This window comes from Hibiscus syriacus, unplaced genomic scaffold (genome assembly GCF_006381635.1).
Source record: "Hibiscus syriacus cultivar Baekdansim isolate YM2019G1 unplaced genomic scaffold, ASM638163v2 tig00112402_pilon, whole genome shotgun sequence".
Taxonomy (NCBI): domain Eukaryota; kingdom Viridiplantae; phylum Streptophyta; class Magnoliopsida; order Malvales; family Malvaceae; genus Hibiscus; species Hibiscus syriacus.
In genome coordinates this window covers 2,168,220-2,240,308 of record NW_024063323.1, presented here as the reverse complement: position 1 = coordinate 2,240,308, position 72,089 = coordinate 2,168,220, and the positions used below count along the sequence as shown (strand labels likewise).

General features: G+C 31.4%; 2 long non-coding RNA genes and 2 pseudogenes across 2 annotated transcripts; 3 read left to right on the top strand and 1 right to left on the bottom strand.

Annotated features, from left to right (window-relative positions):
- The first annotated feature begins 24,701 nt into the window (after positions 1 to 24,701).
- Positions 24,702 to 26,489, top strand: LOC120179154 (annotated as a pseudogene).
- Positions 26,490 to 38,558: 12,069 nt separating this feature from the next.
- LOC120179157 lies at positions 38,559 to 52,005 on the top strand. Its single transcript, XR_005521586.1, has 3 exons — positions 38,559 to 38,685; positions 40,432 to 40,436; positions 51,977 to 52,005. It is a non-coding gene; the product is annotated as an uncharacterized LOC120179157 (long non-coding RNA).
- Positions 52,006 to 59,827: 7,822 nt separating this feature from the next.
- On the bottom strand, positions 59,828 to 61,477 carry LOC120179135 (annotated as a pseudogene).
- Positions 61,478 to 65,848: 4,371 nt separating this feature from the next.
- On the top strand, positions 65,849 to 66,528 carry LOC120179153. Its single transcript, XR_005521583.1, has 2 exons — positions 65,849 to 66,025; positions 66,146 to 66,528. It is a non-coding gene; the product is annotated as an uncharacterized LOC120179153 (long non-coding RNA).
- Positions 66,529 to 72,089: the final 5,561 nt, after the last annotated feature.

Sequence of the window (72,089 nt, the reverse complement as noted above, 5' to 3'; positions counted from 1 at the left end):
CAGTAGAAAGTGAAAAATAGGGAGAAGAAGTATTTACCTTTCAGAAAGTTGATATTTTTCTATTGCTGGGTCTTAAGAGTTGTTGTTGAGTGCTGATCAACGAGTGAATCGAAACCTGCAAGATTCAAGATTGTTGATGTAGAAGGATGAATCGAACACTATCAAAACAGACTTCTAGCGGCGTATTTTTAGTCCTATAAAAGTGCCGCTAAAAGCACTTACGGCGCTAGTAAAAACACCGCAAGAAACACCGGCCATACAAGCGCCGCTAAAGTTAGTGGCGTTTGAGAACAAAAAACGCTGCAATAGGTCAAGATATATCCCGGCGTTTTTGGAACAATCGTCGCAAAAGGTCGATATCCAAAAACGCCGCAAAAGGTCAAGATCTATAGCAGTGTTTTTGGAACAAACACCGCAAAAGGTCAAATCTATAGCGGCGTTTTTTGAACAAACGCCGCAAAATGTCAGATCTATAGCGGCGCTTTTTTGAAACAAACACCGCAAAAGGTCAGATCTATAGCGGTGTTTTTGGATACAAACGCCACAAAAGGGCTCATGATAGGAAAAAAATGAACCATTAATATAGAAGACTAGATGACAAAACATTTTTGATTCTAACACTGCATTCAAAATAAGTGTTCAAATCAGAAAATCAGAAATGATAAGTAATTCATGTCAAGCTTTTATAGGCTTCAATAATAAATTATGAGGAAAATTAGGAAATATTTACAGTGGAGTATTCCATGGAAAATATTATATTATCAATACAATAAGAATAAAAGAGAAAAGCAGAAACTATTTACCAATTTCCGCACTTCTGCTGCAGGGTCATTTGCAAGGGCTCACAAACCATGAAGGTATTTATCCATGGATGTATATAAGGCCTGAAAGAAAAAACAATATAGACCTTATAATATATATAAATATCTTCTCGGAAGAAAGCAGTCACAAACAATATAGACCTAGCCAAAATCAAGAGACAAGAATCTCTTATCAACAAAGAAAAAGGTGAGGAGGAAATTAGCTAAATGCTAATCACCAAATGTTCTCACTTGCTGAAGATTAAAAGCAGAGTGCAAACAAGAAAGTTGCAGCCATGAGGTATCAAACAACCAGCACTTCAATTAGAAAAGTAAAAAGTTAATCCTCAACGAAAATTTCTACTATAATTCCTGTTTATACTGGTAATATAAACATGGAACAAAACAGAAACAAGAAGAAAGTAATAGAACACATGTTGATTAGTGCTGCGATCGATCAATTTCAGATGCAAATTAAATAAATTTCAAGATATAACAAGTTTCAGTCTGTTCCAATATCTTATAGGTAATCTAAAATGTATAAAAACCAATGAATTGATAAGCAATTGCAACAAAGGGCATTTAAATAAATTGATAAACGATAAATCAGTTGCATCAAATTAGTAGACAGAAATATAGGCAAATATTTAAAAACGATTAAAGAGTCAATGTCGGATAACAATTTAGATTCCAGATGAGCTGACAAATATGTTTCGACAACGAATAAAATAAAGTGTATCGGAAGTAGAAAATAATTTATCAAATTCTGAATGAATTTCTATATTTAACAAGTTTCAGTCTGTCCCAATATCCTTATAACCATTATAGGTAATCCGAAATTCATAAAAAACAATGGATTGATATACAACAAACCAGTTGCATCAATTTAGTAACCAAAAGATTAAAGAGTCAACGTCGGACATCAACTTAGATTCTAGATGAGCTGCTAAATATGTTTTGACAACAAATAAAAAAAGGATATTGTAAGTAGAAAAAGATTTATCAAATCCTGAATGGATATCTACATTTACAGAAAATATCATACTGAAAACTAAGATTTATCCCTTAAAAAGCTCACATAGACATCGCAAATTGAAACAAAAAAATGCAGGAACAAAAACTAACGAAACTAGACAACTTAGTTCTTCTACTTATACAGTGGATTAATATGATTAATAAATTTATGGATTTTAATTTTCTATTTCAATGTAAAATGGATGTTACTCTGACATAGAAAACTCTTACATCGAACCATCGTAACAATCCCTTAGAGAATGACTTGTAAGGAGAGTGCCTTGTAACCATGTGGCCATTACTAGTCGGTCCATTTTCGTTTGAGGATTCATAAACCCTCTCCATAAGTATAGTGAAACTAGTACTCCTTGGTGAAACCCTCCCAACTTGACTGAGTATATTACTTGCTATCATACAAAAAATCATTACGGCATTACAAAAAAAAAAAAAAACCAAAGTAATTTCATGAAATTGACAATGACAAACCCATAAATCCATAAACCCTCCCACCGTTTCCTTTTTGTTCTGTTCTTTTTTCTTTCATATTGCTTTTTCTTATCCTCCTTTGTTTGCCACAATGATAAAAGGAAATTAAGATATATAATAATAATAATAAAAGAACATTGGTCATGCCATTAATTTCTTTCCAAGTTAATTATGATTCATTATTTATGCTTGTGTTTTGTCCAGTTTCCCTCGATTCGAAAAAAATTATATATCATCATTTTCGTTTTTATTTAATTAAGATATGATCACCATGGGTTAAATTGTCGTTAACAGATTAGGTGATACGACAGTAAAATATTTTGATATAATCACACATTTGGTCTTCTGTTAATTACATATATAATCGCACATGACATCATTCTATTGAATAATTAAATATATTATAATTTACTAAAAGTATGATTAAATTGAGATAATATGTAAATAATAAAAAACAAATGTGTGATTATACAAAAATATTTAACTGTCACGTCACATAATTATTAACTCGTGATAATTATATCTTAATTAAATATAAACAAAAATGATAATATATTTTTAATTTTTGATATTAATGGGAAAAACTGTAAAAATAAATAAATATAAATAATGAATCATATAGTTAACCTTATTTTATTATTATTGTTTGATACTGGTGTCCCCACGAGACAAAATGTTCTGTGTCACTTAACCCTTACTTAGATTTCAGAAAATTATTGATACACTTCCTCCCACATTGTAGAACTCTCCGATCCGGGATATGATCCGCATTATCAGGGTCCAGACTCTATTAACATCTAACCACTGATCGCTAACTTGTTATTTATTTATTAATTCTATGTTCGAACCATAGTACGACCTTACGACGACCTGCCCCAGAGTACGACTCGTATTATTTACGGTCCCGGTTAAATATTAAAAAGTAACACTAACATTTTATTTTTATTGCTCTTTTATTTTTATTGTTTAATTTTATGCACCTTTAAATTTATGTTTTTTTTAATTTTTCTTTATTTAGTTTTAGTCCTTACATTTTATTTGCTTAATTTTCTGTCTTTTATTTTTGCCCCTCATTTTTCAATACTTTAATTTCAATCCTTTAATTATTGCACTTTAGTTTTCGTTTATTTTATTTTAGTCTCGTATATGTATACGTGTTTCATATTTTTATTGAATACCTTATTTTGTTATCTTGCATTTTGGTCCTAATTTATATTACCATAAGTTTACCTTTTAAATTTAGATTACTTTTGAATTAGTCCCTAGAGCTTTTTATTTATTCAGATTGCATAATTAATTAAAATTATTGAGACTTTTTGTGTTTTCCTATACCTGTAGAAAACCAGGAAATTTTCCTGGGAAAACTGCTTAACCACCAAGCTTCCTTTCTATATTGGGTGTTGTAATCACCATTTTTTTATTATTAAAAAATATTTAAATTATAATATAGTTGGGTTATAAAAACCCCAACCTTTTGTAGCAAATGAGAGGGTTTTCTCAAAAAAAAAAAAAGAAGTGGAATCAAGGTAACTTTTTATTTTTTTGCTCCATTTTCTTTTTTTTCGGGTCAACTTGTTGCTTAGGGGGTGGCCACCGTTGAGCGGTGGCTGGCGTGCGAGAGGTGCCGAATTACGGCCTAGCAACACCGTTTGTCGGTGGTCGGCAATGACCTCATGGGTCTTTGGGGGTTTCAGCCATAAGAAGGAATGAGAGGGGACGAGTTTTAAGCCTTTGCGTTTAGGGAGCGTTTTAGTTTCCCTCGGCTGGCTCGGTTGCTGGTAGGAGTGAGGGATGGCCATCAAGTAGGTGGCCGGCGTTGGTGGTTTTCTATGGGGAGAGCGTTGACGATTAGTGTAGAAAATGAGGGAAGAAAGAATGGGTCGGGTGAAGCTTTAGTTTAGGTAATCAATATGGGTTTTATATTAAACTTTGGGTAAATCTCGCCAAGGCCCCCTCATTTTAGTACCCCTTTGTATAATGGTCACCTTTTTAAGGGAAAACTATACTCCAGTCCTCCAACCTCTGCCACATTTTCGTATATTGGTCACGTGTTCCTATTTTTTTATTTCAAATTTGGCATATCTTTCTGTTCATTTCTATTTTAGTCACCAAATATGTTTTTTTATTTATTTCAAATTAACCACTGACTCTTTATTTTATTGCATTTTAGCCACTGTTTAATTAATTTATTTCTAGTTAATGCTTGATTCGAACTTGTGGTGACCCGATTCGGGGTATGATCCGCATTATCAGGGTCCAGACTCTATTAACATCTAACCACTAATCGCTAACTTGTTATTTATTTATTTATTAATTCTATGTTCAAACCATAGTACGACCTTACGACGACCCGCCCCAGAGTACGACTCGTATTACTTACGGTCCAGGTTAAATATTAAAAAGTAACACTAACATTTTATTTTTATTGCTCTTTTATTTTTGTTGTTTAATTTTATGCACCTTTAAATTTATGTTTTTTTTATTTTTCATTATTTAGTTTTAGTCCTTACATTTTATTTGCTTAATTTTCTGTCTTTTATTTTTGCCCCTCATTTTTCAATACTTTAATTTCAATCCTTTAATTATTGCACTTTAGTTTTCGTTTATTTTATTTTAGTCTTGTATATGTATACATGTTTCATATTTTTATTGAATACCTTATTTTGTTATCTTGCATTTTGGTCCTAATTTATATTACCATAAGTTTACCTTTTAAATTTAGATTCCTTTTGAATTAGTCCCTGGAGCTTTTTATTTATTCAGATCGCATAATTAATTAAAATTAATTAGGATTAATATTAGAGCCTCCACTTTTAGTTAGATTTTAATCTAGTCCCTTTAACTTAGGGAGTAATCTGAGTTGGCCCCTGTCTGACTACTCATGGGACCATATCGATTATTTGATTCAATAACTTACCAAAATGATAAGGATTAGTATTAGAGCTTACACTTTTTGGTTTATGCCTCTAATTTCTTTAATTTTCATAATTTGACACTTTAAGATAGAAAAAGCCTTAATCTACCTTTAGATTAATTTGGGTTAATAATAAACTGTTTAATTGCATCTTATTTTAAAACCTAAGGTAATGTTCACTTTTTAAGGAGTCAATAGCATATCTCCCGCAAGTATGCTCAGGGGTGACTATTGGTAATTCCCGAAATAGGTCGACATCCTTTTCAAGATTGCATCATGATTTCTAAAATATCGACGCAGTGTTTGGTTATTGGGCACAATAGCTGATCTCCCACATTTATGCTAGGGGACGAATGATATTTTCTTTAATAAAAAAATACCCCTTTCAACTTTGCATATGTAATGATTTTCAAATTAGATAAAGTTCGAACTCAAAATTTTTTATTCTAAATATAGGGTAATCAACTATGTACCAATTTTTGGGCGCTGTGAGGGTGCTAATTCTTCCTCACGCATAACCGATTCCCAGCCTATTTTTTGGTTTTTGTAAACCCTAAAACTTGATATTTTGATAAAAATAAAATGTTTTATTAAAATCACCCGATTTTTTATGGTGGCCCAATCACACCTTAAAATGATTGGTGTCGACTCCTCATATTTCAAAACATTTTCAAAGAAAAACCCTAAGTCGTACAAGTTTTTCTCCGGTCGAGAGAAAACGGTTTCGACAGCTTGGCGACTCTACTGGGGACATTTTGTTTTTTAAAAAAACTTGAGAGTCGAACCACGAGTTAGTTACCATATATTTTAGGATTATGGAAATTATAAGTTCGGTCTTATTTAATTCACAGTTCATTATGTTATTTCAAAGAAAAAAAGATTTTGAAAAAAAAGATTTTCTCTCTGGTTAATGCTTACACTTCTGTGAATATTTAGGACTGTTGCATACCGTAGCTTTAAACCCGAGCTCAATCTCGATTTATTTAAGTAGGGAAAAGTCACTCCTCATGGGGAGCATTGGACTTCCTCGTGTGGGTCTGAAAAATTACCTCTGGAAAACATCTTAAGTTGCCTATCTGAATATAAGTTCTGATATACATTTTTAGTGGTGTGATCCCCCTAAGAAGAATCCGATTCACAAGTTTGAAATGGGCCAAAATCGTGTGGAGAATTTAGTAAACCTGACCCGCTAGAGCCATGTGGATACCCTAAGAGAGCTAGAATGTATGTGTTTAGGTTTCTAATTTTATCAGTAGGCTTTATTCACTATATTCATGGTTTATTTACCAAACCATTTCAGATTTTTAACGTACATTTCTTTTATTTGATCATTATTTCACTAACTTGATTTTCTTCTGTCCTGTTATGTGTTTGTTGTGCTTTATTTATTTATTTTGCATAAACATGACATATCATCAAAGATATTGATCCCCGAAATAGTTGTTGGCATTAGAAAGTACTCAAAACAACAATGTCTTCCGATGGGTTAGATAGAATTTCATATATTGATTGGTGGTCAAAATAGAAGTAACCTCAATGTTAAAGAGCTAGAAGATAGATTCAATGTTGAGGGGAGAAGCTGAAGATCGCGTGTTTGCTTAATTAATCTTTGATATGGATTTTAATAATTCCAAAATGTAATGAATAAAGATACATTATCTGACTACTCACAGGAGTTTAAGAGCTAGAAGATAGAGTTAGATTTCTTTCCATAAATCTTCGATTTTTGCTTTCCCACTGTACAGAGACATTGTCAGTTCTTTGAGAATTATTTTATGAACAACTATTTTTGGGATCAATGTCTTTTGCATACATTCTTTTTGCATTACATTTTTATTGCTTAATACATTTCCAATTCATGCGTTAAAACATTCATTCATTAAAATAATAATAATAATAATAATAAAAGGTTTTCGATCGTAGTGATCATGGTTCCTACTAGTAGTAAGAATGCTAAGCATCCGAACGACACAAGAAAAATGTCTAAAGAAACAACTGATATGTTAGACAATATTGAGAAAAAGTATAAAGAGATGCAAGAAGAAGTGAGAAGAAAACTAGCTAAAATTGAGGTTGATATTGCAAACTCTCAGCTCGATCTACTGAACAAGATGGAAGAAATGTTTAGGAGGCATTTGACCGCTGGAAAGAGTCTTGTTGAAGACCCCACACATCCTCTGGGTTCTATACCTATTCACACTCCTGAGCAACCTCTACGCATCAGGAAATTCGACCACCAGTCTGTTTTACTGTTGAGAACCCACAATATCATGTTGGAGCTTTATTCCCCACTGATTGTCCTGCTACTTCTGGGTTGAAGCAAGGTGATTTATGTACTGATAATTAGGTCCTTAACCTGAATGAATTAGATGAGAAGAAAAAAACTACCCAACAACTAAAAAGTATAGAATATGTGATAAAATTTATGGAGATGGTTAAGTCATTCTATGGGTTTGACGCCAAAAAGTTTAGTTTGGTCCCTGACCTAGTTCTTCGACCAATGTTCAAGGTTCATATATCGAGAAGTATAATGGGACCACATGCCCTTCAACCCATATCACCATGTATTGTTGTCGAATGGCTGGCTATGTGGAGAATGAGAAGTTGTTGATCCACTAATTTTAAGGCAGTTTATCTGGACCTGCTTCCAAATGGTATAACCAGCTAAAACATACTCAAATCCATTATTGGAAAGACTTGGCTCAAGCCTTTTTGGGTCAATATAAGCACATGACTACTATGACACCTAATTGAACAACGTTTCAAAACATGGAGATGAAGTGCAATGAGAGATTCTGACAATATTTGCAACGATGGAGGGATGATGCTTCTCAAGTGCATCCACCAGTGACTGAAAGGGAGCTTGTTGAAAACATTTTGATGTTTCGATATAACAAATTAAGTTAAATGAATTTTAAGATTTTACAAAAGATTTTCTAAGTATATTCGATATAATTATTCGAATATCAAAAATTACTCCAAGTCTTTCAAACTTCATTTTAATCCTTACTAAAGTGTAAAAAATATGTTTTAATATTTTAAACAAATTTACAAAGTATTTCGAGCCTTAATTGAGCCAAAAAGCATTTCTTAATAAATCTCAAATCAAAATGGGCAAATTGCTCAGAGGGAACCGATTCCCCCTAGGGGGTACCAATTCTCCCTTAATGGTTTGGCTCCGAGAAATAACAAATTGCTCAGAGGGAACCGATTCCCCCTAGGGGGTACCAATTCCTCCTTGTATAACAGTTGAAATATTTGAATTTTTGCACTGCATGAACCGATTTCCTATGAGGGGTATCAATTCCCCCCACGCTCCAAGCTGTTTTATTAGTTGATTTTCACACTACAATGGCTTTAACATCACCCAAATGGTTCCCAACAGATGGAATCATCTCAAGGTGTATTTAAACAAGATTAGAAGCCATTGATCAACAAGAATTGAGAGAGAATCAAAAACTCATTGTTTGAGCACTTCAAGCCTATTTTTCATTCAATATTCATTGTGCTTTCAAGAAAACCATTTGTGCTCTATATTGTATTTATCCTTGAGTGTTCTTTCTTTGTTCTAGAATTGTGCAAACAATCTACCTTGTGAGGTTTTCCTTGTAAGTTTGTAATTTTGTGTATTTCTCTTTGAAAAAGAGTGTGCTCAAGAATTTGGGGTATACTCCTTGAGGGAGTTGTAAGGTTACTCTTTGTCCTCAAAAGAAAGAACAAATTAGTGAATTTTTTGGAAAATCCTTAGTTTGGATAGCTAAGGTAGTGGACGTAGACTTTGGTTGAGAAAGTCGAACCACTCTAAATCGTTGTACAAATATTTTCAATTTTCTGCAAAAGCTTCCACCAAAATTTTATTGCCAATTCACCCCCTCTTGGCCTATTCCATTGATCAATTAACTCAATAATTGGTATCAGAGCCTCACTCATTTTAAGGTTTAACCACCTCTTGAGTCGATTCGGGAAGAGTTAAATCGATAAAGATGGCATCCACTTCCGGTTCATTCTCCATGGAAGAATCCAGACCAAGTGACGTGCCTCCACACTTCAATGAAATAAATTATCATCGTTGGAAGAGGTTCATGATCATATTTATCCAAGTACATGATATGGAAGCTTGGATGATAATCGAGAAAGGATATTCTTCTCCTACGAAGAAGGCAGAGAAGTGGAGTGATCAAGAACGAAATAAAGCTCAACAAAACACAAAGGTTATGCACATGTTGTGTTGTGCAATTGATCCAGAAATCTATAAAGGAATTTTTTCTTGTTCAAACACCAAGGAGTTGTGGGATAAGCTTGAAGAAATCTATAGAGACGAGAAAGAAGAGAAAATTCCGGTGATGTCTCTATTATCTCTAACAGAGCCAAAGGTATCTTCAAACTCAAATAAGTTAAATTTATGTTCTTTTAATGAGTTACAAGATGCCTATGATGAATTATTTTCGGAGTTTGAGACCATGAACTCCAAATATAAAACTCTAATTTCTAAATTTATTGCTAAAAATGATCTTCTTTTGAAAGCTAAAACAGACTTGGCAAATCAAAATAAAATGTTGAGAAAGGAGTTAGAGCTTTCAAAAATAAAATCTGAAAACTATGAAAAAGAAATTTTCAAATTAAACAAACTTCTTCTAGAAACGAAAATGGATTTTGAAAATTAAAATGAAATCTTGAAGAAGGATTTAGAGCTTTCAAAAATGAAATTTGAAAGTATTGAAAAATAAAATTTCGATTTGAAAGTTAAGCTTGAATGTTTAACAAAATAAAAAGAGATCATTTTAAATAATTCATCTAGTTCGATAATGACAATATGTTCACATTGTCATTATCATGGTCATAAGGAACATACTTGTCCTTTAAAGAAAGGAAAACGATTTAAAATTACACTAGTATGGGTTCCGAAAGGATCAAGAGGCATTGAAACTAATGTTCAAGGATCCAAAGCAATTTGGATACCAAAATCTACTTAAATGTCTCTTGTAGGTGTGTGGGAGCAATGGTGATGAAGATGATGATATTCAAGATGCTCTAGCCACACATGAAAAAGGAATGGGTAACCTCTAAACTTAATGTTATTATTTTATTTGGTTGCTCATTTAGTTTATGCATGCATGAGGTTTTAAATGTTGAATAATTCTAAATGATTATGTTTTATCTAATGTATGTTGAAAAATATTGTATGATGAACATAGTAATTTTTGGTAATGTTTTATAAACTCTATTTCATCATATTAATTTTTGGTCAAAATTGTTTTTAAAATGTAATTGATATCTCTTTAACAATTGATATCAATTTTTCAAGAACTTTGGTTTTGCAAAATTTTGACCTTAAATTTTTCTTAATGTTTATGCATAGATCTTATTTTTTTAAAATGATATAAAGTTTTAATGCATAACATTTTCAAAAATTTTATGCATAAATTCTTAATCTCGATTATCGACATTGCATAATGTTTCATTTGTGAATGGGTTAAAAGCATAATCTTTTGATAAATGAATTTAATAAAAGATACAATGTCTTATTTTAAATTAATGATTACAAAATTGTTTGACATTGCATCCATTTTGATTATGCTTATTGGTCATAGAATAGGAAACATTTACATGGTGCATTTAGATTCCATTGATATGACAAATTTATGTCTAGTTGCTAAGGATGAACATGATAGTTGGTTATTGCATAGGAGACTTAGGTGGTGTTTGTTTTTGAAGAGGTAAAAGGTCTGCAGTCTGCGGACCACATCTGCAGCAGAAGAGGTGGACTAAAAGTCTGCAGTCTGTAAGAAGAAGAATGCTTGTTTTTTAACGTCTGTAGACTGTTAAAATAAACTGAAATATAAAATAAACTGATTTTTTAAACTTAAAAGAGTTTTGCAATAATGAAATCAATCCATATTTTAAAATAAATCAATCCATATATTAAAATAAATCAATCCATATTTTAAAATAAAATTTTCCATATTTTAAAATAAATCAATTCATATTTTAAAATAAATCAATCCATATTTTAAAATAAATCAATCCATATTTTAAAATAAATCAATACATATTTTAAAATGAATCAATTCATATTTTAAAATAATTTTTTCCATATTTTAAAATAAATCAATTCATATTTTAAAATAAATTTTTTCATATTTTAAAATAAATTTTTTCATATTTTAAAATAAATCAATCCATATTTTAAAATAAATCAATCCATATTTTTAAAATAAATCAATCCATATTCTAAAATAAATCTATCCATATTTGAAAATAAATCAATCCATATTTTAAAATAAATCAATCTATATTTTAAAATAAATTTTTCCATATTTTAAAATAAATCAATCAATATTTTAAAATAAATTTTTTTATATTTTAAAATAAATCAATCCATATTTTAAAATAAATCAATCCATATTTTAAAATAAATCAATCCATATTTTAAAATAAATTTTTTCATATTTTAAAATAAATCAATCCATATTTTAAAATAAATTTTTTCATATTTTAAAATAAATCAATCCATATTTTAAAATAAATTTTTCCATATTTTAAAATAAATCAATTCATATTTTAAAATAAATCAATCTATATTTTAAAATAAATTTTAAAATAGATTTAAATGATTTTAATTTTCCCGCAGACCTTTGAAGAATTTTGAAGACATAAAACCATATCTGCACGAAGAAGAACTCGCGCAGACGTTTGAAGAGCTTCTGTCTTCTAAAAAACAAACGGTCTGCGAAGCCTAATGTCTGCTCGTGATCTACACGACGCAGACATAAGAGGTTTGAAGAGGTTACACATTGAAAACAAACTAAGCCTTAGTAAGAGGGTTGCCAAAGCTAAAATTTAAAAGATAAAAATCTATGATGCTTGTGCTAAAGGAAAACAAATTAGAGCTTCCTTTAAGTTCATTAATGATGTATCAACTAGTAGAGTATTACAATTGATCCATATAGATCTTTTTGGGCCAACTAGAACTACTTGCTTGGGTGGAAAACAATATGCATTTGTCTTGGTAGATGACTATTCTAGATATAATTGTGTTCTATTCTTAAGTACTAAAGATGAAGCATTAGAAAAATTCATCACGTTTTCAAAAGTAATCCAAAACGAAAAAAGTTACTCTATAACTAGTGTTAGGAGTGATCATGGAACTGAATTTGAAAATCTTGGATTTACTGAATTTTGTAATTCTAATGGTATTAGTCATAATTTTTCAGTAACTAGAACCCCATAACAAAATGGAGTTGTTGAGAGGAAAAATCAAACTTTAGAAGAAATGGCTAGAACCATGCTTTGTGAAAATAATTTGCCAAAATATTTTTTGACGCAAGCCACAAATACCGCTTGTTATGTAATTAATCGAGTAATGATTAGGCCTATTTTGAAGAAACCTCCATATGAACTTTTTAAAAATAAAAAACCTAACATTAGCTATTTTCATTCTTTTGGATGTAAATGTTTTGTTTTAAACAACGCTAAATACAATCTTGGCAAATTTGATGCAAAAATTGATGAAGAAATTTTTCTGGTTATTTCTTAAATTCTAAAGCTTATCGAGTATTTAATAAAAGAACTTTAGTTGTAGAAGAGTCTATACATGTTGTTTTCGATGATAATCCCCTTCCGAGGAAGGATTCTTGTGTGAATGATGATATAGGTACTATAAACACAAATGATGTTACATATGATGTTGGAGAACCATCATCAAAGGAAGAAACGAAAGATGAGGAAACTCAAGATCCTCTCGAGAATCCAACCATTGAAGAAAGGGAAGTCTCTTACCCAAGGGAATACAACTATGTCAAGGATGGTGAAATAATAGGTGATCCATCCAAAGGGGTAACAACTCGTTCTTCTCTTAGAAATATATGTAATTATGTTGCATTTATTTCATGCATAGAGCCTAAGAATATTAAAGAAGCATTAAATGATGAACACTAGATTATGGTTATGCAAGAAGAGCTGAATCAATTTGAGAGAAATAGAGTATGGACATTAGTTGAAAGGCCTAGTAATAAATCTACTGTAGGTACTAGATGGGTATTTAGGAATAAGCTTGATGAAAGTGGTAATATAGTGAGAAACAAGGCTAGACTTGTTGCCTAAGGGTATACTCAAGAAGAGGGCATAGACTATGATGAAATATACACTCCCGTAGCTAGGATGGAAGCAATTATAATATTATTAGCATTTTCATGCTTCAATGAATTTAAATTATATCAAATGGATGTTAAAAGTGCATTTTTAAATGGTTTTATAAAAGAAGAAGTGTATGTGGCTGGTTTTGAAGATTCAAAATTTCCAGATCATGTTTTTAAATTGACAAAAGTGCTTTATGGCTTAAAACAAGCTCCTAGAGCTTGGTATGAAAGATTGTCAAACTTTTTAATTAAAAAAGGTTTTTCAAAAGGGAAGGTTGACACTACATTGTTTTTAAAGCATAAAGATAAAGATTTATTAGTAGTTCAAATTTATGTTGATGATATAATATTTGGTTCTACTAATGATGTTCTTTGCCAAGAGTTTTCTAAGCTAATGCAAAGTGAATTCGAGATGAGCATGATGAGGGAGCTCTCATTTTTCTTGAGACTCCAAATCAAGCAAAGAAAAGATGGCATCTTCATCAATCAAGCTAAGTACGTCAAGGACATGCTCAAGAAGTTTGGACTGGAAAATAGGAAACCTTATGACACTCCAATGAGCTCATCAACAACAAAGATGAAGGAGGTAAATGTGTGGATGTTAAATTATATAGGTCAATGATTGGCTTTTTGCTTTATCTAATCGTATGTAGACCGGACATTATGTTTAGTGTTTGCTTATGTGCTAGATTTCAATCATGTCCTAAGGAATCACATTTACTAGTTGTTAAGAGAATCTTTAGATACCTTAAGGACACTCCTAGTTTAAGACTTTGGTATCCTAGAGACTCTAGCTTTAGCTTGCATGCCTTCTCTGATGCGGATTATGGAGGATGCAAATTAGATAGGAAAACACCTCCGGTACTTGCCAATTCCTTGGAAATATGCTGATTTCTTGGTTTTCAAAGAAACAAAATTGTGTTGCATTATCTAACACTGAAGCGGAATACATTTCAGCTGGTAGTTGTTGTGCACAAGTTTTATGGATGAAACAACAACTTTTGATTATGGAATTGAAGTAGGTACCATTCCTATCAAATGTGACAATACTAGTGCTATTTGTCTCACTAAAAATCCCATCCAACACTCTAGAACTAAGAACATTGAAATTAGACATCACTTCATTAGAGACCATGTCGCTAAGGAAGATGTAGTTCTAGGATTTGTTTATACTTTGCACCAATTAGAGGATATCTTTACAAAACCTTTAGATAAAGAAAGATTTTGGAAACTTAAGAGAGAATTAGGTTTAACTGACCTATCTTCACTTAGTGTTTAAAATAATTTTAGCACTTTTAAATTAGATTTGGAAATGCTTATAAAATAACATTTTTGAATGCATTCCATGCTAATAGTTAGGGGGAATTTATGATCTTTGGTGAGAATTAATTATATGTTCAAATGTTGTTTAAGGATAAAATTGATTGATTGAACATGATTAATTTTCAATATATGAGTTGCCAATATCACTAGAGCAAATTAATTTAGCATTTTGAGTGTTTAAAATACAGATTTTTGAATTTTAGTGCAGGAAGAACCGATTCCCCCTTGAAGGGGAACCGATTCCCCCTTTGAATGGGAATCAATTCCCCCTTTAGGGAATCGATATCCCCATCGGGTTCTGGATATTAAACGCCTAGAAGAACACTTTCTTTCAAAACCCTCTCTTCTCTCTTACAAGTCGTTCCTCCTCTCTTTCTCTCTAAATCTCCACTTTTGCCAAAATCATCAAATACAAGTCGGAATTAGATCGTTCTTCAACTTCTGATCCTGCTAACATCATTAAATCCTTGCAAACAATATCACATTCTCATAAAATCCAAATTTTTAAGGTAATATTTCAAAATCCTCTATTTCATTGATTTTTGAACTTAGGACTAGTTTTGATTAGTTCTAAGATGAATATTACATCATACATTGGTTATATGATGATTTTACAACAAATTTCGTCAAAAAAACTCAATTTTTCAAAATTATCTTTAAATTTTTAAATTAAAAAAATTCAAAAATTGTCATTTTAATTGATGTTTTTGATTCAATTATGTTTTCTTAAAAAAACTATATGTATTATGATTTTCAAACATTATTTTCCAAATAGTTTTTCAAAACATTGCCCTTTAGGATTCGGATTAGAGAACCTTGAAATATTGAGGACTCATTTGAGTTTTGGGTTTGATTATATTGCATACATGTGTTTAAATTTGCAGGTTACATATTCTATTCTGATTCTTAAACCATGTCAAATCCTAAATGACCTAGGGCATCGTCTAGTCGCTCAAGTCAAAATCAACCTCTTATTCCTCCTCCTAATCCAAATGACCCAAATATGATCATTCTGAACTCTTGTTTCAACGTACCTGGTCGTAGGCAAGATTTATACCATATGTATCATACTTGTTTTATATCATACAAAATCCGGGAAGAGCGTATCCCTTCGATCCAAGCTATGGAAGATATAGACTTCCAATATCTTCCTACTCTTACATCCTAGAAGTTTGATAAACTCTTTAAACTCAAACCTTTGGTTTATCATCAATTAGTTCGTATTTTTCTATTCCAATGTGGTATGTGTCCAAAATGAGCACCAATCTGAAACTATAGGAATTCGATCCTATTTTTCAGGATAATTCATTTTTATTGACTCCGGCACAATCGCTACCAATTTTGGACTAGATAACTCAGGTTTAATGAAAAAGAGACTGTGGATTCACCCTATAAGTCTAAGGATAGTGAGAGTACCCTAAGAACTCATCGTGATAGATTCCTTCATTATATGATCTATTGGTGGTTTAGACCATCCGGAGGTAGGTACTCCTCCCTTAGGAACATAGATATATGGTGGATATACTGTATCCAACATAATAAGAAGATTAATCTACCACAGATCATCTTTAGTGAGTTATCATAAACATTGTTCCTTCCAAGAATATAGAAATCTTGGTTTATGGTTGTCTCCTTAGTAATTTGTTTATCAAACTTGGTCTTAGGATCTCTCCTGATATTCCTATCCCTCTCCAAAAACCAAATCAATCTTACTTCCTTAAAGAAAGCAGGATGAAAAAAGATAAGGAAATGGGCCAATGGGTTTATTGTCCCAATAAGCAAACTCAGGGAGCTAGCTCTTCACGAGCTCCACCTCCTCCGGCACCGGCAGCTGACGACGATCCAACGCTTCAACAGCAGATGCAAGATATTGACAAGGCCGTACACGACAATGATTCTCCGGCACCAAAAATAGCTGAAGTGCGAGCACATTATCCTACTCCTCCGGATCCTCCTATGGACGACTAGACCTATCTTGCTTTAGTTTGCTTGAACTGAACCCCGAACTCAGAACTTTATATTGTGAAACATTTTGATGTTTCTGGATTATTTTTATTTTAGATGTTTGAATTTGTTGGATGATTGAATATTTGAACTTACATGCTTATATATTTGGTTTGTTTTTAACTTTCATTTTGAGCTTAATGTTTATTTTTGCATCATTTACATATTAGTTGCATTATGACCAATTTTTGCCATTTCACATTGTTTATGAATATTGAATTATGGAACTAATGGCTAATCTTTCTCTTGATTGTGATCTTAGCAGCTTAAGCTATATCTAAATATCAATTGGCTAATTTTTCAAAAACCTTGTTTAAAAGGTTTTAGAGTCTTTTTGATTTAACAAAAAGGGGGAGAAGTGTTAAAGTAAGGGGGAGTAATTTTTCAAAACATAAGTTTTTATTTCAAAATTTATTATCAATTAGAAAATCTTAAAATTACTAAAATGTTTTGTTATATCAAAAAGGGGGATATTGTTGAAAACATTTTTATGTTTCGATATAACAAATAAAGTTAAATGAATTTTAAGATTTTACAAAAGATTTTCTAAGTATATTCGATATAATTATTCAAATATCAAAAATTACTCCAAGTATTTCAAAGTTTATTTTAATCCTTACTAAAGTGCAAAAAATATGTTTTATTCTTTTAAAAAAATTTGCAAAGTATTTCGAGCCTTAATCGAGCCAAAAAGCATTTCTTAATAAATCTCAAATCAAAATGGGCAGATTGCCTAGAGGGAACCGATTCCCCCAAGGGGGTACCGATTCCCCCTGAATGGTTTGGCTCCGAGAAATAACATATTGCTCGCAGGGAACCGATTCCCCCCTAGGGGGTACCGATTCCCCCTTGTATAACGGTCGAAATATTTGAATTTTTGCACTGTAGGAATCGATTACCTATGAGGGGGTACCGATTCCCCCACGTTCCAAGCTGTTTTATTAGTTGATTTTCACACTACAACAACTCTATCATCACCCAAATGGTTCCCAACGGATAGAATCATCTCAAGGTGTATTTAAATAAGCTTAGAAGCCATTGATCAACAACAATTAACAAGAATTGAGGGAGAATCAAAGAGAAAACATCAAACTCATTGTTTGAGCACTTCAAGCCTATTTTCCATTCAATATTCATTGTGCTTTCAAGAACACCATTTGTGCTCTATATTGTATTTATCCTTGAGTGTTCTTTCTTTGTTCTAGAATTGTGTAAACAATCTACCTTGTGAGGTTTTCCTTGTAAGTTTGCAAATTTGTGTATTTCTCTTTGAAAAAGAGTGTGCTCAAGAATTTGGGGTATAATTCTTGAGGGAGTTGTAAGGTTACTCTTTGTCCTCAAAAGAAAGAACAAATTAGTGAATTTGTTGGAAAATCCTTAGTGTGGGTAGCTAAGGTAGTGTACGTAAACTTTGGTTGAGAAAGTCGAACCACTCTAAATCACTGTACAAATATTTTTAATTTTCTGCAAAAGCTTCCACCAAAATTTTATTGCCAATTCACCCCCCTTCTTGGCCTATTCCGTCGATCGATTAACTCAGCAGAGTTCACTGTTTTGTTCATCAATGCTTTAAAATCTCCCTATATTAATCGCGTGATAGGGGTTGCCACTAAGAATTTCTCTAATATCGTCATGTGTGGAGAAATGATCGAAACAACAATGAAGAATGCCAGGATAAGAGGCTATGACAGTACTGACGTCGAGAAAAGAGCTGAGATCAATATAGTTAGGTCTTATTCAGCTAATCATGAGACCAAACCTTATAGAGTAACCCAAAAGAAGACCTATATAGGTGAAATTCCAATGACATATGAAGAACTGCTCCCACTACTGGTTGAGAAGAATATCATGACTACAGTTCATTCTAAACTAAAAGAACTCTCATTTCCTGAAGGGTGTGATGTTAATGTAATATGTAGCTACCACAGGGGAAGCTCAGGGCATACTATAAAGAATAGTGGGCCATTGAAGTGCAAGGTTAAGAATTTGATTAATTCAGAGGCATGGACAATGAGTGATGGGGCAATCTGATTCAAACCAATAAGGAATCACTACACCCAGTAGGAATTTTTGATGCACTTGCATAATGCCTTGTCCGAATTTGTTTTTCTTTCTGTTTTTATTTAAGGGTTCGTAAGTCACTTGACAATCGATCATATTAAATAAAATGTTATCTTTTGAGGTTATGAGCAATGAGTAAATTTTAATCTTGAAATTAATTAAGTATCAATTGGATTAAAAGCTCTTTCAAAAAAATCAGAGTTATAAATCTTTGACAAAGTGACAAGATTGAAAACTGATAAAACAATGACCCTTGACCTAACCTTAGAAGATACACTTGAACATTATACCCTTCTCTTACTGGGACCAATATAGTCTTATCCTCTCATGAGAAAATGATCAAGAGGCTTGGCATTCAGGTATGAATAGGAACGGACAACATAGGGAATCTCTTGTGTATGACATTGTAAAACCGACTAGACTACACTTCTGTTGAGGACGTTTAATGATGATCCTAATCTTCACAAATGAAATGGTGGAGTGGATGAATTTAGTATAAGTCATTTTGTTTGGGAACTGAACTCTAAATATGAGATTTTCTGACCATCAAAGACACGTAGACTATAACAGGTTTTTTTCGATAAGCATAAGAAATTCAAATCGAATACTCAAAAGGTTAATATATTATTATTATTATTATTATAGATTATACAATAAAAATGAGCTATTCCACTAAAGCAATTTGTTATAGACGAAACTCAAAAGCCTTATTTTTATGAATAGATTGTATTCAAACCATGGCATTACTCGGGTACATGGCAATTCAATGTTTGCTCCACTACGATTGTCAAGTTGAAGACTTTGTGACGAGATAAACCTTCAGCTATGCCTGAACAAAGGTAAACTAAATAAATTCCAATAAATAAAGGCTCTAATACCTATGGTTAAACTAATAATGAGTTTTGATGAAAATGGACTAAGGGAGTTGAGGAATACCTGTTATAGTCGACCTCACACAAGAACTCGGGAATTTTATATTTAGACTAATGTCTCTACACTACCTCTGCTAATGGAGTCTATTAAACTTGAAAAAATGGAAGATTTCAAAGAATAAAAATAGAAGTGTTCTAGAAAGTTTAGTAATTTGTTATACTAGTTGCGTCATTTTGTTCGTATCCGATTAAAATATCAAGCCAAGAAAAAGGGTGTTCACAAGGACCGAGAAAGAGATGACATCTTTGATGAGTGAAGCCTTATAAACTTTAAGGAGCTAACCTGAAACCAACCCGTCAATTTTGACACTTTTCAAAGAGCTATAACTTTGAAAATAATAAAAGAGTTGTTGATTCTTTTGATATTTAGTGAACACATATTCTGTGATTTGCTTCGATTATGAGCCTAAAAGAAGGAAATTTTTCTATTTTTTCAACAAACTTTCCATATTTTGAAAATAAAAAAGAAAGAAAAATATTTTCAAAAAAGGCAATCTCTATGAAGAGTGTATCTTCGAAATTGACAAAAGTCTCTCATACCTAGAAGCTCAGAATCAGAAAAAGGGGCAAATGGTTAGAATGTTAGGGAGTAAGAAGAATAGATTTTTGCATAGAAATACAATGGTACACTCTGGTGTGGGAAAAGAATGAAGACGAATAGATCAAGAAGAGAATCAAGATTGTTTGAGCACTTCTTCACTACCATTAATCAATAAAACATACATCGGCATACACATACATGATTTTTGCCTCGTTTCATCAAACACCCATTATCATGTGCAATAAAGACTTTAATTTTCCCTCTCACGATGATACTTTTAAAATTTCCCTTGAAATCTTGTCTTAAAGACATTTCTCCTCTCACCAGGATAATTCAAAATTCATTCGTATTTCGTAGAAATATTCATGATAGTTACATTCATGTACACATTATTTACAAATCTTTTAGGAAATAATAAAATCAAAGACAACTAGACGTCTTCAGCAAGAAGGAGCAATCATCTTCAGATTTAACATTTTCAAGCAAAGATAAAAAATTTATCTCACTTGAGATTGTTTTTCTTAAGACAAACTTTATCTCGCTTGAAACAGTTTCCTTTGAAATGAAAATTTTGAAATTGTTCACTCGAAACCAAATTTCTTATTCATTTTCATCCAGATGTGAATATTTGACAAGAATTCCAAAGTTAGCAAAGATTTCCTATTTCCCTGTTAAAAAATATTACAGCAAAGAATTAGTCCACTTTTCAATCTTTGAAAATGTGGATCTCAGCAAAGATTCGAGGACATTTGGGTCAATACCTTCGGGTACATAAACTAATCAACATTTCGAGTGGAGAGTTCATAATAAGAAGAACTCATCCGATGAGGGAGAAGAAGCTCATAATGAGAAGAACTTGTTGAACCTAAGCTCGTTTCCATCACATAAGGAGTTAGAACAACACCAATACTTGGCTCATCCATCGCATATGGAGTTGGATCAACATCATCACTTTGTTCGATTCCATAACAGAAGAAGGTGGATCAACATTCCAGTGGAGAGTTCATAATGAGAAGAACTCACATGACGAGGGAGAAGAAGTTCATAATGATAAGAACTTGTTTAATCTTAGTTCGATTCCATCACAAAATGAGTATGATCAAAATTTCTAGTGGAGAGTTCATAATGAGAAGAACTAATCCGATGAGGGAGAAGAAGTTCATAATGAGAAGGATTTGTTCAACCTTAGCTCATTTCCATCACATATGAAGTTGGAACAACACCAATACTTGGCTCATCCATCGTATATAGAGTTGGATCAGCATCATCACTTTGTTCGATTCCATCACAGAAAGAGGTGGATCAATATTTCCAGTGGAGAGTTCATAATGAGAAGAACTCACCTGACGAGGGAGAAGAAGTTCATATTGAGAAGACTTGTTTAACCTTAGTTCAATACCATCACAAAATGAGTAGGATTAACATTTCCAGTGGAGAGTTCATAATGAGAATAACTCACCCGATGAGGGAGAAGAAGTTCATAATGAGAAGAACTTGTTCAACCTTAGCTCGTTTTCATCACATAAAGAGTTGGAACAACACCAATACTTGGCTCAACCATCGCATATGGAGTTGGATCAACATCATCACTTTGTTTGATTCCATCACAGAAGGAGGTGGATCAACATTTCTAATGAAAGGTTTCATAATGAGAAGAACTCATTCGATAAGGGAAAAGAAGTTTATAATGAGAAGAACTTGTTCAACCTTGGATCAACATTTCCAATGAAGAGTTCATAATGAGAAGAACTCATCAAATGAGGGAGAAGAAGTTCATAATAAGAAGAACTTATTCAACCTTGGCTCGTCCATTACATAAGGAGTTAGATCAGCATCACCTTGGGTCAACCATCACAAAGAAATTGGGTCAACGTTTCCGAGAGAATAAGTTCATAATGTGAAGAATTTGTTCAATCAGATCTTACCGATTGCAGAAGGAAGTAGATTGACATCCCCAGCGAAGAGTTCATAATGGGAAGAACTCGCTCGATAAGAAGAACTTAGAGCTCAAGATTTAAGCAGTTCAGGCTTGATAAAATATGGTGCTTATTATCTTTGCTTCATTCCTGTTTCATAATAATGATCAAAGAGGGGCAACTGTAATCACCATTTTTTTATTTTTTTTATTATTATTTTATTATTAAGAAATATATAAATTGTAATATAGATGGGATTATAAAAACCCAATATTTGTTTAATAGATAAGAGGGTTTCTCCAAAAAAAAAGTGAAATCAAGGTAACTTTTTATTTTTTTTGCTCCATTTTCTTTCTTTCTTTTTGGGTCAACTTGTTGCTTAGGGGGTAGCCACCATTGACTAGTGCCTGACGTGCGAGAAAGGTTGACTTATGGCCTAGTAACGCTGGTTGTTGGTGGTTAGCAGTGACCTCATAGGTCTTTGGGGGTTTCGGCCATGAGAAGGAATGAGAGGGGAGTAGTTTTAAGCCTTTGCATTTAGGGAGCGTTTTAGCCTCCCTTGCTCGGATCGGTCGTCGATCGGAGCGAGGGATGGCCATCAAGTAGGTGGTCGGCGTTGGTGCCTTTCTTTGGGTAGAACGTCGCCGATTAGAGTGGAGAGAATGAGGGAAGAAAGAAGGGTAGCTAAAGCTTTAGTTTAGGAAATGAATATGGGTTTCATATTAAACTTTGGGTAAATCGCGCCTATGCCCCCTCATTTTAGTACCCATTTGTATTTTGGCCACCTATTTTTAGGGAAAACTACACTCCAATCCTCAAACCTCTGCCGCATTTTCGCATATTGGTCACATGTTCCTATTTTTATTTTATTTCGAACTTGGCATATCTTTATGTTCATTTCTATTTTAGTCACCATTTTTTTCAAATAGCCACTGACTCTTTATTTTATTGCATTTAGCCACTGTTTAATTAATTAATTTGTTGTTAATATTTGATTCGATCTTGCGGTGACCCGATTCGGGGTATGACCTTCATTATTACGATCCGAACTCTACTAATTTCTAACTCTAACTTTTTATTAATTTGTTCGAATTATTAATCGTTCTTGTGGTGACCCGATCCAGAGTACGATCCACATTATTATGGTCCAGACTCTATTAACATCTAACCACTAATCGCTAACTTGTTATTTATTTATTTTATGTTTGAACCATAGTACGACCTTGCGATGACCCACCCTAGGGTATGACTCGCATTATTTACGATACGGTTAAATATTAAAAATTAACATTTTATTTTTATTGCTCTTTTATTTTTGTTATTTAATTTTATACACCTTTAAATTTATGCTTTTTTTTATTTTTCTTTATTTAGTTTTAGTCCTTACATTTTATTTTCTTTAATTTTCTGTCTTTTATTTTTTCTCCTCATGCATGTTTTATATTTTTTATCGAATGTCTTATTTTGTTATCTTGCATTTTGGTCCTAATTTAGATTATCATATCTTTAAGTTTACCTTTTAAATTTAGATTCCTTTTGATTTAGTCCCTAGAACTTTTAATTTATTCAGATTGCATGATTAATTAAAATTAATTAGAATTAATATTAGAGCCTCCACTTTTAGTTAGATTTTAATCTAGTTCCTTTAATTTAGGGAGTAATCTGAGTTGGCCCTCGCCTAACTGCCCAAGGGACCATATCGATTATTTGATTCAATAATTTACCAAAAATGATTAGGACTAATATTAGAGCTTACACTTTTAGGTTTATGCCTCTAATTTCTTTAATTTTCATAATTTGACACTTTAAGATAGAAAAAACCTTAATCTACCTTTAGTTTAATTTGGGTTAATAATAAACTGTTTGATTGCATCTTATTTTAAAACCTAAGGCAATGTTCACTTATTAAGGAGTCAATAGTATATCTCTCGTAAGTATGCTCAGGGGGTGACTACTGGTGATTCTCGAAATAGGTCGACATCCTTTTCAAGATTGCATCATGATTTCTAAAATATCGAGGCAATGTTCGGTTATTGGGCACAATATCTTATCTCCCGCTTTAATGCTTTACGGTGAATGCTATTGGCTTTAATAAACGAATACCCTTTTCAACTTTGCACTCGTAATGATTTTCAAATTTGATAAAGTTCGAACTCAAAATTTTTTATTTTAAATATAGGGTAATCAACTAGGTACCAATTTTTGGGCGTTGTAGGGTGCTAATCCATCCCCATGCGTAACCGACTCTCGAACCTATTTTCTGGTTTTTACAAACCCTAAAATTTGTTATTTTGATAAAAATATATTTTTTATTAAAATCATCCGATTTTTATGGTGGCTCAATGACATCTTAAAATGATTGATGGCGACTCTTTATATTTCAAAACTTTTTCAAATAAAAACCCCTAAGTTGTACAAATTTTTCCCAGCCTGTGCGAAAAACGGCATCAACAGGTTTATTTCTCTCTTCCAAATTGAAAAAAAGGTTTCAACTGTCCAAGTTTCTTAATCATGATTTAGTACAGTCTTTCTTTTTCGTGCTTGTGGTAAATTTTGGGGTTGGGTTTCTTTAATGTGTACTCGGGTTTCAACATCTTGGAAGAAAAGCGAAAGGTACATCATCTTCTTGAACATTTCATTTCTCTTGGTGGCTTGTGTTTTCCTGATTATATGTTTTAGGTCTCCATGGATTGTTGTTTTAAGCAGCAATAATAGTCAGCAGCAAGATTGTAAGGGCCTGGAGAATCTAGATGATTATAGAGCCAAGTGTTCTTCCCTTAAAATCAGTAGCCCATGTGTCTCTCAAGGCTATGTTGATTATCTCTACCTTTTTTTATTGCAGTTTTGGAATTTTTCCACTTTTGGGTCATTGCCTTTTGATTCTCTGGCTACTTGTGTTGTTTTATCTTTTGGGGAATACATCCTCTGAATACTTTTGTTATTCCCTTGAGAGCTTGTCAAGCCTGTAGAAATTGTCCCCTAAGCTTGCTGGTGTTACACTCTTGTCCCTCGGCAATGGTGCCCCAGATGTGTTTTCCAGCATAGTCTCTTTCATGGATAGTGGAACTCAAGATATTGGACTGAACACAGTTTTGGGTGGTGCTTTCGTTGTAACATGTGTCGTGGTCGGAACCATAAGCACCTCGGTGCACCGTAAACGAGTCTGAGTTAACAAGCCTGCTTTCATCAGAGATGCTTGCTACCTCCTCATGGTGATTGCTTCCTTGATTTCGATATTGGCTTATGGTGAAATCAGTCTCTGGGGAGCAATGGTGTTTTCTTCAATGTATGTTGTTATGTTATCCTTGTTTATGTCATATATGTGTTTTGGAACTCTGGTGGCATGGACAACATGGACTCGGATTCAAGTTGCGACAGCAGTTTGAGCATACCGATCTTGGATGGAGTCAAGAAAGTACAGCTAGATGGTTTGGAGGAAGGGGATCTAGGAGATGATGGAAAAGGAGCTGAATCCATGAAATGTTGCTTTTGCTTGAGAACATCAACAACTTGTAAATTGTTGCTCTGTACCCTTGAGATGCCCCTTTATTTACCTAGGGGATTGACAATTCCAATTGCCTTTCAAGATAGATAGTCTAAGCCAATTGCAATTGTGTCTGTCACATTGGCACCAATTCTCTTATCCATACTTTGGGATCTTCAAGATGACAATGTCTCTCAACTTAAATTCATGCCTGGTGATTTATGGAACCGGGGTCATTATTAGAACCGGCTTAGGCGTTGTTGCATATTTGACGACCGAAAAATCGAGCCCACCAAAGAACCGTTTGCTCCCATGGCTAGCTGGAGAGTTCTTGATGAGTGTGATTTGGAGTTGCATCATAGCTCAGGAGCTCGTCGGCTTAATGATTTCACTCAGTTACATACTCGGAATCAACCACTCGATCCTCGGTCTCACGGTCCTGGCGTGCGGCAACTCACTCGGAGACCTGATAACCAACTTGACTATGGCTCTGAACGGTGGTCCACAAGGTGCACAAGTGGCTATATCAGGCAGCTATGCTAGTCCAACTTCAACACCCTATTTGGTTTGGGCTTGTTCCTCATTGGCTCAACCTGGTATGGGTACCCTTCACCTGTTGATATTCCTACAGACCCTTATCTACTGGAAACACTGGGTTTTCTAATCTGTGCCTCAGTATGGGCGCTTTTAGTTCTGCCATTGAGAGATATGAAGCTTGATGGGGTCCTTGGAGGTGGCCTTTTTCTTATCTACTTGACTTCAATTTCTTTAAGGTTGATCCAAATGGTTGCCTGATACTGTTCTATCACTTGAAAAGTTTATATGTAGTTATTAGATGTATAGATTGATATCATGGGGCAAATCTTTCTTACAATCCGTCTATTCCATACAAGCTTCCGTATCTTGCTAGATCATTCATGTTACAAACCTTAATAGCATGAACGGACGGAGAATTTTATATTAGGGAATGAGTTTAGGATAATTATAAGGTAATATATGTTCAAAATCTTTTTTAATTATCTATGATACAAAGTCGTATATACAACTGTTTAAATACAAGACTTTTAAAGAGAATAATACTCTCTTCAACCACAGAAGATATTTGAAGGTTCTACACATAAAGAAATCTAAATTCGAATATATAGAAGGATAATTACGTGGCACCAGCGTATGATATTCCTTTTAATCAAAACATGATGTCATCGTAAAAAAACTATATTAAATATGTGCAAGTAATATATCGTCAATTATAACGAAAGAAAACATATTGTTAGGTTAGAAGAACAAACATTAACACAAACCACATCATGTCAATTCTGCTTTTGTCTCAGTTCTTTTGGCAGTTTGCAAGTTTTGGCCCACTTTTGAAGACTTTTCATCCATTTTTTATTGATTATTATATTCGCAATCTACCAAACAGTGAAAAGTAAAATGTTTGTTTAGCCCTCGGACTTAATATCCATTAAAAAAAACTTGAAAGAAAAATGAAAAAAAATGTTACTAAATTTTGCTCAAAAAGTGAGGTGTTCTTGACATAAAACTAGTCACTTGTAAGGTAGACTTGCAGGTCAAACAATATCAAGGACAAAACAAACGAAAATTAAGGTATTATTTGATCAATTAAAAAAAACTAAATGTTAGATTTTTTAATGTCAAATTATATAAATGTTGAATTGATATTAAAGTATTGTTTTTTAAATAATAAAAATTAAATATCAATGTAATTAATTTATTTATTAAAATAAATCTTTTTTTCAAAATAATTTCTTTTTAATTTTAATGTTATCAATACAATATGTTATTTTATTTTTAGATATTTACGGGTAAAATTTAAATATAATAACTTATATATATATATATATATATATATATATATATATATATATATATATATATTAGATAATCTTATTATTATTATTATTTTGAATAACCTTTCATTATTAAAATAAATTCTAAAGGCTTAATGTCTTTTAAAGTATAATCTTTTTATCAAGTTGTCTTAAAGGGGTTTTTTTTTTTGAAATGTTATATTCTCTTAAGTATCGAAAGTTACATTCGTTATTCTATTTTTAACACCATTAAAAAATTTCAGCTAATCATAATGCACCACGTGGCATCTTTGATTAAAGAAATATTGTTGACTTAATTAAAAGGGTTAAATTACATGTTAAGTTCATCAAATTTTATTTTTGTTCAGTTTAGTCCCTACAAAATTTTTTATTTAATTTGAAATTGGCCTCTATTTATTTTTAGTTTTTATAACTTAATCCAATATTATTTTAGAAAATTATAATATTTTATATTTTTTTTATGAAATAATCTAAAACGAACATGAAGAAGAAGAGATATAAGAATAAGAGGAGAGAACTGTATTATTATTTCAATAAGTTGTGTACAATGTTTTCTTTGAATTCCATATTTATAAGCATAAGGAGTATATATCATATATGAACTCTAACTCTAATGGATATTACGGTCCTCATAATTAAGTATACCAAAACCCAATCTTATAAATAGAGATCGAGATAGAGATAGTCATCCAAATAAATAAATATTCTTAACATTCACCTTGGATGTATGTGAAGATAATGTGCCTCGTTAAAACCTCACTAAGACAAAAACACTGTAGGAAAAAATCATAATGAAGGAAAAAGAGTACACATAAATTTAATACGTATAACATGTTGCCTTATTAAAAATCTTACCAGAAAAATCTAGTGAGACAAAACCTTGGCTAAGGGGAAAAAAAATACGCAATGTGTATTTACTCCCCCCTCATGATAATATCACATAAGATCTTCGGATAGTACAACTCAATCTTGAACAAAATCTTCAAAAATTCAAGTAAACAATACATCAGTGAATATATCTTTTAAAATTACCACTTGAACATATTCATCAAATATTTACATTACTCTTCTTTTGAAGATCACGAGAGAGGAAACTTTAGAAAATATGTTTCCTTTGATATATCATCTTTTTAATTGATCTAATTTAAGTATTCGATCAATTGGTCAATACAAAAATTAATTTCAAGATTCTTTATCTTAAATATTCTTTTAAATAATCAACATACTTTTGAAACTATTTAAGAATTATATTTTTAAAGTTCTTCAGAAGTTCCAATTTAAATTATACAATAATTATCATAACTTTATCTTGATGTTGTTATAAAGACATATGAGCAAGCATGTTTTCATCGATTCCAATATACCATACACACTTAGATCACTTCATTCCAGTTAAATATTTAAACAAATATATATGTATAAATTTTCTAGGAAATTTTTTTAAATGCTTCTATCATTTTAACCCTTCAAAGATAAATATCATTATATATGGATACACAAATATTTAGATGCATTATAAAGTTATTCATAACTGCCAAAGTAATAAAGTAATTGCATTCAATATAAAGTTAAAGTCTTTATGATTCAAGTCATATTGTAAACTTACGACTTCTCGTTTATACCTCACTTGCATTACACCTTTAGGTGTTTGGACAACTTGTCCATGTTTTGGAAGTTGATTTAACTTCATTTGAGTAGTGTCTTTACATGTATCTTAATTATTTTCACATCTATACTCCTAGATAAATTTCAATTCAGGATCTGCATTTTATTTATTTAATTTTATAGAAGTTTTGTTTGTAAAATTGTTGTCAACGACTTTTCTATTTTGGTTCTATTCTTTTCTCATAATGACATAATTTATCAAGATCTCTTCATTATTTTCATTTTCATTTTTCAAGTACCTAAAACTCTTCTAGAGTTCTATAATTAGTTATGTCTTGGGTCTTTTTAGAAGTACCTGCCTCAGCTATATGACCATATTACACTACATTTCATTTATGAGAATTTAACTCTCAAAATTAATTCACCTATCATGTTTCGGGCATGCTTTACATTCTTTTGCCCTAACATGTTATCCTTATGGGATTTCAATTTAAATTTAGAGCATTTTCAGCTGATATATGAGACTTGATTATTCTCATTAGGTCAGTAAATAATTCTGGCAGTTAACTTGTAATGAATTAATTTATGAAATTCTTGTTCATATCACTATCTACGAGGACCAAAATAAAATGATAATTCATATATCTTTTTCATCCAATTGTGTATTCTCTCCCCTGATAAAAAAATAATATGTTATTCATGCCATAATTGAATATCAAACATTCAATAAAGCGAGACTCGTACTCAATCTACTTCAAATATAAATTTTGTGCATATGTGGTGGATCAATCTAAATATATAATGCATAACCAGAAATTTTATAATGGGAAATATTTGGATTCTCAATCATAATTAGGAGTATAATTTATTGGCTTGATGTGTAGTAGTTCTATATGTGAATTACCATATAGATACCAGAACTTTTGTTACCATAATTTAGCTATTAGAAGGATGTGATATATAAATTTTTTATAAGAATAAGAGGAGAGAATTGTATTATTATCTCAATATAAGTTGTGTATAATGTTTTCTCTGAACTAATGGATATTATAGACCTAATAATTAAGTATATCAAATCTCTATCTTATATATAGAGATAGAGATAGACATCCACATAAATAAATATAAACATATTTAATATTAGGGTTAATTACATGTTTAGTACCTAAACTATTAGTTTTTGTCCGTTTTAGTACCTAAACTTTCAATTTTTTCAAAACCATACTTAACATTTAATTTTTGTTTCATTTTAGTACCCCACCATTAAAAATTTAACACGTTTAGTACCTAAACTATCAGTTTTGGCTCATTTTAGTACCTAAACCTTCATTTTTTAAAAGCTTAACATTAAGTTTAATGGGGGTATTAAAATGAAATAAAAACTAAACATTAGGTATGATTTTGAGAATATTAAAAATTTAGGTACTAAACGTATCAAAATTGATAGTTTAGGTTTAAACGCATAATTTACCCTTAATATTAATATTATTTAATCTGGGGTGTATACCCAAAATCTCAACTTGCGCTATTTACAAACTGACAGCTAAACAATATTTGATCTATGAGATTTAATAATAAAGGAAATTTGTAGTGGTGGAACAGATACAACATTGTCAAAGGAAAACTAGAGTTATTGGCATTAGGAGTGTAAAAAGTTGATCCGACCTGTAAAATTGACTGAAATCGATTCGAGTTAAAACTGTTTTTGACATGCGTTGTGGTGATCTGAAACCGACTCGAGTCGGAACTGGTGTTGATCTGAACCCGAGTTGGACCTGGAAATTGTGGATCTGAACCCGACCTGCATCCGACCTACATCCGACCTGAGAACAACCTGAACCCGAATTGAACCGAAAATATGATACCCGAACCTGAATTGCATCCGACTGATATGAACCCGAACCCGAGATTGACCTGGTTAATAAATGGTATTATCCGACCTGTTTTCAACCTTACCTATAATTGACTCAACCTGTAAATAATCCGACTTGTTGTTAAAGTGATATGATATTATTCTGACTTATAAGTAATGTTACAATTAATATAATTATGTTATTTTAAATTTATAATAAACTTATGATAATTAAATTAATATGATTACTTTTTGAAATTTAGTTTTTATATTAATTATAATTTGTATATTATAAATTTGGTTTTTATGTTAATTCCAATTCATAATATTCTTTATATTTATTATATTATAAATTTTATTTATAATCACTAAATTAAATTTAAATATTATCTTATTGAACTTGATTTTATTAAATTATATTAATTGAGTTAAAATATTCATAAATCTAATTTACTTTTAATGTGAAAATTGATTAATAATTTAAGTGAACTTAACTTGAAATTTTAAAATCAAAATATATTAGTTGAAATGATGGACTTATTAAAGATTAAAAACATGAATAACATTACAAATACTAAAACAAAAATTTATAAATGAAGGTAATTTTATTACACTTGAAAACACTAAAATTACAATAAAATCAACTAAACAAAATAAATTTATGTTGAAATAAATGCTCTCAGATCTTATAGCTAATGTTTACAAGGCTAAAAAACCTAAGTATACTACCAGAAATATCATCATCGAGCTTTTATACCTAAATGCTGCCAACATGTTTAATTATGGGCAACTTTCTAGCTTTAAAAGCCAAAATGCCACCAACATAATTCCACATGAGTAACTATTTAGATAAGAATATATAAGGTTCAAAAATTAATTTAAGTCAGATCAACAACAACAATTTACAAGGCATCAGTGAGAAATAGACAGCAACAACTGACAAGCATCATTGTACCAATTTGGCAAGAATCGTTGCATCAATTCAGCAAGCATCCTGCATTAAGAAAGCATACAATCACTGGTAAAGCCAAAGGGAATTTGATGACCAATAGTGTCAAACATTTCCGACTTTACCAAACCCTTACAAATATCAAGTAGAAGCAAGCAATATAAAACAGAAGCAAATAATATAAAATAGAATAAAGCAGAATCAAGCACCAAGTATTGCATTTTGTAAGGCACCCTACAAAAAAAGAATTATTAATGAACTATTTGAAACTTTTATTAAATAAACATAATAAATATAAAATATTAAGTTACCTTTGAAGGGAATAAAGAAGAAAGAATATTCAATTCGAATGATTTCAGGGACCATTAAACACCCTAAAACTTACAAAGAAAAATTAAAATAAATAATAAATAATTTGAAATATTAATGACATTAACATAAAAAAACAATTTGGATTACCTTTACAACGAAGACTCGTTAACCACAGAAAGGTATTCTTCGTCCTTATCCTCCGACACAAAACCATATAACCAATTACGAGTTGTTACAAAAATCTCAACATTTTTAGGTAAGAGTTTAGCTAATTTGTTCAAAATTCAACCTCCCATACTAAAGGTCGATTCGGATGCAACCGAAGTAATTGGAATAGCCAATATATTTCTCGCCATGCGAGAAAGTACCAGATATGAAATACTTTGATTTTTTCCAATAATCCAAAATTTCAAATTCAGTTTCTCCAGTATGAGGGACAAGAGGCAAACTGATGTAAGAATCAACATCAGATTATCCACTCCTTGAAGCAGCTAAATTGACATCAAAAGTCTAAAAACTAAAAGACCAAAATTAGTAAATGAAAATAAAAATAAATAAGATAAATTCAACTTAAAATTGTAATTACTAACCTAAAATAGATTTGATTTTCTAAAAGCTCGAGGCTGATTAGAACTTGACTCACTTCTGCCTAAGGATTTATTACTTTGGACAGAAGAAGAAGAGGAAGAACCACAAGGTGTATTTTTTTTAATAAAATACATATAACTCAAGAAACTCATTATAAATGAGACTTACCCTCCTTTGAACCTCATCCTCAATATAAAAAACATTGTACAACTCTTTTCTAAGTTGTAATTTATATTGAGGATCAAGTAAAATAGCAAAAGACAGAATCATTGAGTGATCAGACCAATATTTCTCAAATAGTTCAAACATGGGTTTAGCTATTGCAGAAATACCTTCACATGGATCATTATGAGCATCACACAATAATTTTTCAATTACAACAACATTAGCCAAATACAAGTTAGAAGTGGGATACTTAGAACCAGAGAACAGAGTAGTAATTTCATAAAAAGGATCAAGAAAATCACAGATTGTTTGAACAATTTCCCAATCATGATCAGTAATGAAATCTAACTCATTTTCCCTATTAACAAACAAGTTAATTGCTAATATAGCCTCAAGTGCCCTATGAACCATCAAGTAAGTAGAATTCCACCGAGTAGGAACATCCAATACTAACCTACCAGAGAAAGAAGTATCACAGTCTTTAACAGCTAATTCAAATGCACAAAGTCGAGAATCAGAAGAATCAATAAACTTAACAATCTCACGCAATTTACTAACAGAAGAATCAATTACCTTCAAACCTTTTTGAACTATCAAGTTCAAAATGTGGGCAGCACATCTTACATGGAAGTATTTACCATTGCATGGAAGAGGAGAAATGACATTCAAATCATCTTTCAGTCTCCTAACCATTTTATCATTTGCAGAAGCATTATCAAGTGTAATGGTAAATGTTTTTTTCAAGACCCCACTCACATATCATCTTTTTTAACAAACTTAAATATTGACTCCCCATCATGAGGAGGAGGAAAACGACTAAAATTAAGAATTTTAGACTGAAGTTTCCAGTTATTATCAACATAATGAGCAGTAAGAGCAAAATAAGAACGTGAAGTACAGGCAGACCAACCAACACATGTAAACAAACACGACTTGAAACAATATGCATTGAATCAAGTAGCAATTTCTTATGTTTTTCATGCTCCAACATGCAATACTTAGTAACAGTATACCTATATATATCCTTAATAGAAGAATTAAGGTAATGATGTAAATCCTTAAGTTTTTCATGCTCAACAATACTATATGCATAACCATGACACAAAATAGCCTCAGTAAACAATTCACAGTATTTTTTTTGATCAAAAGAAGCTACACTACCAGGATTATCAGCAAGAAAATCCTTATATGCTTGGCATTTCTCAGTATGCCTTTTAGGGTATGATGTACCAATATAAGAATCAACTTTATACCTTTTTCAGTTTACAATACTTACGTTCGGCATAAACAGAACCATCATCAGATTTGGTGTCGGATGAACCAGTGGACTTCCTCTTAGAGGATTTATTTAAATCAATTGCTTTGGACAGTATATCATTTACATCCCCTTGCAAAAAAAATCATGGTTAGTTTTCATTAAATGCTTCTGACAGTATATCATTTACATCAACAGCAATAAAAAAACCAGGGTTAGTTTATATGAAATGCTTCTGACAGTATATCATTTACATCAGCAGCAATAAAAAACCAAAGTTAGTTTACATTAAATGTTTCTGACAGTATATCATTTACATCAACAACAATAAACCAGTATATATATATATATATCAAGCATATACAAAGAAAGGAATGGGCAGTTTACCTCTTTCAAAATGATCGTCATTCTGATCTGATAGGTTTATACCTACAAAACAAATAAAAAATATATTAATTTGAATATTAAAATAAAAATAAAAAAAGAATGAGAAATACATACTCGTACAACAAACTATCCATGAAACAGTGGGAAAAAATAAAGGTTTCGAATAGTTTGGGTTCGAGTATGAGTTTGGGTTCGGGGTGGGGTTTAGGTTTGGGTTCGGGGTGGGGTTCGGGTTTATGTTCGGGGTGGGTTCGGGTTTGGGTTTCGGTTCTGGTTTTGGTTCAGGTTCGGGTTTGGGTTTGGGATCGGGTTTGGGTTCGGGTTAAGGGTTAGAGAAGATGAATAGTGGTTTAGGGTTAGGGGTTAAAAAAGATGAATAGTTTGGGTTTCGGTGTTTGATCGAAAAAAAACAAGTTGATTTTAATTTTTGGGTGTTTGTAAGGATTTAGGGAAGAACACATATGAACAATAGATGAATTTATGGGTGTTTGATCGAAAAAATATGAAATGGTTTGGGTTTCGGTGTTTTTGAAGATCAAAGGAGGGTTTTGGAGAAGAACTGGGATGAACAAGGATGAACATGGATGAATATTTGGGTGTTTGATCCAAAACAACACGAAATGGCTTGTGTTTCGGTGTTTTCGAAGATCAAATGAGGGTTTTGGGGAAGAACTAGGATGAACAAATGAAGAACACAGATGAACACGGATGAATATTTGGGTGTTTGATATAAAAACATGAAATTGTTTGGGTTTTTGAAGATCAGAGGAGGGTTTTAGGGAAGAACTATGATGAAAAAATGAATAACACGGATGAATTTCTAGAGACAAGGCAGAGGATTTTGAGAAAATCGAAGAGTTAGAGAGAGAGATAGCAAAATAACAAACTGAGAAAAAGAGAGGAAAATGGAGAAAATTAAAAAAATGCCTTTTATACGGGATCGTTTGGGTTTTGACTCGCGTGTTTTTTAACTTCGTTTGGCATTGTAGTGTGGTCTCCTGGTTTTAAATTTGTTCAATTTAGTCCAAATTTAATGATGCAATATATTAATTTAAGCTTATATTTCAACTTTTTTTCAATTTAGTCCAAATTTATTATTACAGTTTATTAATTTAAGCTTCATATTTAAAATTTATTCAATTTGATCCTTATATATTTTCCAATTCTTTCAATTAATATATATGTTTATATTAATAAATTAATATATAGGTTATATATACTAATGAACTTTTCAATATATAGTTTATATATACTAATGAACTATATAATATATAGTTTGTATATACCATATACTACATAGGTTATATATACTAATGCACTATATAATATATAGTTTGTATATACCATATACTATATAGGTTATATATACTAATGAACTATATAATATATAGTTTATATATACTAATGAAATATATATAATGTATAATTTATATATACCATATAGTTTATATATATTATATAGTTTATATATACTAATAAACTATATAATGTATAGTTTTATATATACCATATAGTTTATATATACTAATGAACTATATAATATATAGTTTATATATATATTATAGTTTATATATACTATAGTATAAATTATATTATATAGTATATAAATATCAACTATAGTATATAGTTTATATGGTTTTTATATATAGTTCATATGGAAATTATACTATATAGTATATATAGTTTATATATATAATATATAGTTTATATATATAAAATATAGTATGTAGTATATAAATATAAACTATAGTTTATATATATAGTTCATATGTAAACTATAGTTCATATGTAAATATCAACTATAGTTTATATGTAAACTATAGTTAGTATATAAACTATATAGTTTATATGTAAACTATAGTTCATATATAAATATCAACTATAGTATATATATAGTTCATATGTAAACTATATAGTTTATATATATAGTTCATATGTAAAATATAGTTCATATGTAAATATCAACTATAGTTTATATGTAAACTATAGTTAGTATATAAACTATATAGTTTATATGTAAACTATAGTTCATATATAAATATCAACTATATTATATATATAGTTCATATGTAAACTATATAGTTTATATATATAGTTCATATGTAAACTATAGTTCATATATATAGTATATAAATATAAACTATAGTATGTAGTATATAAATATAAACTATAATTTATATATTATATATAGTATATACTATATAATAGTTTATATAGTTCACTAATAAACTATATATATAGGTCATATGTAAACTATATAGTTTACGTAGTTTATATAGTTTATACATATAGTTCATATGTAAATTATATAGTATATATAGTTTACATATAGTATAAGTTAGTTTATATTGTTTATATATAGTTTAAATACTACTATCTATAAACTATATAATTTATATATAATTCAATAAATTAACCTTAAATCATAAACCTTAAACCTTAAACCTTAAACCATATATACTATATATATATATATAAACTATATAGTTTATATTAATAAACTATATAATTTATACAATATATATTATTTATAATTATACATAATATATAAATATAAATTGTATAGTTTATATATAATTCATATATAATTTATATATAAACTATGTAGATTCTATATAGTTCATTTATAACCTATATAGTATTATAGTTTATACATGGTATATATAGTTTATACATAACATATATATAAACTATATAGTTTATATTATATATATATTAGTTGTTTTAATTTTTTCTCAACTTTTGAAATGAATGCAATTTAGTCCATTTTATAATATTTTTCATATTTGATCCCTTTGTGTTGTTTAATTTATTTAAATTTTTATTTGTAATTTCATATTTATTCAATTTAGTCCACCAAATTTTATTTGCATCTAAAATTGACCCATACTTATTACTTATTTCTATTTTTTAATTGGCCCATAACTTTTTAAATGTGTATAATTTAGTACTTTTTTGTATTAATTTCAACCTCAATCGATTTGATCCCCCATCAATGTGTGTTGTTTAATTTATTTAAATTTTTATTTTTAATTTCATATTTGTTCAATTTAGTGCTCCAAATTTTATTTGCATCTGAAATATACCCATACTTGTTACTTATTTCTATTTTTTAATTGGCTCGTAACTTTTTAAATGGGTATAATTTAGTACTTTTTTGTATTAATTTCAACCTCACAATTTAAAATTATTTTGATTTGATCCCTCATCAATGTGTGTTGTTTAATTTATTTAAATTTTTATTTGTAATTTCATATTTGTTCAATTTAGTCCTCCAAATTTTATTTGCATCTAAAATTGACCCATACTTATTACTTATTTTTATTTTTTAATTGGCCCATAACTTTTAAATGGGTATAATTTAGTATTTTTTTGTATTAATTTCAACCTCACAATTTAAAATTATTTCGATTTGATCCCTCATCAATGTGTGTTTTTAATTTATTTAATTTTTTATTTGTAATTTCATATTTGTTCAATTTAATTTTTAAATTTGTATTTTTCATAAAATTGAACCATGATTATTATATTCTTAGTAATTTACTCTAAATCATATACAATTACAAATTGAAATTCAACGTTCGCGAAAGACGAAAATAATTAATCCAAAAAAAATTAACCAGGTTTGAACTCAATCCGTATCTGATAGAGATCCAACCTGAATTTTATTTGCCAATGATGTGACCCGATCTGATCGAGATCCGCTTGAAGTCCATCCAACCTGAATTAACATGCTTTTTAACTGCTCCGGACCTAAACTGTTTTGACCTGAACTGGCATCGAACTGAACCCGATCTGTATCTGGTGTTAAATCAACCTGAAAATGGCCCGACCTAATTTGACCTGGACCCAACCTGATCCGAGTCGAAGCATCAAATTTACCTGACTTGACTTGTATCCGATTTTACCCGACCTGGCAGAATCTGACTGAAACCTGAACGATTACCCGATTTTACAACCCTAATTGGCATGAACAAAAAAGGAAAAGGAAGTGCTAATTTGTGTTCTATTTACATCAGTTGTTTGAATTTCCAAGCATTATTAGAAGAAATGTACAATGAACCCACCCAAAGGGGAAGCAAAGGGACAATAAATAACTCACAAGTTGAGTGGCTGCATTGCCTCGATTCATCAAAATTACAGAATGTGCCAAAACAGCTGAGTTTTGTTGCAAATAGTATTACTTCAAAATTTAATGCTAGCATTAATTAGAACTAAATTAGTAAAATTAAAATAAAGTTTTGATCATGTATCTTAGGAGTAAAATCGTTATGATTGGTGTAACGCTCAAAATGGACGTTGTTCACTGAGATTAACACGATCTTTCAGAATATGAGAAAGCGGCCATAGTGGCCGGAAATGTACCGGTGAACAAAGAGGGAACAAGGCAAGAGATAGACGACTGAATATAGAAAAGAACTAAAAGTAAAGTAATGCTAATATTTTTAAATTTTTATTAATGAAAAGACTATTGAAAAGGTAAACCCAATACATGAGTATGGCTTTTATAGCCCAAATCACATGTAAACATATTTCTGTTTTATGCTAACAAACTGAAGGAATCTAACAAACAAATAAATAAAACCAACTCTATTCAGTTAATTATTATTTTGTTTGATATTAATTGGTTTCAATTTTTTTTTTATTAATCTCGGATAAATACAAGACAATATATATTCAAAGATAAACTCTCAATCTTTCGATATTGATCGTTAACACCCCTGGCATCTATGGTGCTCAAACCCGGATCCTTAAGAATAATAACAATTTCTTTACCATAGAGACTACTTGGTTCGATTGATTTTCTATGAAATCATTTAGTTGAACATGTTATCGACTATTATTACTAATTATTTTTATATCGAGTATCTCATAATAATTTTGATCATCAAAATGAATATTTTGAAAAAAAAAATTGAATATCAGGTCAAGATTTAAGTGATTTATTTTAAGTGTGCGTAAGTATTCATATTTATGAATATTTTGTCCTATAATTATTTTAGATTAAAATTTGCGATGAATTTTTTATACATGAATATTTATGTGTATTCAATTTACAAAATAAAAGGACTTCAATGTGTTGATTTTAAAATACAAATACTATTATTTTGGTATCTTTTATATATAAATATTTGGGGTTAAGTGTCCAAAAAAGTGAGTGTCTTCATTTGTGTCAAACCTTAATTTTGAGCATGGTTTTCAGAACCGGATCGGTTAGTGAACCGGTCATGCTACCGGTTCACTGGTTCAACCGGTCGAACCGGTACGACCGGTCGAAAGAACCGGACGACGTCATAATTATTTAAAAAATTAAATAAAAATACCAAAAATATTTAATAAAAAATAATTTTTTATATCACAAGTCATATTCAAAGCAAGTCATAACATATATAAGTTAAAAACCATAAAATCAAGTGAAACAAAATGATTCAAATTAACTACAACATAATATTTAAGGTAAAACATATTAAATAATAAATATAATTATATAACTATAATTAAAAAAATAATTTTGGGGTTAAAAAAGCATAACAAAATGATATTGTTTGATTTATTTTTTTTAAAAATGATCTCATATGGCTAAGAAACATAGAAGAGCATCCCAAAAGTCTAAAGAGTAAAAATATATGAGAACAAAACAATCTCACATTGCTAAGAAACATAGAAGCGCATCACAACTAACTTCTATAAATAATAGAGGTAATTTGGCATTCAAAATCATGGAGCCTTTTGGTGAGCATTGAGTGAACTATTCTTTCACTTCAATCAAGCTCGAATTTTAGGCTTCAATCGAGCTTCTAATTTTTTTTGAGTTCAAGCCTTTTTGAGTTCAAGTTTCAATATTATATTTCGAGTTTGAGTTGAACTTGATAATTTTTAGCTTGTGAGTTTGAGTTGAATTGAGTTTACTTTTAAAGTTTTCAAGTTCGAGTCGAGCTCAGCAATACTTGAGTTCGACTTGGCTCGTTTAACAAACGACGTTGTTTGGTTTAATTTAAAAAAAAAATCTCGATTTTTTCCGATTTTCAACCAGTCCGATTCGAACGGTTCAGCGGTTCTGGCTTGTTCACTAATAACGGTTTAACCGGTTTAGATTGAACCGGACTAAGAAACGATTCTCGATTGAATTAACCGATTCGATTTTCAAAACAGAGATTTTGAGGGATCTTTTAGGTTCAAGCATCGGCTCATCGGTCAGCTCAGTACTTTTCAGTTATCCGAAATAGTAATTGATTCTCCCAAACTAGTCAACAACCCCAAATTAGCCAACAGCCCCAAATTGGTTCATTAACCCAGCCCAAGCCTGATTGACTCCCTTGACAGCAGCAACAGTGACCTCAACAGCTGGCACATATGACTGGTTACAATGGTATCAATCGATGAAGACAGGGTTCTCTTCTTTGGTGATTCTGATGTAGGATTTGTCCGGAGTTCTAATTGAGTTTAATTTGATTTATATTTAATTATTTTTCTTTGATTAATTTGGACTAGGGGTAATGTGTCGTTTAATAATTTTGTTTTTGATTAAGCTACGGTGAATACAAAGTAGCATATGTTTTAAATATTCTCAATCATTTGATCACAAATGCTTAATTACTCTGCTGTAGTCGTTGGTGTTCAAACTCGTGACCTCTAGAAATAACAACGATTCCTATAACCACCGAGGTAAGTTAATTCGTGCGTGTGTTGTTTAATATTTTTAAGAATATGCGTGTATGTATATATGTATTATGTGCGTGTATATGCATATATTTTATGTGTGTGTATATATATTATAGTCTTGTAAATATAATTATGTCATATGTAGGTCCAAATATTTATTAGATGACCCAGATTAAATGCATATACAGGCTATATTTTAAATAAAATTGACTAACATTTATTATTAATATTTGTTTACAGCCTAAAGATACACAAATAAGGGTTTTTTTTGCTCCAATAGGGTAAACCGGTCAATTATTTGACAAAATAAGTTAAGTAGAAGTTTATATTGGTATCTACGATATTTTCTACAGTGTTCATGAAACTTTTCACAATAAAAAATATTTTTATTCAATAAAATATAATTTTTTATTAAAATTTATCACATCATAAAAAGTTTGAATAAAAAATATTTTTATTGGAACTCGTAACCTCGACGTGACAAGTTTCATTCACTGTAGAAAATGTCGTAGATCCTAAAAATAAAAGTATTTGTCCCCTATTTTACAATTTCTTTCGGGCCCAAACATTACAAGTAAATACAAGTGACCTAGATTTAGAGGCCCACTAGTGAAGAAGCCCGCAAGTCCAAAAATGAAGAAACCTTAGCTGCTCGAGTGGTCCATGCTCATAACCAACCGTCGGATTAAATGGAAATCTAATGGTTTAGAAGAGACACCATATTTAGGATTTTACCATAAAATTTTCTTATGCGCCGCCAGAAGTTCCAACCGTTGGATCAAATGGATACAAAGGTCCAAATATGAAACATTAAGGTTTCACCCTTACGATTTCAGCCGTTGTGCATCTAGCCGTTGAATTTGGGATGATTTAATGGCTCAATTTCAACCCTAATCTTAAGGGCTTTCATCTCCACCACCGTCGAGGAGCCTCAATGGTTAGATCTGATGGGATCCAACGAGCGAAATGCCATCATGAGCACTAACCGTTGATTTTCCATGCATCTGATGCACGCGCAGACACTTAAGTCCCTCCATGCACCCTTCGATGATCTCTCAAACCTCCATACGCTCGTGATTTGACCCCCTTTATTCTCTCGTGCCACATCAGTCGTACAAGTTATTGTGTTGAAAACACTTTGATATTTTTATATACAAAAAATTGTTAAATATTTTTTTACAAATTTTAATATTATATTTGATTCAGTCATTCAAATATATAAATTATTCTTTAAAGTTAAAAAAGGTTAATTTTACTCGCACTCTATTGAAAAATTGAGTCATATACTGAAAAAATATTTTTGAAATAATTTTTATACGGATTTCGAACATTAATCGAGTCAAAAATAATTTTTAACCATAATAGTACCGATACTACTAGAACAATATCGATATTGTTCAAGAAGTATCGATACAAATATCGATGTTGAAGCCCAAAATGATGAAGTAGTACTGATATTACTAAGGCAGTATCGATACTGTATACAAGTGTATCAAAATAGAATATTAAAATGGGACCGATACTATATACAATAACGATACTACTTAATATAGTAGTACTGATACTCTTAGTGGTGGTACCTATACTACCTTTTGGTTTTGAATCCGTCAAAATTCCAACATACTAAAATGGTACTGATATTATATACAATATCGATACTACTGAATATAGTAGTATCGATACCATTGTGACAGTATCAATATTAGAGTTTCCCAACGGTCCAATTTTTGTATTTAATGCAAGGACTATCGATACTGAGAGACCGAGTATCGATACTACAAGCTTCTAGACATTATCAATATTCCTTTTGCTTTCAAAGAACACTTCTTTCACTCATTTGTATTCATTTCTCAAGTGTTCTTATTTGTTCTTGAATTGTGCAAACACATTCCAAGTGAGGATTTTATAAGTTTGCAATTTGTGATTTTCTCTTTGAGAGAATGTCCCAAGAATTTGTGGTATAATTCCTGATAGAATTGTAAGGTTATACCTTATCCTCAAAGGTAGATGAAAAATAGTGAATTTGTGGAAATCCTTAGGGTGGATAGCTAAGGTAGTGGATGTAGATTTTGGTTGATAAAGTCGAACCACTCTAAATTCTTGTGTTTAATTTTTATATTTTTATCTCAAGCTTCCACCAAAATTTTTAATAGTCAATTCACCACCACTTGGCTATTTCATCCATTCGATTGACTCAATAATCGGTATCAGAGCTAGAAGCATTGAAAGGTTTAATCACCTCTTGAGAATATCCTAAAGGAGTTCAATCGTCATCTAAGTCATCTATGACATCTACATCAAATTTCGACATTGTTAGTGACTCTCAACCCATCCACAAGCTTCCATACTTCAATAGAGCCAACTATGCCTATTGGAAGAATATGATGAAACTCTTTATTCAAGAAAGTGATTTGGGAGCATGGAGCATCATGTTGAAAGTTCACTCTACTCCAACTAGAGAAACGGAGATGTGGAGTGAATAAGAAAAGAAATTGCTCCAACTCAATGCAAAGGCAATGCACATTCTATTTTGTGCACTTAACCTCGATGAATATAGGAGAGTAGCATCTTGTTACAATGCCAAGGGGATATGGGATAAACATGAAGTTACTCATGAAGTAACAAATGAGGTAAGAGAAACTAAAATTAGTCTTCTCAATCATAGTTACAAAAAACTTCAAGATGAGACCGGATGAAGACATTAAATCCATGATCGATCGATTTTGTGTTATTATCAATAATCTCAAAGGCTTTGGAGAAGATAGTCCTAATGAGAAGCTCGTTAGAAAGATGATTTATAGTCTTCAAGTCATGCCAATCCGAGAAGACCACCATAGATGAAGCAAATAATATAAAGACTCTCACCTTAGATGACCTCATTGGATCATTGCTTACTCATGAAATGATGGTGAAGGAAGAAGAAGATCAAGAAAAGAAAGATGAAGAAAATGGAAAAGAAGAAAAACATTGGTGTTGCTCTCAAATCCACCCAAGAAGAGAGTGACACAAATGATGAAGATAAGGATGAAGAAATGACAATGTTTGCCAAAAGATTCAAGAGATTCATGAAGTCCAACAAAGGAAGAAGACTCCAAAGAAAATAAAGCTTCAAGAATAAATCCAAGGAGAAGGACCTTATAATTTTCTATTAGTACAAAAAGTCGGGGCATGTTAAATTTGAATGCTTACAATTAAAGAAGAAGGGATCCTCCAACAAGAAACACAAGGCACATGTAGCTACATGGAGTGATGATGAGTCTTTCAATGAATAGGAGAAAGAGGTAGCCAACTTGTGTCTCATGGCCATTGAGGGAGAATCTAAGGTAACCTCTAACTCATCTACATTAAATGAATATTCATTTGATGAGTTGCAAGAGGCTTATGATTAGTTGGCCTCGGAATTTGAGATCATACTTTCAAAACATAAGAAGAATATTTCAAACTTTTAAAAATGAAAATGATCTCTTATCCAAGACCAACAATGAACTTGAAAGTAAGGTCAAGAATATACAAGTCAAACTAGAAGAGTTTGAAAAGAAAAATCATGACTTGCACAACCTACTTTCAAAGGTTCATGATGATCATCAAAAGAAACTTGATGATCTTAAAGCTTCTTTTTAAAAAGTTGGAACAAATCATTTTGAAAAAAGGACACAATTCTAAATCCAACTATGTTAGAAATAGCTTTAGACCATACAATCATAGAGGCCCCCAAAGAAGCTCAAATGGGAAAGTTGTTAGAAGTATATGGGTCCCTAAATGACTCGTTACTACTAAAGACAAGGGTATCCTAGAAAAATGGATACCTAAAGGGACTAGATTATTGGGAACTAATGCCCATGGACCCAAAAAATCTGGGTACCAAAATAAAAACTTGATCTATGTTTGTAGGTGGAGGAGCATTGCTACAAGGAACAAACAAAAGTTCAAACTCATGGTACCTTGATAGTGAATGCTCAAGACACATAACCAGTGATAAGAGCCGGTTCTTAGAGCTTAATGCTAAAAGTGGAGGAGTAGTAACCTTTAGTGACAACTCAAAAGGTTACATTGAAGGAATTGGTTCTATTGGTCACAACTCTTCCATTCTTATTGAAAATGTTTTATATGTGAATGGGGTTAAAGAATAAACTTCTTAGTATTATTCAATTATGTGATAAGGGATACAATGTCTTATTTTAGTCAAATGGTTGTAAAATTGTTGACATTGCATCTAATATGATTATGCTTGTTGGTCATAGAATAGGAAATATTTACATGGTCCATCTAGATAGTATTGACATGTCTAATATATGTTCATTTTCTAAAAATGAGCATGGTTGTTGGTTGTGGCATAGGAAGCTTGGACATCTAGCATGAGTGTTTTACAGAAACTTGTTCAAATCAATCTTGTAAGAGGCTTTCCTAAGATAAAATTTGATCTTAATAAAATTTGTGATGCATGTACTAAAGGCAAACACAAAAGAACTTCCTTTAAACCTATTAACAATGTATCATCTAGTAGAGTATTATAATTGATCCATACATATATTTTTGGGCCTATTAGAACTACTAGCTTGGGTAGAAAACAATATGCATTTGTATTGGTTGATGACTACTCTAGGTTTACTTGGGTTCTTTTCTTAAGTACAAAAGATGAAGCTTTAGAAAATTTCATCACTTTCTCTAAAATAATCCAAAATGAAAATGGTTACTCTATTTCAAGTGTTAGGAGTGACCATGGAACCGAATTTGAAAATCTTGGGTTTGATGATTTTTTAAATTCAAATAGAATTATCCATGATTTTTTAGCCTCTAGAACCCCTCAACAAAATGGATTTATTGAGAGGAAAAATAGAATTTTAGAAAAAAATGGCTAGGACCATGCTTTGTGAAAACAATTTGCCAAAATACTTTTGTGCGTAAGCCACAAATACCGCTTGTTATGTGATTAATAGAGTAATGATTAGGCTTATTTTAAAAAAAACTCCATATGAAATTTTCATAAATAAAAAAGCCTAACATTAGTTATTTTTCATCCTTTGGATGCAAGTGTTTTGTTTTAAATAATGGCAAAGATAATCTTGGAAAGATTGATGCAAAAAGTGATGAAGGGATTTTTCCTGGTTTCTCTTTAAATTCTAAAGCTTATTGAGTCTTTAATAAAATAACTCTAGTGGTAGAAGAGTCAATACATGTTGTTTTCGATGATAATTCCCTTCCAAGGAATGATTCTTGTATTGATGATGATGTATTTATCTTAAATCCAAATGAAGTTGGTGAATCATCATCAAAAGAAGTGAATAATGAGGAAACTCAATATGTCTTTAAGAATCTAACTCTAGAGGTAAAGGAAGTCACATACCCAAGGGAGTAAAAATATGTCAAGGATGGTGAAATTTTGGACGATATATCCAAAGGGGTAACCACTAGATATTCTCTTAAAAACATTTGTAGTTATGTTGCATTTATCTCATGCATAGAGCCTAAGAATATCAAAGAAGCATTAAATGATGAACATTGGATTATGGCTATGGAAGATCAGTTAAATCAATTTGAGAGAAGTCAAATGTGGACATTAGTTGAAAGGCCTAGTAATAAGTCTACTATAGGTACTAAATGGGTATTTAGGAATAAAATAGATGAAAGTGGTAATATGGTGAGAAACAATGCTAAACTTGTTGCTCAAGAAGAGGGAATAGATTTTGATGAAAGTTAGCTCCTGTAGCTAGGATAGAGGCTATTAGAATGTTATTAGCATTTACATGTTATCATGGATTTACTTTATTTCAAATGGATGTTAAAAGTTCATTTTTTAAATAGGTTTATAAAAGAAGAAGTGTATGTGCTCCTGGTTTTGAGGATTCAAAATTTCCAAATCATGTTTTCAAATTGACAAAAGCTTTATATGGTTTAAAACAAGCTTCCAGAGTTTGGTATGAAAGATTATCAAATTTTCTTATTTAAAAAGGTTTTTAAAAGGGAAGGTTGACACTACCTTGTTTATAAAATGTAAAGGTAAAGATTTATTAGTAGTTCAAATTTATGTTGATGATATAATTTTTGGTTATACTAATGACATTATTTGTTAATAATTTGCTAAACTAATGTAAGTTGAATTTGAGATGAGCGTGATGAGGGAGCTTTCTTTTTTCTTGGGGCTCCAAATCAAGCAAAGAAAAGATGACATCTTCATTAATCAATCAAAACACATCAAAGATATGCTCAACAAGTTTAGATTGGAAAATCTGAAACCCCAAGCCACTCCTATGAGCTCATCTACAAAGCTAGGCAATGATGAAAAAGCTTTATTATTTCTGTTGTTTATTCTAAAACTTATCTTTTGATTTAACAAAAAGGGGGAGAAATGTTAGAGTAAGGGGGAGTATTTTCAAGAGAATCTTAAATTTCTTAAATGTTTGTTATAAAAAAAAGGGAGATTTTTTAAAACACTTTGATATTTTGATATACCAAAAATTGTTAAATAGTTTTTACAAATTTTAAGATTATATTCGATTAAGACATTCAAATATATAAATTATTCTTTAAAGTTAAAAGGTCAATTTTACTTCTCACTCTACTGAAAAATTGAGTTCTGTTGAAAAAACATTTTGATGTTTCGATATAACAAATTAAGTTAAATGAATTTTAAGATTTTACAAATGATTTTTTAAAAGTATATTCAATTTAATTACTCGAATATCAAATTATTACTCCAAGTCTTTTAAGATCAATTTCAAACCTTACTAAATGCGTAAAATTGTGTTTTATACTTAATATATTTTTGAAACATTTTTCACAAAGTATTTTGAACCAAAATCAAGCCTAAAATCAATTTTTCAGAGTGATGCACCGATGCACCAATCCATGCATCGATGCACCATGAATTAAATTGAACATGGAATGCATTTCATGCATCGATGCACTGAGAATTTTATGAAAACATCGAATGCATTTGATGCATCGATGCACAAGCCATGCATCGATGGACTCTGGCTATTTTAAATCATCGAATGCACTTGATGCATCGATGCACTCTTAGTGCACCGATGCACTAAGGGTCCAACGGTCAAAATATTTGAATTTTACACTGATGCACCATGGGTATGCATCGATGCACTGACGCTCCCAACTATTTTAATTAATTGTTTTCACACTTAAACGGCTCTATTGACTCCACTAATCATCCCAACGTTCAAAAGTGATTCAAGGTGTATTTAAACAAGCTTAGAAGCCATTGATCAAAAACAAGAAACATAAACCAACTAGAATCAAGAGAGAATCAAAGAGAAAGCATCAAACCTAAAGTTTGAGCATTTCAAGCCTATCTTTCATTCAATATTCATTTTGCTTTCAAGAACACTTATTATGCTCAATTGTATTCATTCTTGAGTGTTCTTTTCTTTGTTCTAGAATTGTGCAAACAATCTACATTGTGAGGATTTCCTTGTAAGTTTGTAAATTTGTATTGTTCTCTTTGGGAGAGAGTGTTCTCAAGAATTTGAGGTATAATTCTTGAGGGTTTGTAAGGTTACTCTTTGTCCTCAAAAGAAAGACAAATTAGTGAATATTTGGAAAATCCTTAGTGTGGATAGCTAAGGTAGTGGACGTAGACTTTGGTTGAGAAAGTCGAACCACTCTAAATTGCTGTGCAAATTTCTTTCACTTTTCTGCAAAAGCTTCCACCAAAATTTTAATTGCCAATTCACCCTCTCTTGGCCATATTCGTCAATTGATTAACTCAACAATTAGTATCAGAGCCTAAATCATTTGAAGGTTTAATCGCCTCTTGAGTCGATTCGAGAAAAGTTACATCGATAATCAAAGTCATCAATAGTTTCTACTTCAAACTTCAACTCCGGTCTCGATTCGATGCCCGTCAACAAGCCTCATTTCTTCAATGGGGCTAACTATGCCTATTGGAAAAATAGGATGATGTACTTCATTCAAGCAAGTGAAATGGGAACATGGAATGTCGTAGAAGAAGGATACATCAAGCCTCTCACTCATCCAAGATTGTGGAGTGAAGGAGAGACAAAAATGTTCCAGCTCAACTCCAAAGCCATCCATATCATATTTTGTGCTCTTGGACCAGATGAATACGGAAGAGTTTCATCTTGTACAACCGTCAAATAAATATGGGACAAACTTCAAGTCACTCGTGAAGGTACCGATGAGGTAAAGAAATCTAAAATTAGTATTCTAACGCATAGCTATGAAAATTTCAGGATGAAACCAAATGAAGATTTCAAAGCTATGACAGATAGATTTTCAATGATTGTCAATGGTCTCAAATCATATGGAGAGATCATTTCAAATGAAAAGCTTGTGAGGAAGTTAGTCTACTCCCTTCCAAAATCGTGGCAATCAAAGAAGACGACAATCATCAAGTCTAAGGACCTAACGTCCTTAACTCTTGAAGAGCTAATGAGTTCACTCCTCACTCATGAAATGATGCTTGAAGATGAGGTGGACCTTGATAAGATTGAAGAGACACCAAAGGAGAAGAAGAAGAAGAAAAACATTGGAGTTGCTCTCAAATCCACAAAAGATGAGAGTGATTTGGATGAAGATGACGATGATGAGAAAATGGCATTGTTTGCCAAACGGTTCAGAAAAATGATGAGACCTTACCGAGGGAGAAAATTCAAATAAAATGAAGGCCTAAAAAATGAACCAAAAGAGAATGACCCGATCATTTGCTATGAATGCAAAAAGCCGGGGCATGTCAAATATGATTGCCCACAATTGAAGAGAAAGAGTCAATCAAAGAATAAGCACAAGGCTCATGTGGCTACATGGAGCGATGAAGAAGGTTTCGATGAAGAGGAACAAGAAGTAGCAAACTTGTGCTTGATGGAATTCGGGGAAGATTCTAAGGTAACCTCTAACTCATCTGATTTTGATGATATATCCTATGATGAGCTATTAGAGGAATATAATGGGTTGACTTCGGATTATGAGAAATTGTTTTTAAAATAAAAAAAATGATATTTCAAAATTGAAAAATGAAAATAAACTCATATCCAAAACCAACAATGATCTTGAAAGTAAAATCAAAGATTTGCAAATCAAACTAGAAGAGTTTGAAAAGAAAATTTTGGATTTGCAAAATTTACTTTCAAAGGTCAATGATGATCATCAAAAGAAAATTAATGATCTTAAAGCTTCTTTTGATAAAGTTGGAACAAGACGTTTTGAAAATGGAGAAAATTCAAAATCCAACTTTGTTAGAAAAAGTTTTAAAAACTACAATCATAGAGGTCCCCAAAGAACCTCTAATGGAAAAATCGTTAGAAGTATATGGGTTCCTAAAGAGCTCATTACTACTAAAGATAAGGATATCCTATACAAATGGATACCTAAGGGGACTAGGATTTTGGAAACTAATGAATATGGACCCAAAAGAATTTGGGTACCAAAAATAAAAAATTAATCTATGTTTGTAGGAAAAGGAGCATTGCTACAAGGCACGGGAAACAAATCTAAATTCATGGTACCTTGATAATGGATGCTCGAGACACATGACCGGGGACAAAAACCGGTTCATAGAGCTTAACGCCAAAAATGGAGGAGAAGTGACTTTTGGTGATGATTCAAAAGGTCACATTGAAGGTATAGGTACAATAGGTAATACCTCTTCCATACAAATTAAAAATGTGTTATATGTGAATGGATTAAAGCATAATCTCTTGAGTATTAGTAATTATGTGATAAGGGATTCAATGTCATATTTGAAACTAATAGTTGTAAAGTCATTGACATTGCATCTAATAGGATTATGCTTGTTGGTCATAGAATAGGAAACATATACATGGTGCATTTAGACTCTATAGAAATGACTAATTTGTGCCTAGTTGCTAAGGATGAGCATGATAGTTGGTTATGGCATAGGAGACTAGGACATGCTAGCATCAGTGTTTTACAACGGTTAGTTCAAGGAGAATTGGTTCGAGGGTTGCCTAAACTAAATTTGATAATGATAAAATCTTTGATGCTTGTGCTAAAGGAAAACAAAAGCGAGTTTATTTTAAATCCATTAATGACGTATCAACTAGTAGAGTATTACAATTGATCCATATAGATCTTTTTGAGCCAACTAGGACTACTAGCTTGGGTGGAAAACAATATGCATTTGTCTTGGTAGATGACTATTCTATATATACTTGGGTTCTATTTTTAAGTACTAAAGATGAAGCATTAGAACATTTCATCACATTTTCAAAAATAATCCAAAATGAAAAAGGGTACTCTATAACTAGTGTTAGGAGTGATCATGGCACTGAATTTGAAAATCTTGGATTTATTGAGTTTTGTAATTCTAATGGTATTAGCCATAATTTTTCAGCACCTAGAACCCCTCAACAAAATGGATTTGTTGAGAGGAAAAATCAAACTTTAGAAGAAATGGCTAGAACCATGCTTTGTGAAAATAATTTGCCAAAATATTTTGAGCGAAGCCACAAATACCGCTTGTTATGTTGTAAATCGAGTAATGATTAGGCCAATTTTAAAGAAAACTCCATATGAAATTTTCAAAAATAAAAAGCCTAACATTAGCTATTTTCATCCTTTTGGATGTAAATGTTTTGTTTTAAACAACGATAGAGAAAACCTTGGCAAATTTGATGCTAAAAGTGATGAAGGAATTTTTCTGGGTTATTCCTTAAATTCTAAAGCTTATCGAGTATTTAATAAAATAACTTTAGTTGTAGAAGAGTCTATACATGTTATTTTCGATGATAATCCCCTTCCGAGGAAGGATTCTTGTGTGAATGATGATGTAGGTATTATAAATACAAATGAAGTTAGACATGACGTTGAAGAACCATCATCAAAGGAAGAAACAAAAGATGAGGTAACTCATGATCCTCTTGAGAATCCAACCATTGAAGAAAGGGAAGTATCTTATCCAAGAGAGTACAACTATGTCAAGGATGGTGAGATTATAGGTGATCCATCCATAGGGGTAACAACTCAATCTTCTCTTAGAAATATTTGTAATTATGTTGCATTTATTTCATGCATAGAGCCTAAGAATATTAAAGAAACATTAAAAGATGAACATTGGATTATGGTTATGCAAGAAGAATTAAATCAATTTGAGAAAAGTACAGTATGGACATTAGTTGAAAGGCCTAGTAAATCTATTGTAGGTACTAGATGGGTATTTAGGAATAATATAGTGAGAAACAAGGCTATACTTGTTGCTCAAGGGTATACTCAAGAAGAGGGCATAGACTATGATGAAACATACGCTCCCGTAGCTATGATGGAAGCAATTAGAATGTTATTAGCATTTGCATGTTTTCATGAATTTAAACTATATCAAATGGATGTTAAAAGTGCATTTTTAAATGGTTTTATAAAAGAAGAAGTGTATGTGGAACAACCTCCAGGTTTTGAAGATTCAAAATTTTTGGATCATGTTCTTAAATTGACAAAAGCACTTTATGGTTTAAAACAAGCTCCTAGAGCTTGGTATGAAAGACTGTAACTTTTTTTAATTGAAAAAGGTTTTTCAAAAGGGAAGGTTGACACTACATTGTTTTTAAAGCATAAAGGTAAAGATTTATTAGTAGTTCAAATTTATGTTGATGATATAATATTTGGTTCTACTAATGATGTTATTTGCCAAGAATTTTCTAAGCTAATGCAAAGCGAATTCGAAATGAGCATGATGTGGGAACTCTCATTTTTCTTGGGACTCCAAATCAAGCAAAGAAAAGATGGCATCTTCATCAATCAAGCTAAGTACGTCAAATATATGCTCAAGAAGTTTGGACTCGAAAATGGGAAGCTTCATGACACTCCAATGAGCTCTTCTACAAAGCTTGACTTGGATGAATGAGGTAAATGTGTGGATGTTAAATTATATAGGTCAATGATTGGTTCTTTGCTTTATCTAACTGCAAGTAGACCAGACATTATGTTTAGTGTTTGCTTATGTACTAGATTTCAATTATGCCATAAGGAATCACATTTACTAGCTGTTAAGAGAATCTTTAGATACCTTAAGGATACTCATAGCTTAGGACTTTGGTATCATATAGACTCTAGCTTTAGCATGCATGCCATTTCTGATGCGGATTATGGAGGATGCAAATTAGATAGGAAAAGCACCTCTGGTACTTGCCAATTCCTTGGAAATATGTTGATTTCTTGGTTTTCAAATAAGCAAAATTGTGTTGCATTCTCTACCACTGAAGTCGAATACATTTCAGTCGGTAGTTGTTGTGCACAAGTTTTATGGATGAAACTATAACTTTTTGATTATGGAATTGAAGTAGGTACCATTCCTATCAAGTGTGACAATACTAGTGCTATTTGTCTCACTAAAAATCCCATCCAACACTCTAGAACTAAGCACATTGAAATAAGACATCACTTCATTAGAGACCATGTCACTAAGGAAGATGTAGTTCTAGAATTTGTTGATACTTTGCATCAATTAGCGGATATCTTTACAAAACCTTTAGACAAGGAAAGATTTTGGACACTCAGGAGAGAATTAGGTTTAACTTACCTATCTTCACTTAGTATTTAAAATAATTTTAGCACTTTTAAGAATAAATGAAAAATGCTTATAATGGTAATTTTTGATTGCATTCTTTGCTATTAGTTAGGGGGAGTTTATGTTATTTGGTGAAAATTAATTTTATGTTCAAATATTGTTTAAAGATTAATTGAACATGATTAATTTTCAATATATGAGTTGCCAATACCACTAGAGCTAAATAATTTAGCATTTTAAGTGTTTAAAACAGATTTTTGACATTTTTGTGCTTCATGCATCGATACACTTAACAGTGCATCGATGCATCCCTTTGAATGTGCATCGATTCATCATGATGATGCACCGATGCACGCCTTGAATATGCATCAATGCACGGGGTTATGCATCGATGCATCCGTCGGGTTTTTAGTTAAAACCCCTATTTTTCTTCATCTTCTCAAAACCTAACTCTAAAATACTCACGTCGTTCGCCTCTCTCTCTCTAAAATCTCCTTTTGCTTAAAATCAACAAAATATTGTTGGAATCCTCGAGTTTTTCAACTCCCAATCCTGCATTTATCATCAAATCGTGCAAAACAACATCAATTCCTCTCAAATCTGAAATTTTCAAGGTAATATTTCAAAAACCCTATTTTATTGATTTTTGATCTTAGGACTAGTTTTGATTAGTTCTAGGATGAACATTATATCGGGCATTGATAGTTTGATGATTACAAACTGGTTTTTACAACTAATTTCATTAAAAACTCATAAATTTTAAATAAATTTGTAAATTTTCGAAATAATAAAAAAAATCGAAAATCTGAAATTAATTTTTTTAATTATGTTGTTTTCATGAAAACTATACATATTATGATTTTAGAAATATTATTTTATAGTTTTCAAAACTTTTCCCATTAGGATTCGATTTTAGAGAACCTTGAATTATTGAGGACTCAATTGAGTTTTGGGAATGATTATTGTGCATACATGTGTTTCAATTTGCAGGTTATATTCCGTTTTTCGATTCCTAAACAATGTCTAATCCCAAACGCCCTAGGACTTCGTCAAGTCATTCTCGTTAAAACCAACCTCCTAATCTCGTTCCTCCTTCACCTTCATCTCTATTAGGATCTTGTTTTAACATGCCTGAGCGTCGTAGAGACGAATTGTAATGTAGGTACAGAAATTCCTTCCAAACTTATAGAATTCACGAAGAGCGTATTCCTTCGCTTCAAACCATGGTTGATATTGACTTCGAATACCTTCCGACTCATAAAACTTGGAAGTTTGATAAATTATTTCAGCTTAAACCTATCGTCTATCAACAATTGGTCCGTATTTTCTGTTCCAATACGGTGTGTATTCAAAATGAAACTCAATGTGGAACTATAGCCATTAGATCCTATCTTTTAGGCCAATATATTAATATTGACCCCGAGACTATAGCTTTCGAATTTGGGTTAGATGATAGTGGTGTATTTAATGAAAATAAAAATGTGGAATATCCCTATGTTCCAAACTCCAGTGTTAGTACTCTACGATCTCATCATGATCGTTTTCTCCATTTGATGATCTCTTGGTGGTTTAGACCATCCGGAGGTAGGTACTCTACACTTCGTGCTAGGGATTTATGGTGGATGTATTATATTAAAAATCAAATCAAAATAAATCTGCCCCACATTATTTTCAGTCAACTAGTGGACATCGTAAACATTGTTCCTTCAAAACATGTTGAAACATTGATTTATGGATGTCTTCTTAGTAATCTCTTTATCAAACTTGGTCTAGAAGTCTCTCTCGACAATCCTATCCCACTCGAAAATCAAATCAATCTCACATCCTTGAAGAAAGCGGATTGGAAACAAGACGAGGTAACCGGTCAATGGGTTTTTAGACCCGAAAAACAAACTCCGGGAGCTAGTTCCTCACGAGCTGCTCCTAGCTCCTCTCGTGCTTCTCCTCCTCTGGCTCCGGCTGATGATGATGATCCTGAATTTCCACATCTTATTCAAGATATCGATGATCATGTACCTGATGATGAGCCTGCACCGGAACCAGCTCCACAAGAAGAACAAATGCCTCCGTACTTTCGTTCGTTTTTGGAGACATTTGATTTACGGTATGCGTCCATGGATTCGCACTTCACATTCATTGAGTTCCAACTCTCTACCTTGGGAGCTCGACAACAAGATATGAATGATCGTTTGGATGCACTCTCGCTTGAGATGAGAGCTCGTTACCCTCCTCCTCCTCTCGATCCTTCAATGGATGCATAGACTTATCTTGCTTTGATTGTTTTTGGGTTGAACTTGAATTGTTAAAACATTTTGGATTGTCTTTCTTTGATTGTTGGATGATTGTTTGATATTTTATTTCATATATATTTTGGTTTGTTACAATATATGCATCATTTATTTTTTAGTTGAAATATGACCAATTTACCATTTCACATTTTATTATGAATATTGATTATGAAACTAATGGCTAATCTCTCTTTTGATTGTGATCTTAGCAGCTTAAGCTATATATATATATATATATATATATATATATATATATTTAATCAATTGGCTATGTTTTTCAAAACCTTGTTTAAATCGATTTTAAGTCTTTTTGATTTAACAAAAAGGGGGAGAAGTGTTAAGTGTTAAAAGTTTTAAAGGGGAGAAGTGTTATAGTAAGGGGGAGTAATTTGGAGTAATTTTTCAATTGATTTCAAAACTTATTTTCAAAGAAAATCTTAAAATTACTCAAGAGTTTTGTTATATCAAAAAGAGGGAGATTGTTGAAAAACATTTTGATGTTTCGATATAACAAATTAAGTTAAATGAATTTTAAGATTTTACAAATGATTTTTTAAAAGTATATTCGATTTAATTACTCGAATATCAAATTATTACTCCAAGTCTTTTAAGATCAATTTCAAACCTTACTAAATGTGTAAAATTGTGTTTTATACTTAATATATTTTTGAAACAATTTTCACAAAGTATTTTGAACCAAAATCAAGCCTAAAATCAATTTTTCAGAGTGATGCACCGATGCACCAATCCATGCATCGATGCACCATGAATTAAATTGAACATCGAATGCATTTCATGCATCGATGCACATACCATGCATCGATGCATTGAGAATTTTATTAAAAGCATCGAATGCATTTGATGCATCGATGCACCAGCCATGCATCGATACACTCTGGCTATTTTAAATCATCGAATACACTTGATGCATCGATGCACTCTTAGTGCACCGATGCACTAAGGGTCCAACGGTCAAAATATTTGAATTTTACATTGATGCACCGATGCACCATGGGTATGCATCGATGCACTGACGCTCCCAACTGTTTTAATTAATTGTTTTCACACTTAAACGGCTCTATTGACTCCACTAATCATCCCCAACGTTCAGAAGTGATTCAAGGTGTATTTAAACAAGCTTAGAAGCCATTGATCAAAAACAATAAACATCAAGCAACTAGAATCAAGAGAGAATCAAAGAGAAAGCATCAAACCTCAAGTTTGAGCATTTCAAGCCTATCTTTCATTCAATATTCATTTTGCTTTCAAGAACACTTATTGTGCTCAATTGTATTCATTCTTGAGTGTTCTTTTCTTTGTTCTAGAATTGTGCAAACAATCTACCTTGTGAGGATTTTCTTGTAAGTTTGCAAATTTGTATTGTTCTCTTTGGTAGAGAGTGTTCTCAAGAATTTGGGGTATAATTCTTGAGGATTTGTAAGGTTACTCTTTGTCCTCAAAACAAAGACAAATTAGTGAATTTGTGGAAAATCCTTAATGTGGATAGCTATGGTAGTGGACGTAGACTTTGGTTGAGAATGTCGAACCACTCTAAATCGTTGTGAAAATTTCTTTCACTTTTCTGCAAAAGCTTCCACCAAAATTTTAATTGCCAATTCACCCCCCTCTTGGCCATATTCGTCAATCGATTAACTCAACAAGTTCTATATTGGAAATAATTTTGAAATATTTTTTTTCTAAGGGTTTCGAACTTTAATCGAGTCAAAAATGATTTTTAAGAATAGTAATACCGATAGTACTAGAACATTATCGATATTGTTCAACAAGTATCGATACAGATATCGATGTTGCAACCCAAAATGATGAAGTAGTACCGATACTGCTAAGGCAATACCGATACTATATAAAAGTGTGTCAAAACAGAATACTAAAATGGTACCGATACTATATACAGTATCGATACTACTTAGTATAGTAGTACCGGTACTCTTAGTGGTGGTACCGATACTACCTTTTGATTTTGAATCCGTCAAAATTCCAATATGCTAAAATGGTACTGATACTATAAACAATATAGATACTACTAAATATAGTAGTACTGATACCCTTGTGACAGTATCGATACTAGAGTTTCCCAACGGTCAAATTTTTGTATTTAATACAGGGAGTATTAATACTGAGAGACCGAGTATCGATACTACAAGCTTATGGACATCATTTAATGCGGAAAACTACCTCCCAATGGCTCTATTCACTCCTATAATAACTCAAACGGTTGGAATTGAATGAGGGAGTATAAAAACAAGATCCCAAGTCATTTGTGAAGACAAGAGATAAAAGTGAAAGTCAAAAACAACAAATTTGAGCCAAATAAAGTCAACATTTTTCAATATTCCTTTTGCTTTCAAAGAACACTTCTTGTACTTATTTGTATTCATTTCTCAAGTGTTCTTATCTATTCTTGGATTGTGCAAACACGTTTCTAGTGAGGATTTTATAAGTTTGCAATTTGTGATTTTCTCTTTGAAAAAGTGTCTCAAGAATTTGGGGTATAATTCTTGAGGGAGTTGTAAGGTTACACATTATCCTTAAAGGTAGATACAAATTAGTGAATTTGTGGAAATCTTTAGTGTGGATAGCTAAGGTAGTGGAAGTAGACTTTGGTTGAAAAAGTCGAACCACTCTAAATTCTTGTATTCAATTTTTATATTTTTATCTCAAGCTTCCAGCAAAAGTTTTAATTGCCAATTCACATCCTCTTGGCTATTTCATCCATTCGATTTACTCAACATATTGAACTTATATTTTGATATAACAAATATTTGTCAAATTGATTTTGGGCATAATTAAATATTTCAAAAATAATTCAAAGTTCAAAATAATTTGAAAAAATATATTTTCTAAATTGTTATATATATATATATATATATATGAAATATTTTGAATTAATTAAAATATGTTTAAAGTGTTTAAAGCTTTTAAAACATGGGGAAAAACTTTGCCCCTTAAACAATTTTAACGGTCTGATTTTCTTCAATGGTCATACTTTTAAGTAAAAGTTTCGAAAGTTTCATCAAAGTTTCATGTGCATGTAACTTTAATTGCTCGTGTTTAAAGCTTACAATAGCTATAACTCATCACAATGGTTATAAACGGTTAGAAAGATAAAAGTAAACTTGAAGAAGGTTACTATTCCAACTGATAAAAGCAAACTTGAAGAATGTTACTACACCTATTCAAACTTAGAGATCAAGAGAAACGCCAGAGAGAAAGCAATGGATAATAAACATTCTCAAACTATTAATGAAAAGGTGTACTACAAAAATACTATATTAGAAACTTGAAAGCACCTGTATAACACCAGAAAGAAAGGAATGGATGATAAACTCTCAAATTGAGAGGACGTAGCTTGAAATCCAATAAAATATAAAGAAAAATGCAAGAGGATATATTCAAAAAATTTGTCAGCCTGTAGGAGGAATCCCGAGCATAACAAAGGTTCAATAGTTGGCACAATGACGAGATTTGTTTTTGGGTGAGTTTTGGGCTAGCCCGAGTTCTGGCGCTCAAAACTGAATAATTATTTTTTTCTTTGAAGAAATTAATTTTTATTGGATTAATAAACTCCCCGAATTTATTGGATTGTTTGGTTTTTAAAATTTTGATATATTTCTGTGAAGTTTTAAAATTTGCATATATCATTATTTATTTCTAATATACAATGTCAATAAGGTAGACTTTTCTTTTTCAAAATAAATATTTAAAAGAAAGTATTTAGTTCCTACAATTTCAGAACACAAGAAATAAACAAATATAAGCTGAGAGACTTTTTAAAAAAATATTATTTTATAACAAAGTAGATTCAATAAACTGAGGACCCAAGTACTCAATTCTAGCCATATCTGAATTATCCGGCACATCAATTTCTTCCAACCATTTTAAATCACCACTCTCACTCTCTTCTTCATCTGCACAATCCAATCAATCAAAGTCAATCTTCATTCTTCATTTTTCCTTTTATAGTATTTGAATCTCAAACACATGGCATGGTTTCGAAGCTTTCAACTTACGTGAGAATGGTAATTCTTTGTAATAGGAGCAATCACGATTATCTTGTTTAGAGTAAGGAGGGCCGAGAACATCAAGCACTGCACATGGTGTTATGGCTCTGAATTCATGGATATTCCCTCCTGTTGTCGGATACAAAACCGAGGTCTCGCATGGCGCTTTTATCACACCATCGGCTTTCAACCTTGCCAATCTCCCTGAAACCAACGACACTATATGAATGCATGATCGGATTGCCAGATTCGAAAGAAAATATCACAGATTCTTACGCTGTGAACTAGATGGCATTGCCATAGGGTGTTGAGAATTGGGATGATCATCAACCCAATCACAAGATTTTATATGCAGTTCTCCCACTAAAAGCTTGCTGAAAACAGTCATCCCTGGATGATTATGGAGAGGGATGACAGCATTTGCTGGAAGAAAGAAGACGCAAATCTGACCCAGAAACGAATCCAAATTATTATATGGTAAAGCAAATCCATGGCAATAGTTTTCCAAACGAGACAGAACACGAACCGAGAACTCATCACATTGGTAAATGGCTGTATATGCGACTCTTGGAGTTCCTTTCACCGCACTCTTGGATTTGAAGAACTGCATATTTTTGCTAAGCCCCACATGCTTTGGTTGCATTTTATCTATAAAATCAAGCCAACTTCAATTTCAAGTACTTGTATATTTATAGCTTTACTGCTACAAATTGAAGGTAATGCATGCTTTAGTTAGTCAATTATTTGGAGAAATAAAAGTTTGTGGTTCAATGTATAAATAAATACATATTGTCTGGAACATCATTTTGATGTTGTTGAAAAGTAACAAAGACATGTGAGCTAAAGCAGATTAAGTTATTAACTAAAAAGTTAAAAGCTCCAGTTTTTGTAGAGTACTGTTGGATTTTGATTGATTGACGGCAGCTAAGCATATTTAGACCACCTGCAATCTGGATACAGTGCATGATAAATACATAATTGATCAAATTCATGCACCAGAAATTACATGCATTTATGAATATCCTAGGGAAACCGACTGCATTGATTCTAACTATTCAACCGCAGTTTCTTTGATTTGGTTAAGTGTTTTCATGGGAAAAATAGTACGCGAACAAAGCCAAACCTAGGGTTTTTCTTATAAACAAATAATCGAACAAAAACAAGCGATGAATTCAGTCAAGAAACTCACCCAGAATGCTGCATAGTTTGTTTACATCAGAATCAGGAGGAACAGTTCCAGGGCCCTTAAACACTTCCCTACATGAATCAAATAACTTTTTTATTGTAGCTCTTCTTGATCGGTTTCTTAACGTATCTCACCTTGCTCTTCGCATGTTTCATCTTCATGATACCCTTTTTTTGATCCATCAATCCACCCGCATTCACCATCACATTAGAAGTTGACACAAAATTATCAAAGATCACTGATTTCGTGCAACTAAAACCCAGAAATTCAAAATTCAACAAAAGAAAGAATCTTCGATCAAACGGTCCAAAGTCCAAACCCTCCCAGTAAAGAAGACGAAAGAAGCAAGAAGAAAATGTGAAGCCTTTGAATGGTTTTAACACAGGTGGAAATGGATTCGTTTGGATCAAGAAGATAAGCCTTGGTATTGAAAAAAGAACAACACCTTGGAAAAATGTGAAGATTTTGGAAGACTGTAGCGAGAGGAGGTGGCATATAATGGTGGGAAGATAGCAAAACCAGGGGCCATGAACAACTACGAAAAGCTTTTATACTAGAAAAGAAAAGAAAAGCAAAGGAAAACAATGGATAACAAGTGAGAAAATATAAAGAGAGGATGTTTTGTAGCATTAAATATTCTTTGGGTGAGTTGCAAAAGCCTACTTCCCGCCCCCAAGATTGAGACCGAGAGTTGAATACTGCCTGTAAAACGACCCCTAGTTTTTTTGTTTTTTCCTTTTATTTATTAACACTTTTATTAATCTTGTCATTTGTTTTATGAGGTGAGAAAATTCTATTTCTTTTAACAATTTGATATAAAGTTGTTGATAATTATTAAGATTCTTTTAATTAATAAATTAAATAATACTACATGTTTAAATTTGTTTACTAGTTACTACGTTTTTATGTGTATTAAATTAACAATAATATTAATTAAATTAAATTTCAATATAAAAATTATTTAAATTTAAAATTTTAATTGTTTATTATTTTTTGGTTGCCCTCCTGAGTTTTTTCTTCATTAATCCATACCGATCCAGGTCTCACACCTATTTTGGTGGGTGAATCTCTCATCAATGATTTTCTGTATAAATAAGGACTTGAATTCGAGACCTGCTTATTTTATTGAGTTTAAAAAATAATTTAAGATAATTTTAATTTAAAAAAATTAAATAAACTCCTTAACTTAAAAAAGATTAATTTGGCGCTCGAATAAGACCAAAAAAATAATTTTGTCTATTTGTCATGTTTACAATTGTCGTGAATCGTTATATCAACATTATGAATTTTAATGTCAATATCATAAAGGTCAATAATAAAAAATATTAGTCAAATGGTTAGATTAAATTTATTTTCTAAGTTAAAAAACCATATAGGTATAAAAATTAATTGGAAGACCATATTAATTTTTTAAGTACAACGATATCTTTTTACCTGTATTTAAAAACCGGAAACAACTCATTGTGATGAACTAATGAGATTATGAGAGTAATTTATTTATTTTTAAAAAGATAAAATAATATTCAAATTTAAATTTAATCTTAGGATGTGATCTATTGATGGATTTAAATTTTATGTCTATTTTAAAATTTTATTTTTATTATTTTTTTTTTGTTGATTGTATTCATATATAATTTTATTTCTATTTATCTTTATAAAAACAATTATTATTGTCACAGACCGCGACCATGAGAGCGAGTTCAACGCCCACCAATGTGCATCCGTGCACATCAAAGCACTCTCAGGCCTATACTCTCGTGCATCTCTTATTTCCGTTCATGCTCTCTTTGTGCTTACTTTCGTGACAAGCTAAGCCACCAAGCTTAGGTTTCGAGGTTGTCTTAGCACCCAACAACCGAACCAAGCGACTAACGGCCGCACATACCAGCTAATCGACAGTCTAATCCCGTGTCAATTATATATATATATATATATATATATATATATATATATATATATATATCCTTAGATTTTTTTAATCTATTACTACTATGATCCAAATAAAAACTTGAAAATAAAGGTTCATGTCAGTTATAGCACATAAAATCGTAAACAAAGAATCTTTTCTCACGATTATATTCCCAATAGAGGTAGTAAACGGTTCATTTGGACCGGTTTATTTTGAGTTGAGTTAATTTAAGGTCTAGACTATATTTGATTTAGGTTTAGTTCGGGTCTATGAAAATTCACTTCGTGTTGGATATCAAATCATGTCAACATCGAATCGGTTAATTTTCAAGTCAGGTTAATATCAGATCAACTGGTTTTAGATTGAGTCAATATCAAATCGGTTGATTTCGGTTCAGATCAATCATTAGATTTTCGGGTCAATTAGGATCAGTTTCAATTTAGGTCAACCTTTAGATTTTTGGCCATCCTTTAAATTTTCAAGTCAACCGTCACACTCTTTATCTTTATAACTTTCAGTATTGTTCTTTATTATTTATAATTCAAAAATTTTATGTGCACATATATAATCACATCCCTAATTCAGAGTTATAAATTTTAGTTTAAACTAATTGAATCCATAAATATTTAAAATAAAAAATTTATATGAATATATATTATCAACAGTCCAAATTCAAAGCTAGAAGTTATTGCAAGAGATATAAAGATGATCATTTAAATGAGGAAATATTATATTGAATCATTAAATCATTACTATAAGTGATGGTTAATTAGTAATATTGTCATAACCATTTTTTTCTGAAAACAATTTAATATTATTAAAAACAATTACAACTTTATTTTGAAGAATTGATGATTTTGAATTATTTGAATTAAATTGAATTGGAGTCGCCATCGACCTTTAGGTTAGGTAGGCCGAATACCTAAAAATGTCATTTAAAACAATTTTAAGGAAAAATCATTTTTTAAGAAAAAAATTGATCTGCGTTATCCAAAAATTTATTTTTTAAGGGTTCTGAAGTCGATTACGCGTGGGGAAGTATAAGAACTTCCACAACGCCTAGAAATTGGTACTTAGTCCCTTACACATCATCGTAAATGGTGAAAATTGTGAATTCATATCAATATTTAAATTACGATCCTTTAATTAAAAATGATATTTTTCCAATTATTTGTTAAAGGGCATTCTTGTTTTAAAGAGAAATCACGGGATTTACATATCTTCTGATGGGAAGGCTATCCCCTCTACTTCTCTTTTACACTAGAAATTTTTCTCTCTCCAATGTAAAAAAAACAATCGAATATATAAAGGGAATATTGATAACAAGATAAAATGAAGTACTACTTAAAGAAATATATTGCATCCTTTAAATAAAAAATGAAAGTAAATTAATTATCAACTTTGTAAATGCAAACTCGATTTATTTCAAGTACACATTTCGTTCGAATGTCGTATCAAATCACATTACTTCGATCAAGTGGTGTTTCTCACGCACATTCTACAAATGAATGTTCTTGAAAATATTCGAATAAGAAATTCAAAATATATTATCACTAATTAAAGAATATTGATAAATGGACATTTAATAAAATAAAATAAAAAATGAAAATACAATATACGGAAGCATGTGATGATTAAGAACATATATAAACATATACACATACATATAACACCAAAACAATATACATCCATGAAGCATAATAACAACAACACAAATAGACATAATAAAGACGAATAAAGAAGTAAAAAAATGCAAAAATCAAACACCATATTAAAGTTAAGATAAAGCTAAATAATTACAAATACTTGCTAGAGAATCTAATATATATATGTCATGTAAATTAAAACAATGACTAGTGTATACAAAGCAGGAATTAAACTATTAAGAGCACAAATAAAACACACATTTTCTTGCATTAATCACAAAGGACTCAAATGAAGTGCACAATAAATATATTGACATATATGCGAAATAAACAAAATTAAAATAATGACTGGATAGTAAATCAACAAACGTGGAGTGATTGACCTTGTAAATAAAAAACCTAAACAATGATTAAAATGAACATTTCATAAGTTAGCTGCTTAAATCGAAAATATTAATAAAATAATAAAATAGAACAAACTCAGGACTAAGTCATAACCATATCAAAATAAAGTTCGAAATAGGAACAAGGAAACTTCATTCGATGACTAACATATAAATATTACAAAAACTAAAGGACCCTTCCTGCGGATATACCAAGCACTAAAAATGCTCACCCAGCCCCTCCTAAACAGCATCGTTCCATACGTGAGTTATATAGCCGAAATTCAAACCAATAATCGTCAACTCTCTCATTTTCCACCTTACGCTCTTTCTCTCCTTTTTAGAGAGGGTGAAGACTCTCTCAACTCTCTCATCTTCCCACCGAGGGAGATAAACAACCACCCTCCGGCCACCGTGGGTTGATGTCCATCGAGGGACAAGTTAGCCCCAAATGAAACCCCTCCTCACCCACTAGTCGAAAACCAAACCCTACTCCCCTAAAACAATGCCCTTTGTCCTAGATCTAAAATGTTCCTGGTGGTTACCTTAAAAAAACGAAGGCTTTGTGCTCAACGGGGTCACGATTTCGACCGAGAAAAGGGAAGTCTCTTCATTGGTGGTTCTTCTTTTTCGAGTGGGTTTCTGTTTTTTTTTCAAAGTTTCTCTCTTTTTTTCTTTTCTTTTTTGTGTTTGAATGTTCTTGGTTTTTTCTCTGGCTCTCTGTCTTTTGTTCTTTTTCTCCCCTCTTTTCTTCTGTGTTCCAATCTACCCCCAAAAAATCTTGCATGTATATTTAGGGATCCTTTATTGGATGTAAATGATGATATCTATTCGGTAGGAATGATTTTCCTAGGCCTGGGTAAGTACAAAATCTGAATATTTAGGGATTTAGGATTTTTTTTAATTGGGTTTTTTTTAGATTTTGGGCTGATTTTCTTACTGATTTGATATTTGTTACTGTTGACGACGACGACGTCAGCTTACACGGCGAGGAGACGAGCGGGGGGATTCACGCGCCAGTTGGGTGGTGGCTCAGTGCCGACAGCGGCGACTGGTTGAAATCTCCATCTAGGGTTTCTTTTGTTTACTTTAATCTGAAGTGATCTGGACCCTTGACAGTCATTAGGTCCAATGGTGTAGAGCTGGAGGCGGCTGAAACTTGAGATGGAAACCCTAATCGGGTTTGGGTTGGTCTGTTGTAATTTGGATACGGGTTTGGGCCTCCTGCTTGGGTCTTGAACTAATAATACTAATAGTAGATATATAAGTTGTGTACAACTTATAATTGATTTGAAGCTTAAACTAATGATTGAATGATTCATCGTTTTCAAGTGTTGGGAGGTTAATCCCTTCAAAATATCATCCCTTGAAAGTATAGATATCCAAAGGTTCATCCCCTTTTCTAAAGGGTTTTTTTCTGTTTTATTTCTGATAAAAAAACAAAGGATTTCTTAATAAATATGGATTTAATAATTTATTCTTAATATTAAAAAATATTAAAATTTACTTTTATACTAATATTAATATTTTAGGGTAAACTACTAAAGGAGTCATTAAGTATAAGGTCAATTTTATTTGAACCATCAAACTAAATATATTTTCAATTTGGTCAATCAACTATTAAAATGTTACCAATCAAGGCACCAATAGTTAACAGGATTTCAAGACACCAATAGTTAACAGGATTATTGATATGATGATTAATATTTTATATAATTACACAATTTAATCCTCATTACTTACATATTATATCAATTTTAATTTTTAATTTAATTTAATCATCCAATATAACAAAAGAGGACTCAAACTTAGATTTTTCGGGAAGCTAAGCCCACACACAATCACTTAACCAATACCTTTAGTTGGTTATTAATTTATATATATCTTAGTTGTGAAAAATAAATAGAACAAAGATGAAAGGAAGACTCGAACTTAAGATTTATGAGAAGATAAAAACACAATTAAATAATCAAATTTACCATTTGGTTTACATTTGATAATATTTTATATATTTTAATTTAAATTTTTCACTTAATTTACATCAAGTTAAAAATGTTTAAAAAAATTATTTTCCACCTCATAAGTAACATCAAACACTCAAAAATTAATTTAAATCATGGTCTGAAATTTCTAATTTTTGTTGTGGAAAATCAATTTTTGGATGAACTTATATTTTATCCTCAATTATTTAATTTTAATTTACAATATAATGTCTAAAATTGACATTTTATCTTTCTAAATTCACTTTTTTAACAACAATTTCAAAAAATTAAATTTTAAATATCACTATTCAAAAACACTTTTAAAATTACTTTTTATATCATTTTCTTCAAAAGTAATATCGAAATAGTAAAGTACTTTAAAAAGTGTTTTTGAAAAGTGATATTTAAAATTTAATTGTTGTTGATTGCAATCAAAAATTGATTTTGAAAAAGAAATGTCAATTTTAGATATTATTGTAACACTCCTACCCTGTAACACCCCAAAATTTTGGTTAGTGATCAAAGCATAAATTTTAAAAGTTTAGTGGCCAAAGTATAAATTTGAGAAAATTTTAGGGACAAAAGTGATATTTTTCTCATAAAGAAATTTTATCCAATAAATGAATAGGTCACCCCCAAGAATGACGTTTTCGTGGGAATCAAATTTTTGATCTAGAATTTGTGTTAAAAGTATAAAGTGTTAAAGTTCGGTAAAAATTCGATAAATCAGATCGAATAGAAAATTTGACAAATTTTGAAGGATCATAAATTAAGATTAGAAATATTATTTCCACGTTTTAGAATGATAGAAAATAATATAGTTCATTGGATTTGAGAATTAATTTTCATGTTCATTATGAATCGTTGGATGAAAATGACATGATTGAAGTTTTTGGAAAAGTACATGGGTAAAGTTGTAAAGGGCAAAATAATTTGTTCATCTTTGACTTTGAAAGTTGATAATTAACAAGTGGAAAGATATGGTTGTAATTATCAAGTTTTATTAAGGGTAAAATTGTCATTTCCCATTAATTGAATTTTTTATTTATTTAAGCTTAATAAATGGAAAATTTACATGAAATTAACTAGAAATTTCATGACAATCCTTCTTCAAAATTAGTCATGGATGTGAGCTTCACAAGGTATGGATGAAAAAATTTATTTTTCATTTTCAAGCAATTTCCTTGGTTTTTGGATTAAAGAGTGAAATAGAAAATTGTTCTATTCGAACTGCTATATCATTTGGTACCAATTATGCATGTTAATCATGCTTGAAATAAAAAGTTCATGATTATGGTGATGAAGGGATATTTGGGTTTTTATAAATTGATATAGATTTTGATGTTGTAGAGTTGTTTCTAAGCTTGTATGATGATTAAAACACTTGAAATCAAGCCCTAATTGATTCGTCCATAACCTAGGGTTTTGAAAAAGTTGTGATATGGTTAAATTATGTTAGGGTTTGATTGTAGAAGCTTTGACATGTTGTTTATACGTTGAATTAATGCTTAATCAAGTTGGAAATCGTGAAATCCTTAACCCCAAGTGTTCGACCTAATTAAGAAAATTAGGGAAAATTATGGAAAATTTCCTTAAGCTTAGAAATGATATTTGGAAGGTTGTACAAACTCTACAAAGTTGTTGGGACCATTTTGTAATTTTTGAAAGTTAAGGGACTTATTCCTAAGTTATGAAAATTATGGGATTGATGTGCAATTATTAAATAGATGTTGTTCCATGCTGGAATTTAATGTTAGAATGTTGAATTTGATGTTAGAAGATGAAAATTAGATAGTTTGGAAAGTTGGTAAAGTTTGAGAACCAAATCGCAAATATGGGAACGTTAGTGTAACACCATAACTCGTACCTGACCCGAATATGAATCTGAGGTGTCACTTTGGCTTTTTAAAACCTTTACACTTACAAAAATCATAAAAAACTTTAAACTTTAATTAAAATAAAATTAACTAATTTACATAAGTATGATCAAAATATTACAAAAATCGATTAGAGCATATGTAATTCACAACTTTGTCTACATGCCAACACACTTGATACAACAAAATTACATACTGTGTAAATTACTTCTAATCTGATATGCTGGTAGAGGTATGCTCTCTCTGCAAATCCTAATTCTGATCCTCCTGCTTCTTGGTACTACGTGTGAAACACTCACACACTAAGTCATAGACTTAGTGAGCATATATTACAATAATGCATTTCCTAAAGTATGAACATGCAACCCAATTATTTCATATACAATCACAACTATCATATCACTATTCAATCAAGTCACATATGATCCACCATTAACAATAATAACATGATATCTTATAAGAAAGTAAACTTTTTTTATATCTTTTATGTGCCATATATTACTAAGAACTTAAGGTATGTGAGTGCATTAAGGTTGTGCACATATGCTGTCACCACAACTCATATAATTTTCCACTGAGTGACATATAAAATTTGTCCCAAAGGAGCTCGTTTATGCCCTGAAGGACCTCATATATCTCTTGACTCTTGGCATGCTAACTGTACCCACAACTCTCATATCACTTAACATGGGCTTGAATATTTATATGCTTCATATGTCCATATAATCACTAATTTATCAAATATTCATATTCTCATATAACTCATATCATTTCTCATGTAATCACATATGTTGTATCTCGTAACATATCTCATGGGTGCATATAATCATTATTCTCATACCATATAGCTTACGTTTGTTCCTTTATATTCACATGTACCACATAACATATATTAAAACATATAAACATATATTATTTATGCATGTACTCATAATGATCATAACATATGCATGTTCCTAACTTATTGAACCATGAAATATAAACATAGGAATTAGACTTGTCCCAAGTCTTGTTTCCATAAACCAACGTTAATACTATAGTATGCACTCACCTTAGCCTTACGAAGTCCAAATCAACTTCTATGACTTTATCTTTCTCTTGATCGTTCCTAACTCTTCGATCGTTCTGAAACTTGCTTATGCTCGATATATACACAATCATACATTTGATATGCATATCAGAATTCTAAATATTATAATATGATCCTTAATAACCCAAGCTAAAAGAAATGCTTAAAACAATTTTTCCACTTTGAGTAGTATCTGTACCCAAGGTATGGTACCGACACTTCTCTAGCTGTGGTATCGATACAGAGCCTGGGTATCGATACCCTTTCCTGATTCTGGAATCCTTATTTCAAAATGGTATCGTTACTTGCCTTATGGAATCGGTACCCTTGGTATCGATACTACCATTTAGATATCGATACTTCTTGAATAACTTATCCAATTTTGGCTTATGGTATCGATATTGTTCAACCAGTATCGACACCCCTACTCCAAATATTACTCGTTTATCTTTGAAGTATCGGTACTGGATGAATCAATACCGATACTCATAACCTAGAAGTTACTTCTTAACCCCAAAAATTTACCAATACTCCTTTAAACCTTCTATTTTGAACTCCATTCTTTCCATTAAACTTAACTACATTTACTCAAATGATATATTATATCCATATAACACACCATTATCTTCAAATTCTCATCCTATATCTTGAAACCAAGAATCCTACTAATTTTCCAACATACTATAATTTCAATTCTAACACTTCATGCTTCTTAATCTAACTGATGACAAGTCAAAATTCATCTTAAACTTTACTTATTACTTATTTTCCAAGATTTCACTTAGAAACCTCTTACCTTTAATCCCCCATAACTTACCATTCTTATAGTTTCTTTATCCAAGTTTCCATAGTCTTTCCCTATGCTCCATCAATCAAAACCATTCCTTAATTGTAGGAAAACCACTTGAAAAATCAAACTTACCTTCACGTTGAAGGGATGAAGAAGTGTGAAGATAATTATTGATATTTCCTTTTTTCTCTTTCCTAAGCTCCACTTGTATATATCCTCACCATAACACATTTTTAATTCATTTATTGGTCAAATGACCATTTTGCCCTTTTAATCATCCTTCTTTGATATTCAGTCTGACACAAAATTTTCCATATAAGTCCCTAAACTTTTCAATTAATCTACTTTAGTTACTAAATTCTAAAAATTTACGATTTGATCATTAACCCAGTATTTTGGATATTACAAATCTCCCCTTAAGAAAATCTGTCCTCGAATTTTCACTGCATAAAGAGATGGGGTACTGATTCCTTATGTCTTCTTCACGTTCCCACGTTGATTCATATACTTTGTGGTTTCTCCATAATACCTTGACAGATGAAATAGTCTTATTCCGTAACTATTTCACCTTACGAGCCAATATTTGTACCGGTTCTTCCTCATATGTCAAGTCAGGCTGAACTTCTATCTCTTCTGGTGTAACAATATGAGAAGGATCAGACCTATACCTCTAAAGAATGGAAAATGGAAAACATCATGAATCTTTTCCATTTCCGGTGGCAAAGCCAATTGGTATGCCACTGGTCCTATTCTCTTAATGATCTCATAGGGACGAATAAACCGATGACTAAGCTTTCATTTTCGCCAAAACCTTAACAATTTCTTCCAAGGAGACAGTTTTAAAAACATTTTATCTCCAATTTGAAACTCGATCTCTTTCTTCTTAAGATCAACATATGATTTCTGTCTATCACCTGCCGCTTTAAGGTTGTTCTGAGTTAATTGAACTTTCTCTCCCACTTTCTTAATCAATTCAAACCCAAGAACTTCTGGATCCTTAAGCTCATGCCAATTCAAGGGCGTACGACACTTTCTCCCTTACAAAGCCTCATAGGGAGCCATCTTGATGCTTGACTGGTAGCTATTATAATAAGCGAATTCAGCAAGTGACAAGTATTTTTCCCAAGACTCTTTAAACTCGATCACACGTGCTCTTAACATATCTTCTAGATTTTGGATAGTCCGCTCGGATTGTCCATCTGTTT